Source organism: Humulus lupulus, chromosome 3, assembly GCF_963169125.1.
Source record: "Humulus lupulus chromosome 3, drHumLupu1.1, whole genome shotgun sequence".
NCBI classification, from domain to species: Eukaryota; Viridiplantae; Streptophyta; class Magnoliopsida; order Rosales; family Cannabaceae; genus Humulus; species Humulus lupulus.
Window position 1 is genome coordinate 265,266,823 of NC_084795.1, and position 72,089 is coordinate 265,338,911.

Sequence of the window (72,089 nt, forward strand, 5' to 3'; positions counted from 1 at the left end):
AAATGGGTGATTTATTATGTTTTGTTCATCTTCTAAAGTTGAGGCTTGCTGAAATGGTGAGGCTTGTTTCAGTGGTGGAACTGCTTGAAGTGGGTAGACAAGCAATGGAACTTGCTGAAATGGTGAGATTTCTTCAAGTTGTTGGACTGCTTGAAGTGGGGAGACAAGCAATGGAACTTCCAAAGGTGATATCCCTAAATCAAAAGAAGGTTGAGAGTGTTTTGGTGTTGTGGGAGTGTCTGGCTTTGCTCTCTTTATACGTGTACTCTCTCCTTCAGCTGACCCAAACTTCGTAGTGTATGGTGACTTTTGAGCAATTCCAGGTTTTATTGTCCTTTTTCCAAGCTCCTTGGGTTCTTCAAAAACCTATAGCAATAAAAGAAAATCAATATACATATTTTCATATTAGCTAGTATATCATTTGATATACCATTCTTATATTTACATCATAAAAATATCATGTATATATATTTTGATAGCTTAAGACATTAGAATATTTTAATAATAATCATATTTCATATATTATAAATATGAAATGAAGTTTATAGATTTACATAATGTTATAAAAAATGTAGTGCAGCTACTGAAGTTAAACAACAAATGATCTGAAGTTTTTTTGAAATTAAACAACAATATATATTGACATAAAGTTAAACAACAGATATTATTAAAGTATTCAATAATTAGTCTTCCTCTTCCTCTTCTTCTTCGAGGGACCTGCCTTTTTTTCTTCTACTTTCTTTTTTCTTGTGTACACTCCTTGCTTCTTTTCTTTTTTTTTTTCTGCAAAATTAACAAAAAGAAAAAAAAAACTTATTTTTGCACTAATATAATAGAGAGATACGTATTAATATTGCAAAGGCAAAATTAAATATATCATTAAAATATTTCAACAACCAAATAATTATATAATATATACTGATCTATACCAGAATTTGAAATTGTGTTTCTATATTTTCTTGCTCTTGTTGATGTTCTTGTTCTACAATTGCAGCTGATTGTTCCTAAATAACAATTGATAAGTTTAAATATTATTAAAAAAAATAATGCATGTATATAAATATATATACCACAGGCTATAATAGATATACAAGAGGAAAAACAGATATATCAAAACAAATATAAATATAAATTTATGCATATATATATAACCAAAAACAAATGAGAAACGATAGACAAATTACCAAATAATTGTATAACATATACCTCAATTTCAACTTGTTGTTCAATATTTTCTTGTTCTTTTCCTTCAACAGTTGTTGCTTGTTCCTAGAAACAATAGTAAAATTTAGTATTGTAGAAGAAAGTATATAAATATATATATCATAGGCTACAATTGATATAAGAGCAAAAAAGAGAATTAAACTAAATGAAAATAAATATGCCCCATTAAAAAGGTATATATCACATATACCTTAACTGAAATTTTCCCTTCAAACACTTTTGTTTGTTATAAAAGTAAGTATAATATCAAATTATATATATATCAAAGGCAAACTATGAAACAATTACCTCAATTTCAACTTCAATTTGTACTTCAGCAGGTTCTTGTTGCAGTGGTGATGGGCTGGTCATTATTGGTGATTCATCCTACAAAATGATTTTCATTTTTAGTATTTTAGAAGAAAATTTACATTAGTATATAAACATATATACCTTAACCCAAACTAGATATACCTAAGGTAAAAACACATATACTAAAAACACAATTATAAATATCTGTCAAAGATTAAAAAAAACTTTAAATATTCTATATTGCATGTTAGATATATATATATTTCATATACCTCCATTGGTTCTTCTTGATCATATGTTTGTGCCTCTGCTGTTCTCCTTGCTGATGACACATTTGTATTGCTTTTGTTTTTTTCCAAGTTGTCTTCAAAAAATTTCTTGTGGATGGCACAAATGATCCTCTTCATGTCATTTATTTCAGATTCCAAGCGATCATTTTGTCTCAAAATCTTCTCATTTTGTTTGAGAAGCTTCTCATTTTGTCTGAGAAGCTCACTAATGTCGAAATTGTACTCAGCTTTAGAAGATTGTCCAGCTTCTTCTTGAATTTCCTCATTGAATTCAACATCTCTGAATTCAACCATGTAGCTTTTCCTCATCTCTTCATCAGTTGGTATCATTTGAAATAAAGAAACCTGAAAATGACAAATTATATTTCAATTAGTCACAACATAGTACACCGAACTATATACCAAAGTTGAAGTTTTATATACCAAAATAGAAATAGCATAATCTACTAAATATACACATATTTATTTGAAACATCATAAGAGTTTTAAGTTTGGATTACTTACATTGGGAGCCTGAAACACCTTGGTGGAAATGTTCTCAAAAGTCTGTTGCTCAGTAGAAGACCAATTTGTTATTCTAGGGATTTGGTCTCCTATTTTGTTTGCATAGATATGGGTAGTTCCTATGATCTCAAATGCAAAAATTTGTAAGGCAATTGCACATCCATCAACAGGATAATTCCCCCCATCACTCGTCCTATGTGGTGCCTTTTTGAGCCCTTTAAAGGTGAGATCAAATGATACTCTCCCCCAATGATAATCATCAAAAACAAAATAATTATCCACCATATCTATGTGTTTTTTTTCAATAACTTTTGTTGGTTGGCTGCCAAGAAGAAAATTTTCTACTAAATGTAACCTAGCAAGCTTCAACAACAAATCCTCATCACATCCATCATATTTTATAAAAGTCTCTTCTAATTGTTTTTTTGTGACCAATTTATTTTCAAGAAATAAGTTTGTCCAAATAGAACCCCGCTTAAATGTCATGCTTTCTATAGAAGGATCTATTTTTGTTTTCAATCCCATGATAATACTAAACTCTTTCAAACCAAAACTAAATACATGGTCATTCACCATGTATTTTAATTCATCATCTCCACTCTCTAGAGTCCTAAGCACCATATGGTGTACTAGTGCATTCATGGGTGTAATCTTTAAGTCTAATAAATGTCCTAGAGATCCTTTCTTAAAAATACTCATCAACCTAGCACCTAATTTTGTTTTTATTGATTCTATAACTCCCAACTTTCCTAGAAACTGAAGCTTCTTTTTGTTCCATTGATTCACTGATGTAATATATTCCATTTTCTTGTACTCCTGTATAGAATACATATGTCATACCATAAGTTAATAAAAAAAACAAAACCAGTAAAATGCAAACAATGGCATGTAAATCAAACCAAAGAGAAAAACAAGAAGAGTTGAAATTAGGTATACTTAAGAGCAGCTATGCGTCTGGTGACAAAATAGATTCAAGTTTCAGCAACAAGGAGGTGAAACTAAGAAAAACCAAACAACCAACAAAACTAAAAAATATTGTGTAGAAAGACTGTTCAGTTGACAAAGAAAATAAACAAAATCTCAAGTGACAAAGAAGGAAAGTTAAGAATAATACCATAAACTAATTAATCAAAACAAAACTACATAACCCGGTGATATTTGTTTTTTAATTTTTAGCCATTTAACACCACTTACACAGAAAAGAACCACTGAAAAACATGCTAGGGAACCAAAGTCTAATCTATAAACAAAGATATCAATGATCACCCAATTGCATAGTTGCTCCTTTCAATATTCAATATATTCAGTCAGCCCACTTTTGTTGAATTCTCCAGTACTAGAGCTAGATACACCATCAATATCAACATCCCTGGACCTTCTGAAAGAGGCATCTATAGCCTTTGTGTTAAGATATTCTGTTGTTTTGTTTCATTCAATTGAGGTTTAATTTCAGGTGAGAAACTAGAAGGAAAAGAGGACTGCAATAAGGTAAGTTTATGATGCAAAATTTTATCTTAATTTGTTTATTGACCATGATTGTTACTGCCTTGATGCACTATTATGTTATATGTGCTCTCTGTTTTAACCAGAGCAAAATCTGTTTACTTGGAATATCAATATATTTATTATATATGAAAAACAAAAAAAGACTAGAATTGCATGTAACATAAGCAAGGTCAAATATTTTACCTTAACACAAATCAAAGTATTGTGTAGGAAAACGGAAGAACAAAATGAAATTGTATTGATCTGAAATTGTTGATTACAAATGAGGGAACAGAATCAAGAAAGGTAAGAGCCTAACAACTAACAAATTAACTAACCTAAGCTAATTACAAGAAAAGAAAATAACAGTAAAAGAAGCTAACTGTGTATAAGAATAACTATTTATTTTGCAGGCAAGTTTTACTGGTATCTGAAATTATAGTATGTGTAGGCATACTCTTTAGCTTTGAACAGTTGACATATATGAACTTTCTTCATCGTTATATGTATGTATTATAATAAATTATAACTCTATGCAAGTTGGATTTAATTATTGCCTATATTATATATGATATGTTTATATTTTAATAACATCAACTTGTGTATAATCTTTTTAGTCCTTTTTTGGTTTGGTAGAAACTTTTTACTGTTTTTATAACGTTGCATAATCTATGGCAAATCATCCTCAGTATCTCAAATTCTCATAGTGAACTAGATATCTCAAATCAATCAACAAGACACAACATATCTTTCATTTCTTACAGGTGGCATCCATCCAAGGAAAGGGATAAGAAAATGAGAGGAATATTAAGCATTTTGTAATGCAAGGGAATTACAAGCCAACGCATACCAGTAAAGAGCTTTACTGATCAAGTTTATTTTACTTCATCATATTTATAGTCAATATAGGCCATTTATGAGTGGTATAGTTTAGTGTTGATTGTTTTTGAAGAATAAGAGAAATAGTAAAAAGGGTTAGAGTCATGATTTGGTACCCCTTAGCCCCAGCCATGGCCATGCCAATGACTCAGACATACCATGAAAAAGACAAAGAACATGCCAAATAGCTCAACTAATGGTCAACGAAGAAAATCTGAAGAAAATGATAAATGAAGAGACAAAGAGACATTGAGAGAGAGAACTTACAGAGAGCTTAGATAATTCAGCAAAGGTGGAGGTGAGTGGTTTAGCTTCAGTCTTCGACAATGGCTACGTGAGAGCCTAGCTTCGTTTTCGGCAATGATGGTGGTTGGAGCAGAGATTCAATAGCGTTGGAGCAGAGATTCAAACTTCAGGGTAGGAGACGAGATGAATGGTAAAAGTTAGGGCTTACCCTAGGTTAAGGAGGGAAGGGCAGATATGGAATTTCACTGGATTAATTTGTTAGAATGGGCCATTTAATGATTATTTTTGAAAGAGAGATATTTATCAAAATAATGTCTGATTTGGGGGCTAATTTTCTACAAGGCCCAATGACTAATATTGATATTGGATAACATAGTCGTTCAACTCCAAAAGGAGAATAAAATAGATAATTCATGAGTATTTTTTAGCTTAAAAGAGAATGAATTAATATTGGAGACCATGAAATTTGAAAATACAATAATATCCAAAAATTAACTTTTAAGTTTCCCATTGTATTTTTAGCACTTAAAAAAAACATAAAAATATAAAAATGTACAAACAACACACATAATATAATCAATATAAAAATAACATACATAATATAATATTTATGTATATGTATATATTAGGTGCAAACAACGTGTAACACACGTTTGTTTAGTTTTATTTAGAAAATTTACTAATTATTTTTATTAATTTTTTATGATTGTCATATAAATTTTAAATAAATAAGCAATATTATATATAAAAGAATGACATAAATATATTAAAAGAAAAATAAAACCAAAACAATGTTTATGGTTTTTTTTAAATAATAATAATACAATAACATTTTTGATTACAAACTACTCTATTTAATAATATATAAAACATTCATGATATTATTCAAATCACATGTCAATGATTGGAGATGTAGTGATCCAATTTTTTATTATTATTTTAATTGTTTGATTATTAGAAAATATTTGAATTCTTGTTTTGTGTGAATTAGAATTTATTGATTTATTGTGTAATGTTTGTTTAATTATTAGTGTTACATTTTATTAGGTGCGACAAATTATGTGATTAGAATATGTTACATTTTTTTTTTAATATTAACCTAAATTAACCTAATATTGAAATGTCAAAAAGTCTAGATTGAGATCTCTTACTACTGAGTTTGAAAATTTAACTATGAGAGATGATGAATCTGTTACTGAATTTCATGCTAGATAATGTGACATTACTATTGAATCTTTTGCACTAGGTGAAACTTATTCGGATTCCAAGCTTGCGAGGAAGGTGTTCGGAGCTTTCCCTAGGGAGAGCTCGAAGAAGAAATGAGAAATTTGTTAGGAAAAGTTGATTCTCTCACTTCGGACATCGAAGAGAAGAGGGTTGCTCTAGAAGAAATGCAGAAGAAGCTGGACTATTCTCTCACGTGTATAAACCCATTATCCCTCCTTTTCTCACTCTAAAAAAAGAATTTGAAGTGTTAATTTACCAAGGGAAATTTGAGTTTTTATGCTTAATGAGGGGTACTAATTCAAAAAAATGCTAGGCATTTTTATCATTTCAAAATAATGCCAATTCTTTTGAGCATACCCAAAATACCCCTAACACAACTTCCCCTAATTTTGATTGCTCCTTTCTCTCTCTCTCACTCTCTCGGTTCATCTCCCCCACCCGACTCACCAAAAACCAGCAAAAATCGCCCTCACCGTCGAAGTCGTCGAAGCGTCCGTCTCACCACCGTGTCACCTCCGTCGAAGCCTCCATTTCTCCCTTTTACCGGCCTTCTCGTCCTTCGTCTCTCAATCTCGCATAAAAAACCAAGGCTAAAATCGAGCAATTCCCCATCATCACGACTCATCCCTCTCTCTTGAATCTCAATCTCTACCAAAACCCACGTTCAATAGGGGTTCAAGTTTCTCCCTCTCCACCTTTTCCCTCTTGTTTAACATTACAAAGGTAACCTCTTATTTTTTATTTCATTCAATTTGTGTTTGTAGTGTTAGATTTTATGATTGTTTATGTGTTTGTGTTTATTTTTGGGTTTGAATCTGGTTGGTTAATGTATGGATTAGTGTGGGTATGTTGAGAGTGAACTCTGGGGATTTTTGTGGTTCTGGTAAGGTTGCTCGATGGTGGCTCGACGGGGTTTCGATGGTGGTTCGATGCATGCTCGATAAACTTGATAAGCAGTTAAGGGTTCCAGGTTTAGGCTCGATAGGGTTCGATGCATGCTTGATTGGGTTCGATAGGTTAGGTCATTTGGGGTTCTAGGTTTATGCTTCTGTGGGTTTGATGCATGTTCAATGGGGGTTTGATGCATGCTCGATTGGGTTCGACAAGGTAGGCCCATTAGGGGTTTCGGGTTTAAGATTGAGGGATTCGATGCATGATCGATGGGGGTTTGATGCATGCTTGATGGGTTAGGTATTTTGTTGGGTTCAATGGTGGTTTGATGCATGCTCGAGGTTGGTTCGTGTAATGACCCAACTACTCTAGACTTTTGGACCATTAATGAAACTATGCATACAAATCCTTAATAAAGCTTACATTGCGAAAATACCATAATTTTATTAGAAAACTTGTAAAAATAAGAGTTACTTACAAAAATATCAAGAATGATATGGGATCCCATTGTCTTAAAAACAAAACATAATTTAAAATAAAGGAGTTACATAGAAAGTGCGGAAAATTACACATAAACCCATAAATAAAAGACTACATCCTCGAAATCGAACTCTCGACTCCTTGAATCCATTCACCATCGATACACAATCTCCAAGCATCCACGAACCTTACCGCCACTAATAGCTATTTTCCTGCACATTTAAACAAAAAGGAATGAGCCTAATGCCCAGCAAGGAAAATCTAACACATACTTCATATACATAAATTTCATAATAAACATAAAGACATAACATAACGCTTATTATATACACATACTATAATGGCCATTATTACTTGGGGTCCCATAGACTAAACAAGTCATATGCCCATGAGATTAGTGGGGTCCTACTAGCTAAGTAGGTCATATGCCCATAATCTATTTGGGGTCTTGTTAGTCATATGGGTCATATGCCCAAGCCTACAAACATACATAACATAACACTTATCATAACATAAGAAACATAAGATAACATATAGAACATATAACATATGCATTTCTATCCTATTTTCCTTACCAAAGTTACCGGGATAAGAGGACAACATTGGGACTTTTGGAACACTCCTAAAACCATGTATAACAGGGTGAGTAGATTGAAGAAAAAGTAATGAAAAGAATGGAAGGAATGGAATGACTAAACCTTTGAGAAACATACTTACCAAAAACTTATGAGCAAGTTCTTAGATTTCCTAACCAAAATAAGAATGAGGTTAGAAGACTGAGTAGAAGACTATGAGAAAGAAAATAACATAAAACCAATGAACTAGAGTGTGGAAATACCTTGAAGACTTGTAGACCAATCTAAACCTCGAACCGAAATACTATAGAACCTTACTTCCCAAAGTGTTTGATAAGCTTATGATGATCAAGCTTATGATTCCCCAACCCAGGTGTTTACACTCTCACACTCACTTAGCACTTGCAGCCTCTGAACTTAGAGCAAAAGGTGAATAATGGCTGGGTACTAGGTCCTATTTATAGATTTTAGGAATGAAAGGATCTTAATTTTACTTGAATAAAAATAATAGCTTTTTAGGTGAAAATAATTTGAATAATCATTCAGCAGAGGCTGAAGACTCGTTCAAAAGATGTTGGCCTTATCAAGAGGTTGAATGGCTGAAAGGAAAAAGAATTCAAAAACTTTTGAAATATACTGAAGGAGGCGATATATCGCCTGGGCCAGTATGCCCGAGGCTGTCGTGCATCGTCTCGTGTTTTCCGTATCTACGTGCTGCGATATATCGCCCCCTATAGCTGCGATATATCGGCACACGCTGATTAATGAAACACGAAATTACACATTTTTAGCTAAGTTTGAATGGAGTAAACAGCCTTGACTAAGCCCTCAACGTATTCAAAGCTGCTGACTGACCTTATAGCATTCAAACTTTTACCCTTATTAAATTAAATCCTCAAAATACGTAATCCTTAATCATCCATACATAACATGTGCTTAAAATCCTATTGGTCCTTATCTAAACCTTATAGTATAATAAATATTATCCTTAATATTAGTCATATAATCAAACCTTAGGTTGACATTAATATTCTTAAACTATAGGTTAAACTTAGAAAATCTACAAGTACTACTATGAGTGTCCAAATAATTCCCGGTCTGAACCAAAAATCCACAGTTACAAAGATAATGCTATAAATACTATAATACTACTATCTAACTAGCTAAGTAAAGTTCTTGGACTCTACAATTCTCCCCTACTAAAAAGAATTTCGTCCTCGAAATTTACTTACCAAATAATTCCGGATACCGGCCTTGCATGTCCTCCTCCAACTCCCACGTTGCCTCTCGTTCAGAACTATTACTCCATAGGACTTTGACTATAGGAAAGCTCTTGGACCACAATTGCTTCATCCCTCTATCTAGGATGCTAACCGGTCGTTCCTCGTAACTTAAGTCTTTCTGGAGCACTATTGTATCGTACTTGAGGACGTGAGATGGGTCTGACACATATTTGCATAGCATCAAAATGTGGAACACGTTGTGACTATCGGCTAGTGCTGGCGGTAGTGCTAGTCTATACGCAACTGGTCCCACTTTGTCCAATATCTCAAAAGGACCTATGAATCGAGGACTAAGCTTGCCTTTCTTCCCGAACTGCTTGACACCTTTCATTGGAGATATCTTCAGGAAGACTTCATCTCCAACTTGGAACTCCACATCGCGTCGCTTGGTCTCCGCATAGCTTTTCTGACGGCTTTGAGCAGTAAGCATACACTGTCTAATAAGCGCAACTGCTTCTTGAGCTTGTCTAACAGCTTCGGGCCCTAGAAGCTGCCTTTCTCCTACCTCGTCCCAGTGTAACGGTGATCGACACCTTCTTCCATAAAGCAACTCATAAGGTGCCATCCCGATCGTTGACTGGTAGCTGTTGTTGTACGAGAACTCGATCAGCGGCAAGTACTTGTTCCATGATCCTCCGAAATCAAGTACACACGCACGTAGCATATCCTCTAAAATCTGAATTGTACGCTCGGACTGCCCATCTGTCTGAGGATGGAAAGCTGTACTAAGGCTTAACTTAGTACCCATAGCTTGCTGTAAACTTCCCCAAAATCTCGAAGTAAACACTGATCCTCTATCTGACACTATTATCTTGGGGATTCCATGCAACCGTACAATCTCTTGGATGTAGATGTCTGCATATTGGTCTGCCGTGTATGAAGTCTTAACAGGCAGGAATGAGCCGACTTGGTTAGTCTATCTATTACTATCCAAGCGGAATCATGCTGCTTATTCGTCTTTGGCAGACCCGTCACGAAGTCCATGGCTATGTCGTCCCACTTCCATTCTGGTACGCTAAGCGGTTGCAATAAACCTGGAGGGCGTTGATGCTCCGCTTTCACTTGCTGGCATACCAGACACTTAGATACATACTCTGCTATGTCCTTCTTCATCCTTGGCCACCAATAGATTGCCTTGATGTCATGAGTCATCTTGGTAGACCCTGGATGAACTGAGTACGGGGTGCTGTGCGCTTCTTCTAGAATTGTCTTCTTGATACTTTGATCATTTGGCACACATACCTGATCCTTATATCTCAATAAGCCTTGGCTAGATATTGAGAAATCGGTATTCTTGCCTTCTCTGACTGCTTCCATATGTGCTGCTAGCGATTCATCATGTCTCTGACCAATCCGTATGTCCTCTAGCAGATTCGATTGGATAGACAAGTTAGCCAGCTTGCCTACAACCACTTCTATTCCGGCACTGATCAGCTCCTGCTGTAGCGGCTTTTCTATTCCGGATAAGGCTGCTAAATTCCCATAGCTTTTCCTGCTAAGTGCATCGGCAACTACGTTCACCTTTCCTGGGTGGTATAGGATTTCACAGTCGTAATCCTTTACTAACTCTAACCACCTGCGCTGCCTAATGTTGAACTCCTTCTGCGTAAAGAAGTATTTTAAACTCTTGTGGTCCGTATAAATCTCGCACCGTTCTCCGTAAAGATAATGGCGCCAGATTTTTAACGCAAAGACCACTGCTGGCAACTCCATATCGTGAGTTGGATAGCGTTGCTCATACTCCTTTAACTGATGTGAGGCATAGGCTATCACCTTGTCATTTTGCATCAGCACGCATCCCAATCCTAGCTTTGATGCATCGCAGTAGACAATGAACTTATTGTTGGGTGTCGGTACACTGAGTACTAGTGTTGAGCAAAGCTTATCCTTAAGCAATTGGAAGCTTTCCTCACACTTATCATTCCAGTTAAACTTTTGTTGCTTCCGGGTCAGGTTGGTGAGCGGAGTGGCTATCTTAGAAAAGCCCTCTACAAACTTCCTATAATAACCTGCTAACCCTAGAAAGCTTCTTACTTCAGATGCGTTCTTTGGTCTGGGCCAATCCTTCATGGCCTCTACCTTTGATGGGTCTACTGCAACTCCATCTTTCGATATAATGTGCCCGAGGAACGCCACTTGCGAAAGCCAAAACTCGCATTTCTTGAACTTTGCATAGAGTTGATGCTCCTTTAATCGCGTCAAAATCATCCTCAAATGTTCCTCGTGCTCTACTTCATCCTTGGAGTATATTAAAATGTCGTCGATAAACACAATGACAAATTTATCCAAGTAGTCTTTGAAGACCCTATTCATTAAGTCCATAAACGCGGCTGGTGCGTTAGTAAGACCAAAAGACATCACCAAGAACTCGTAATGTCCATAACGAGTCCTAAAGGTTGTCTTAGGAATATCTTCTCCCTTTACCTTGAGCTGATGATATCCTGACCGTAAATCGATCTTTGAAAATACCTTCACGCCTCGGAGTTGATCAAACAAATTGTCGATCCGAGGTAGCGGGTACTTGTTCTTAATCGTTACTTTGTTCAGCTCACGATAGTCTATGCACATCCGCATACTCCTGTCCTTCTTCTTCACGAATAGTACCAGAGCTCCCCATGGTGAATGGCTTGGCCTAATAAAACCCAAGTCTAGTAGTTCTTGTAGCTGCGTCTTTAACTCCTTGAGTTCCGTAGGTGCCATCCGGTATGGTGCCTTAGAGATAGGCTCGGTGCCTGGTACTAATTCTATCGTGAAGTCTATTTCTCGATTTGGCGGCAATCCTGGAAAGTCATCGGGAAATACTTTTGGAAATTCTTGTATAACGTGGACATCTCCAACCTTAAGCGGCGTCTCCCTTTCCACGTTTGTGATGCTGGCTAAGAATGCTTGACATCCTTTCTCCATCATTCTCTGAGCTTTGAGAGATGACACTAACGAGGTGCGCAATCCTGAAGCTTGTCCCATGAAGCATCGTCTCTGGCTGTCAAGAGTCTCGAACATCACCTTCTTGTGTTTGCAGTCGATCGTTGCGCCATGCTGTGCTAGCCAACCATACCTAGTATTACGTCGAAGTCCTTGATCACTAGCTCTATCAGGTCTCCTTCTAGTTCTATGTCCTCAATCTTGATCGGTACGCCTCGTACTATTCGTGATGATAGAACTACTTTGCCCGAAGGCAACTCGGTTACAAACCTAGTTCTAAATCTTTCACTAGGTTTGTCTAGTTTTTCTATCATTCCTAACGAGATATACGAATGAGTGGCTCCCGAATCAAATAATACATGACATAAGTTATTGAGGATAGAAACCTGACCTGTGACCACCTTGTTGCTAGCATCGGCTTCTCCTTGGGTTAAAGCAAAAACCCTAGCAGGAACCATCTTTTTGTCCTTCTTCCCTTCTGGCTTTTGCTGAGGACAATCTCTTTTACGATGCCCTTCTTGACCACAGTTGAAACACTCCTTGGTGTTGGCGCGGCATTCTCCAGGATGCTTCTTCTGACACTTAGCACATGGCGGGTATTCCACGTAGCCCGACCTATTCCCTCCGTTATTCGTACGTGCCTTCTTATCACTGTCGAACTTCTTGTTATCCAGATGCCGTCTTTTCTGGCCGTTACCGTTGTTGCTGGACTGATTACTGCCATTATGGTTGTTGTTGTTCCGACTGGCCTGAGGTTGGCTTTGCTGTCTAGGTTCAGGCTTACTGGCTTCTTCTTTGCTTACATTGGTCTGTAACCTTTCTACTTCGATTGCCGTCTCAAGAACGTCGTCATATGTAGTGTTTCCCAGGTTCGCTAGCTTAACCCCCATCTCGATTTTCGGTCGAATTCCCCTAACAAACTTGTTCACCCTTAGGAAATCGGTTGGAACCATCTCCGCTGCAAAATTTGCTAAGCGGTCGAACTGACGAGCATACTCTGCCACCGTTAAATTTCCTTGCTTCAGGTTGGCAAACTCCTCCACTCTTGAAGCGAGTACTGTTGAGTTGTAGTACTTTTTATGGAACAGCTCCACAAATCGGGTCCATGTCATGGTGGCAGCATCATGGGATTACTGGACCAAATCCCACCATATCCTGGCATCCTTCTTGAGCAAAGACGAGACGCAGGATATGCGGTCCGCATTACTGAAATTAATGTGCGTCAGAATCGGTTCCACGTTCCTTAGCCACTCTTCTGCCTAAAAGGGGTCTGTAGTCCCTTCGAAGTTTGGAGCGTGCTGCTTGCGAAACCTCTCATACACTGGCTCCATGTTCGGTACTGGGTACGACGCGTAATTCGTCATTGGTCATCCCCCATATGGACCAACTTGTTGGGGTGCTGGGGCCATTTGCTGTGGCTGCGGCTGTGGCTGTGGCGGAGGCTGAGGCTGAGATTGAGCCTGTTGGCGTTGTTGCTGCAAAAGTTCCTCGACTTGCTATCGCAGTCTGGCAATCTCCGCAGTGTTGTCAGCTGGCGGTGCTGGTGCGTTGCGGTGGGCAGTAACACGCACTCCCCTTTGGCGAACTGGAGGGACTTCATTGGTCGCTGGAACATCGTTGGAGGCGTTTCCGTTGGTGCGTGCGGATCTTCGGAGCGACATCGTAGCAGAGTTCTAACAGTTGAAAGAAACATGTTAGAACTTTACCTAATAGGCTCTAAGGCAAAAACTTATTTTAAGACAAACATATCTCGGACCTATTTATTATGACTTTTTATGAAAAATTATATAAGTCTTTATTTATATTTAGAGTGGGTTTCTATACTTAGAAAAACAAGTCATCTTTATTTTCTAAGTGTGTTTCTAATCATCCTATATGACTTAATCCTCAGGCTCGAAACTTATCTTTGTTCCAAAGTTAACCATATTGAGGGATGGCTGGGATCAGTAAAATCGTTCCCACTACTATGGCCCCCTAACTCTCAATAAGGAAACTTGGTTCATTGATTTGTATCCACCCTCACCGAACTTAGTCATTATTCATTTTATTTATTACTTATTATGATTGCGGAAATAAAATCAAACTCATACATGGTAATAAAATAACATGTTATTCATTTGGAAAAAGATTTTCACTTATTACAATCATAAAAAAAAAGTAAATAAAACAAACAATAAAAACTATTAATCTAAAAATTGGGATCTTCTACATCCGATCCTTCATCTAGCATGTCATCATCTATCTCCTCATAATCGTCATTGTCTTGAGCCTCAAAATTTCCTCGGGGAAGATTCAAGAAGATCCTATGTTGTTGTTCATTAGTGAATTGAAACTCTAAATCATAGGTGAAGTTAAGTATGAGAGAATAATATCTTAGGGCTACTTGTAAGTCATCATCATTATTTATAGTCTCCCATATTTCTTCTAAAGTTAAAATTACCGAAGGAAAATCTTTTAAAAGCCTAATTACTAGGGCATATTGTTCTGCAGCTCTCATCATAATTTGCTTAGACTCTTGAAGGTGACCTATCTCTTTGTGGAACAAGATCAATCTCCGAGTGATTTTCTCTAGTGTTCCTCCGATGTTCCTTGGCTCCCTTATTCTTTTTAAGGCCTTAATGGCTCAGATATCTTGGTAGGTTAAAGCTCCGTTCATTCTTAACTGAAAACATAAACACTAAAGTTGTTAGCTATATACATAAGCAAAATAACTTGTAACTTAAATACTTACTTGGCGGTCAGATTCAGAGCTTTTGAGTGTGTGTATCAAGGAGAACTTCATGCAAAGGAATCGTTGCTCTGATACCAACTGTAATGACCCAAATACTCTAGACTTTTGGACCATTAATGAAACTATGCATACAAATCCTTAATAAAGCTTACATTGCGAAAATACCATAATTTTATTAAAAAACTTGTAAAAATAAGAGTTACTTACAAAAATATCAAGATGGATAAGTAACTCTTATTTTTACAAGTTTTCTAATAAAATTATGGTATTTTCGCAATGTAAGCTTTATTAAGGATTTGTATGCATAGTTTCATTAATGGTCCAAAAGTCTAGAGTAGTTGGGTCATTACAGTTCGATAGGGTGGGCCTTAGGGGTTCCAGGACCGGGTTCGATGGTGATTCGATGCATGCTCGAGGTTGGTTCGATAGGGTGGGGCTCAGGGGTTCCTGGTGCATGGTTGATAGGGTTCGATGCATTCTCGATATAGGCTCGATCAGGTAGGCATTTAGGGGGTTCGATGCATACTCCATGGGTCTTCAATGGGGGCGTTGTTTGGGTTCGATAGGGTAGGACATTTGGGGTACAAGATAATGTTGTAGTGGTTCGATGCAAGCTTGATAGTGGTTCAATGGATATTGTAGGCTGGTTCGATATGGTATTTTTTATGGAAATGTCTAGTTTTTCGGTTCGATGGGTACTCGATAGGGGTTCGATGGTTGCATTTATGTTTATTGATGGATTTTTCATGTGATTCGGTTTAACTGTATTATATATATATTTTTTTTTTGCAAATGCCAAAGTTTCTTTTTCCCTTGACAGATCACTTTCCCGACCGAGTCACATACATGGGTAATGGTTACTTTAAAATAATCAAGGACAAGTTTGAGGAGCTCGAGTTGATAGAAAGGGTGAAGGAATCCCCTTTCAAACAGTTTTTCGTGGCTGAGAAGTTGGACTTCTCTGCATCTCTCATACATCAATTAATGTTGCGCAAGATCCAGTGCAACAAAGAAGATGAGTTGCATTTCCATTTGGGATCTAGACCCTATAGATTTGGTAGAGGCGAGTTTGCTTTGGTTACGGGGTTGAACTTCAGTGCTGGGTCATTTGAGACTGATTTGAAGAATCACTTGACTAGTGACCGCTTAATTAAGGAGTACTTTAATGATGAAGAAACAGTGAAGATAATGCATTTGGAGGCTGCTTTAAAAAATTTCACTGTAGTTGAAGATGCCTACAAGTTGGGCCTATGTTTCTTTGTTGAGGGGATTTTACTTGCACGAGAGGGCAAGTTAAATGTCTGGATAGATTCGCTGAAGATGGTGGAGGACATTGAGTACTTCATTACTTACCCGTGGGGGAAGGTGTCTTTTAACAAGCTTATGGATGCATGTCAAAAATACATGCATTATCATAAAAGGAACTATGAGAAGAAGAAGAAGAAGAAGAAAGAAGAAGAAGAAGAAGAAGAAGAAGAAGAAGAAGAAGAAGAAGAAGAAGAAGAAGAAGAAGAAGAAGAAGAAGAAGAAGAATAAGAAGGAAGTTAAGGGAAACAGAAAGAAGCAAAATACAGTTTGTATGGTTATGTCCCTGCATTGTAGTATTGAGCATACGAGGCCATCCAACAGTTTGCACGTGAGTATGGTATTAACCATGGAAACCGGTTTTCGAGGATGCTCAGTTGGTTGAGCAATAAGGAGCGTCCTATTTCGAAGGCCGACCTTGCCCCAATGTTCAAGAAGACGAGTGTAAGTTCTTCTATATTATGTCAAAATACATTATTCTTTGGTGGTGTCAAACTAACTTAATGCTTTGTGTTTGATGCAGTTGGTTGTGTTGTCCATGTTGAAGCCCAGGCATTCAGAGATAGATTATTATAGCACTCTGACTGAGGGTGATGCTCCCTTGTATCCTGGGTTGGGCCAAGAAGAAGAGGATGAAACTCCCATTGATTTTGAGAAGGTGGCGGAGATAGCTGTTGAGGTTGCGAAGGCAACTAATATTTTTGTTGATGCTGCCCCTGATGATGAGGATACCTCAGTCCCCATAGGCCCCACACCCTTGGCCCCAGCCCCATTGGTATACCCCAGTTCTGATCAACCTGATTTACGGGAGGTGTTGTAGAGGTTGGAGCACGTCGAGAGCGTCAAGATACCGTCCTACAGAACCAGGTAGTCATCATGGACGTTGTCAATAAGATCTTGACATTTGTACAAGATCTTTGGACGGTATCCTCAGACAAATGTTTGGGGTTTAGTTGGGAATTGGTTTGGGGTTTAGCTTAAGATCGAAATTACTCAATTGAGGTAAGAATTACACTCTGTTTTTGGTGAATTGCTGGCTTGGTTTTGTGTTATTGAGTTTTGAACTCAAAGTTAGGATTTTGAGTTGTGGCAGGATTTTAGCTTAGTTATTTATGTTTATATGTTGGTGATAATGTGTTGTTATGAGTTTAGAACTCAATTATGGGTTTGGTTGATATATGAGTTGAATTTTGGGTTGAATGTATGCTCAGGGACGTTGGGGTTCTTCTAAACCGCCATAGAGTCCCGGCGTGTGTCCAGTGACAACAGAGCTAGGGCTCTCTGCTTTGGGGTGTGTCGCAACCCTTCAGGGGTGTGCTGCAGCGCTAATGGGAAAGAATGGCCAAGTGAGGTTTCGAGTTGCGGGGACTTGAACCTAAGGGCTTGGGAAGGATTCTACTACCCGATTTAGTAGAATTTGAGGTGTTGGAAGCTAGGACTCAGTTCGGAAGTATTTATTTACTTGATATTGATATATATCCTCTATTATGATTGTGACTAGGGTACCGTTAGAGCTCGGAAGGGGATCGTGTTCGAGGTTCATTTCTATTTATCTAGTGCTTGGACTTGAGGTAAGAAAACTGCACCTTGGGTTATGATTATGGCTCAGACCCTAGTGAATGAGATTATGATTATGCCTGTGATTGTTCGATTAAGCATGCTTGATGCTGTGTATCTGGATAATCGTTAAATGAATTTTACTTGTCTGTTTTATCTGATTGAAAGGCTTGACTTAGAAGTCAAGGGCGACAATAGCACGCTTAGCGCTGGCCGAAAAGCTTGACTTATAAGTCAAGGGCAGCAATAGCATGCTGAGCGCTGGCCGAAAGGCTTGACTTATAAGTCAAGGGAGACAATAGCACGCTGAGCGCTGGCCAAAAGGCTTGACTTATAAGTCAAGGGTGGCAATAGCGCATTGAGCGCTGGCCGAAAGGCTTGACTTATAAGTCTAGGGCAGCAATAACGTGTTAAGCGCTGGCCAAAAGGCTTGACTTATAAGTTAAGGGCGGCAAGAGCGTGCTGAGCGCAGGCCAATATGGTTAGGCCTATCTAGGAGTGTGATATATGCTTGACTGACCCTATGGTCGCTTGGAAAATAAAGCACAAGGTACGCTTGGCCAGCCCTAAGGTTGCTTATACTGAGAATATGGAAATGGGCCCCGGGGCGACTCTACAGTCACTTATCTAGGGCAACGGGCCCCGGTGTGACTCTATAGTCACTTATCTGGATTGAATTCGTGCACGAGTAGGGTTATTACTGCTAGGCATGCTAATTATAATTCTGTAATATGTTATTAACTGCTTATGAGCATGTTAAAGTTTTATTGCTGAGCCTTGGCTCATGGGTGCTATGTGTTGCAAGTAAGGGAAAAGGGACGCTAGACCAGCCATGAGTTGGAGAGCTTCGATGGAGGCGTGTACATATGCAGCTTGCTTGACCACCACGGCCGAGGATTCACAGAGGAACTAGGGTTGAACCCTAATTTTGTCGCTTAGGTCAACCTGTTGTATTCTTTTGAATTGTAAATGACCTTTTAATGTTTATTTTGGGATCCCATGTACAAACTTAAACTTTTTAATGAGATGATTACTTATTCTGACCAAATTTTTTAACCATAATCTGTTAATTTCCTTTAGTGACACATTTATGACCAAATGACTCAATTAGCGAGTCTAGCACTATTTAAAATACACAGTGTTTCATTTTATGGTGTAGGAGTTAGGTTCAGAAAGATAGTGATTTGGAGTGAACAATTTGAGTTTTGGAATGTTTTGTAGGTGTGGTAGGTGAACAAAAAGGTGGGGAGCTAAGGAAAGTAAATCTGAAATTCTGGGTTGCAATGATGCAAGAATTTGGGCTAAGTGCACAACATGTTCACGACATTTTGGTGGTTTTGGGCAGAGAGATCTGTGATGTGTCTCCACCTAGTGGGTGACACATCACCTGCAATTTAAAAAAAAAATCAAAAGTGGCCTGAATATCCTAATCTTTCTCTTTCCCTTTCCTTCTCTCTTTCTTCCCTAGCCACCCAAGCTTCCACCTTCACCGTCATCTCCACCACTCTCCACCTCATTCAGCCCATCACCACCTTCACTTCAACTCGTCGCTCTGACCTTAACCACCACCCTCACCACCCCACCATCACTTCCAGCCACAATGTCCACCCAGAAACTGCCCAGCTCCACTGCGTGCGACCCCACCTCGCATCCACCCATAAAGCTCCTGCCGACCCCAGTTGCTACTTCCACCCCAGCCCAGCCAAACCCAAGCGCTGCCCCATCCACGAACCACTAGGCGTGCGAGCCCACCGATCCGAGAGAACCAGCCCAGTGGTGAACTCCCAGCAACCCGAGCCCCTAAGAGCAAGCTTAAGATAACCCTGAATCGATCCACCCCAAGCCCAGTTTCACCATCTCAGCTCAGCCTTGACCCTTGAGGTTTAAACTTATTTTAGTGCTTTTAAACTCTAGGAATTAGAGTTATTTTTGTGCTTTTAAACTTATATTTTTATCAAGAAAAGAGTGGTTTAGGGTGTTTTGTAGTGTCTTTATTTTAGTTTTGTCAAATATTAAATATAATAAGATAATATTAAATATTAGTATAATGCTGGAAAAATATATCATAAATTTTGGAATTTTATCTTGGCAGGTGGTTGATACAATTTTGAATATTTTGAAAGAAATTGAAGCTTGAAATGGATTCAGGAGGAGGGAATGTTGCCGCATTGCAGCAGCATCGCGTTCTACTAGCCAGCTGTTTGGAAGACCCATGTTAAATTTTGTCTTATCCTACTCAGTTTTTTGGACTTTTTTTTTTTAAATGGACTGGGTGCTACTCAATTAGTATTGGGCTTTGCTTACACTTGGGTCCATTGGTTTAGAAAGAAAAGAAACAAAGAAGCAAAAAGGAAATGAAAGAGGCCCACGTGGGAGCCATGAAAAGAAAAAGGGAAACTACCCTAATGGATATATCATCATCCTCACCCCTTTTTTCTGGACAGAGAGACACGAAAAGAGAGTAGCCACCAAGGATTGAAGAAGACGAAAAGGAAAAAGTAAGAAAAAGAAAGAGATTCAAAGAGGAGGACAAGAAGAGAACATCTTGGGGTCACCTATTGGGGCTAATTTTCTAATCCCTCATTTAGTATTTAATTTCTTTTCTTGTATTTCCCATGACAATATTTGGTTTTATTATGGATAATTTTCAAATTTTATTCATGAGCTGATTTCTTAGTAGTTAGAATTGTTGATGAATTTTATTATGTGAATTGGGTATTTTGTTGCAAGGGTATTATTTGTGAATCAATATTTTATTAATTCAAGTAATTATTGTTTATTACTACTTGCTTTTGTTTGGCCATCAATTCCTATCTAGTGAAGACTCACTCCCTAGCCTTCCAAGTCGTTCCTCTAACACACAAGGACATGTGTGGACACGTAGGATTCACATGTTGATTATTTAGGCTCTCTAGATATTTTCAGCACGTGAGATCTAGAGAGTTTGGAGAAGAGAGAAGGCTTGTAGAGAGTTCTAGAATTTTCCGGCCTAGAAAATTCTATCGATACTTTTTCTCTGAGAGAGTGTGATAACAAAGATAACAACTGATTAAAAGAATTGCTTCTTTTTAGGTTTTTAAAGATAAAATAAAACAATTTTATTTTTCTTTAAATTTATTAATTCAAATTGATCAATTACTATTAATTTAATTATTTTTAAATCAAATTTAAAATCAATAATTAAATAAACAAATTAATTTAAAATTCACAATTCAAATTACAGAGATGATGTGGTACCAAAGTGCACCACTGTATAGCCTCCCTAATTTTTCTCATTTGTTTGTTTAATTAATTTTAAGACAATATATTTATTCCCAAAATAAATATCAGTTAATTCAAAATTAACCGTATCTTAAAAACTAACAGTTTTAATAATTATCTTATAATAAGATAATAATTATGTAACACCCTAATTTCTCATAATTATCGAGAACACAACGTTGGATCATAATCATAAACATTGCTCTTTTATTGAATGAAAACTTACAAAAAATATATATGGATCCATGGTTTTACAAAAATAAAATAACTATCTTTTACATATTAAAATAAGCAACATTTAAATAAAACTTTAAAAGAAAACATTCTTTAATAAAAATAAATAGGCCCACTTGATCTTCCTCGACTATATGGTCTCCACGAGTACATCACGAAGCTCCTAGGTCCTACTCGCCACCGACCTTTCTATCTTTAGTGGCCTGTAATAATAACATCATAAGAGGTGAGCTTCTAAGCCCAGTAAGGAAACTACAAACAAGAGTTAGTCATATAATCATTTAATCAGCATATCATAAATTTCACAAGAGTCATAACAAAACTTATTTATACTAATCATACAACATCATAAAACCCTAGGTCATATCATAGCCTAAGTCATAATCACAAATCATAATCTAAGTCATAATCATAAATCACAAGTCATAGGTCACAAGTCATAATCGTAACTATAGATCATAATAACAAGTCAGATATAATAAAAAGATAAATGCTTATATATGGGTGGCAATTAAGCCACGAACATAAGTCCATCATACACTGGACATCAACTTAGATCCGTCATAAAATTTTGGCAACTGAGCCTACCGGACATAAGTCTGTCATATATCATTGGACACCTTAGGTCCAGACACACTTACCTCTTTATTGTACTTGAAATGTTAGGTCATACAAAACATTAACTAGATCATAAACTAAACTACCTAATTTTCCTTACCAAAAACCGGAATATTGGAGACAAGAGCGCGATTGGAAACTCCTAAAACCAAACATAAAGAAACCATAAGTCTACTAGAGAAAAGAAGATGAATAGAAGATCTAAACCATTGGAATAAAGATTTGCCAAAAAACTTAAGTTTCAAAGAAATTGAACACCTAACCAAAATTTATTATAATGAGTTATGATTTGAAGAAAATGAAAAGAATAAGAGGAACTATAATTAACTAAACCTGAGGATAAAGAATACCTTGGATGGATTAGAACTTTGATCTACACCTCAATACCAAAAAATCACTCTATTTTACTTCCCAAGTGTTTATAAAAGCTTAGATAGGAAAGTTTTAACCCCAAAACCCTAGTGTTTCTCTCTAGAATGAACTTAGCAGTTTGGAGGCTCTGAACTGTGCTTGAAAGATGATGAAAAATGGCTGAGTGAAGGGTCCTATTTATAGAGTTCAAGGAGTGAAACTAACTCCTATTAAAATGAATAAAAATACATTTTTCGCTCAACAGATGCCCAGAACTCGATAAAAAACGATAAGGAACAAGTCAAAGTTGTTGAGGGTTGTTTCTAGTTTCAGATTCCACGAAAATTCAAAAATGGTCACTGGGGCCGATATATCGCCTGTACCATAATCCCGAGGATCCTTGGTTTCGTTCGTGTGAAGTCGACGTGTTTTCTGTATCAATCATAGGCGATATATCGGCCCCTATAGCTGCGATATATCAGCATACACTGATATTTCAAACACGTTTTTGCACACTTGAATTTTTTTAAACTACTTTAACTGAGTAAAATGTGATCGTAACAGCTGAGGGAAGGTTCTAGACTTCCTAGACTTATCCATGATTATTTTTATTCATCAAAACCCTTAAATCTTTAATAAACATATATGTGACAAATGTCACATTCTTAATTATTCTATCTAAACCTTAGGTTATAATAAATAATATTCTTAGGACTATCTTCATTAATCAAACCTTATGATACAATTAATATTTCCAAACTATAGGCTAAACTTAAAAAATCCATAACTAGCTAAAATACTAAGCTACTATTACTACTACTATCTAGCTAAGTAAAATTCTGAGACGCTACAAATCAACTCTCTCAAATATTAATCCAAACACTGATTAATATTTATTTTAACTAATATAAAGTTTTTCAAATAAAAATTAATTAATTAAATAATCAATTAATTACACATAATTATCATTTTGCCCTGGAAAATTAATTCCTTTGCAATGTACTCATTTTCTCCCTCAATCTTGCCTATGACATCCTTACCCTTGACAATGTAGGAGAGAGGCGACTTGAGGACCATGGATACGAAGCTCCAATAAATCAGATTATTAATTAAACTCTTTAATTCAATAATCTTATTTATTAATTCCATTATTACTCCACTATAAATATAGAATTACACTCTAAGTATTTATATATGATATTTACAAACTTTTCTCTTGTAGTTCATTGATGTAATCAATAAATGTAGTTATGTCCTCCATTTATTGGTTCGCTAATTAGAGCTGGTCAATAATTACCATTTTACCCTTCTAATTACCTCTTGTTCCTTAAGTATCATTAATTCACCAATGAATAATTAATCTATAATCATATTATAGATTTGAGCTCAATAATTATTTAGTCCCAAAATTAACCCTTAAGGGAACCAATATTCGATCCGTTAGGAAAGCATGAATTTGTTTATTGTAATACCATGTTACCAACCTTTCATGATATTGAATCTGTAAAACAAAAGTCACTAGCCTCATTATATTAAGAGACCTTAACGAATGAACCAATAAACATGAACATGAGTTCATGATAACTCAAAAGTTAGACTGGTCTACAAATTATCATCTATTAAGATATGAATTAAATATTTATGGAAAAATGTAAGTTTATAAAGATAACTAATTCACATTGGTCCTGTCATAAATAATCACCATTATATATAGTACTGTTGTACCCCAAAATAAATACGAACTGAATCATTCAACACAAGGTACAATTGACAGACAAGCGCATGAAGAAAGCGTACATATAAAATATCTAACTAACTTTGGAGTGAGCAGCTGGAGTTTGAGTTGACAGCTTATGACAACCAGATAATCTTCAGATTGCCTCTTACGCCAACAATCTAGTTTGAGATGCGTGATGGCCATATCACCTTATATAGACTTTAAACTTAGCTCGTGTCAGGAAAGGTTAGTTCTGAGGCATCCAGCTCAATGGAAGTGACAAGCTCGCAGAAGCCTGGTCATGACGCACAGTGAAGGATCCCAAAAGAATCGAAGATTCCTTATACGCTCATTAATGCCCAGATTTTATTACACATTTATTACCCGAGATAACGGAAGTAAATTCTATAGGCAATCATATCCTTATGTAAATGGGAAGTTACCCAAATTTATTAGTTACCACACTTATGTACGCGGTTACCCACAATTGTCCAGGAAAATCCTCTATATATACCAGGGGAATGGACAGAAAAGGGGCCGACTCTTTATATACTGAAACTCTACTGAAATTGTCATCAACAATTTCTTCTAGAGCCCTAAATTGATCAATAAGATCATCTTGTGGACTAGGTGAATTTTAACCACTGAACCACGTAAAAGTGTGAGTGTTTGTGATATTTTTAATTTGTTCAATTACGGTTTAACAAAAGCCTAATATCTTTACTGTCGGATTTCTTAATCCACTTTTGGCAAGAAACCGCGTCAGAAAGTACATTTACCAAGATGTCTATCCATATCAGTAATCTGAATCTAGACTACTCGCATCCCATATGCTTAGTAAACTGTACTAGCAACCATTCATTAAAGATTCTGTACTCTAATATGTTGTTGACTATTTTATTCATTATATATGATCTTGATTTTCTCGTACGCATACAAGATCATATTCTCATAAATGAATATGATTTTTTTTTTTATATTTATATTATTCAAATAATAATTATAATATTAAAATATAATAAAATGTACTTTTATTTAAAGCAAAAATGTATTTTTACATGCTTTTAGGGAATAAACCCTAACAACTTTACCATAACACAATTTTCACAAAACTCAAGTTTATCAAGATTATCACCACATAAAAAACCTTGTTTCTGAAGCTCTACTAGCCCACGTTCATTAACATGTCCAAGCCTCCTATGCCAAAGTTGTGGTTTTGACAAGTTTGAATCAACCAGTACTGTTGCAACTCCAATGATTGTACTACCCTGCAATATGTATAACCCATGGCTCATTATACATTTCATCACAACCATAGACCCTTTTGAGACTTTTAATACACCATAAACACATATGTTGACGCGGTTCTCCGCTAACAAGTAATTAAGAAAAGAAGAGAAAGAGATTAGTGCTAATATTGAACCGAAACAGATGAATGATCTTGAAAATGGGATGGTGACACAAAATACGTTTTTGAGGGGTTCAAAGGTTAAAATCCTTCTACTCCACTAGTCAGTATTATTACTATATACTGGATATTTGATTACAGGGTATTTCTTACAATAGAGAATCCAACCTCTATTAACTCCCAGGGTCTCCATATTTATAGGAGAAGGCACCTGGGAGTTGGTAAGAAGGTCATCCCATGACCTTCTTACCTATCGTATCAAATCTGTGACATTCATGATTAATTCCTGAACCTGACACATAAGTGTGGTCAAATCAATAGGTAAGGGGATAATGGGCCGCACGGCCCAACCCAGTCGTGGGTGTCTGAATACGCACGTTCACGCTGCGTGTCCGAGAAGTCAGGGATATATCAGACACGTGATGTCTGATATATGCACGTTTACCTTGCGTGGTTGACTTTATAAAGGGTCATAGCCTTCAACTCTAGCTCGTACCACGAGCTGGATACTTAACTCGACCTTCAGCCTTCAGAGCCCGAACTCAGTCCTTAAGTAACCAGAGGCGAACCCTTAGGTTACCTCGAGCTAAGGAGGTATGATCTTATGATGGCAGCTCCAGTTTTGGGGATGTCCACAAGGTAATCATGATTAGGCGCAGCTCAGCTCGCTAATCAGCCCGTGGGAGAATCAGGGCGTACATCTGCCCCCAAGCCCCTGCACGTGGTATACGACGTCGTATGAGGCCACAGTAGGGGATTTTAGGCTTTCCCATGAACTCTTCACATTCCACATTTTACGCAAGTGTCTGATATGTGGAATGTGGATGCCAAAAATCCACCAAAAAGAAACTCTTTAGTCCCTGGTTGGAACATAGGGATAAGGGTCGCTTATTCATGCTATTGGGCTCGAGCCTGTAGGCCTTGCTGAATACAGGAGATCAACTCATGAGAAATATTGATGCTCATAATCCCATCAAGAGAAAGTATGAGGCCGAGGCAAGGCCCTAAGGCCACCGTCGTCTCGGGAAGCCATCGCGCCATCACAACACGAGTCTGGGTTCGTTTCTCGTGGAGTCGATGCCAAGTGGCCCACGTTGGCAAGGCATAGGTGCCAAGGCTCAGTAGCCTCGCGAGGCCCCTCTCATCCATGCACTCGGCCCCACGGCCTCGCCCCATGGCCACGCCCATGGCCTCCTCCATGGCCTCGCCCATGGCCTCCTCCATGGCCTCGGCCCCATGGCCTCCTCCATGGCCTCGGCCCCATGGCCTCACCCCATGGACTACTCCATGGCCTCGGCCCCATGGCCTCCTCCATGGCCTCGGCCCCATGGCCTCCTCCATGGCCTCGCCCATGGCCTCCTCCATGGCCTCGCCCCCGTGGCCTCCTCCATGGCCTCGCCCCCGTGGCCTCCTCCATGGCCTCGGCCCCATGGCCTCCTCCATGGCCTCAGCCCCATGGCCTCCTCCATGGCCTCGCCCATGGCCTCCTCCATGGCCTCGACCCCATGGCCTCCTCCATGGCCTCGCCCATGGACTCCTCCATGGCCTCGGCCCCATGGCCTCCTCCATGACCTCACCCCATGGCCTCCTCCGTGGCCTCGCCCATGGCCTCGCCCATGGCCTCCTCCATGGCCTCGGCCCCATGACCTCCTCCATGGCCTCCTCCATGGCCTCGGCCCCATGGCCTCCTCCATGGCCTCGCCCCCGTGGCCTCCTCCATGGCCTCGCCCATGGCCTCTTCCATGGCCTCGGCCCCATGGCCTCCTCCATGGCCTCACCCATGGCCTCCTCCATGGCCTCGCCCATGGCCTCCTCCATGGCCTCGCCCATTGCCTCGGCCCCATGGCCTCCTCCATGGCCTCGCCCATGGCCTCCACCATGGCCTCCTCCATGGCCTCGCCCATAGCCTCCTCCATGGCCTTGGAGGTGAGAATACTCACAAGGGGCAAGGTACACGCATGAATATGGAATGTACCTACGAACCTAAAGAAGTCAGAGTACGGATATAGTACCCCTACCAGACAAGTAGTGGGAATGCCAGGCGTGGGTATGCAAGGATAGGAGTTATGGTCCGTACGTCTACGTCCATAGGTCAGAGCCGACACCACTACCTCTTGCGCCACTACGCCTGCCACCACGCATCAGACATGGATACGGACAGGTAGTGGAGACATCCTCCTGACACCTGCTCCTGTACGGGGTGTACGACCACAGCCTCTGGAGCCACTCCCCTGACACAGTACATATGTACCACTTGGTCCCCTAGACCACTATGTACCTAAGGCCATTAGAGCCTACTATAAAATGAACTCTAAAACCACCTGAATGGGGGTGGGAAAATTCATTGTATGCAGAGGCCATTGAGAAATATACATTTTTTCACTCCATTGTTCATCTGTGTTTATCCTTTCATAAGTTAATTCTAAGTTCTTATCTAGAGATCGCTGCATTTACCTTTGAGTTTTCCGACCTAATTTCGTTGACGAGATTTCACCGTCAACATGGAACATCGTGGTTGGTGACGGTACGTCTTCCGAGAACCGCATTTAATGGCCTAGTCTATGCCCAGCCGTCGTTTCGTATTTCGAGTGGAGGGCCTTGGATCCCACATCAGGGCCATCCAACGGCCCTCTTTACGTGACCCTTCACGTATATAAAAGGGGTGGCCACCCTACGCATGGGCCACCCTTTCATTTGAAATTTCTCAGAAATTCTCTCCTTCTTCTCTCTTCATCTCAGAAGAAAAACCCTCTTCTTTCCGACTGCCATTTTCAGCGTTCAAGAAGCTCAGGCGTAAGGACTCCTTCAAAGCTTTGGAAACAAACACTCCGACGGAGCTCCCACCTAGGCGACACCTTCATCCACCTCCCAGCCAAACACTCTGTAAGTCTCCTGACTGTGCATGTTTTGAAATTTTTTTTTCACTGTAGCTTAGGGGACACGCTTCACAGGCGGTTTTGCCTTCCTTGCCTACTGAAACTTTCCTTCCAAGGAAAATTCTATCCTGCCCCTCCTGACACACGAATTCTGAGTAATCTGGGATCTGTTGGGAGAACAGGCGCGTGTTCACAGAACCGCGTGGTCTCACTCTCCACGGGCTGTGTAAAGCCCCAAATTCTCCGATGCATTTAACGGTGTGAACAGTAGGCCGGGAGGGCCATACTTGCTTAATTGTATTATTAATTGATTAAATCCATGTATATGTTGATTATATTATGATATGATGTGAAATGCATGCATGTGAGTCCTTACTTCTTTATACAGGGGTGTGATGGTAATTTGGCCCGTTGAGGGTAAATTGATTATTTGTTCGCATGTCGCTGATATAATTTGAGACCACATTATGATGTGGGTTTGTTCGAGCCATTTGGTATGAGACGATCAAAGAAATGTTAAACATCGGTTTGGTCATAACATGCTTAAGCTCGGGGCTCGGGGTGAGTCTCGGGGTGTTTTAATGGTTAGAGTGTTACCGGGTATTAAAGGGTAACGAGATGTGAAATATTGGAGTTTGAAAATATTGAGATTAGCGGGAAAAGGGAAGCGTTAATTATGATTAACGGTGTAGGTGGAAAATGTCGAAATTGCCCTTAAGTTGGTTTTAGAGCCTTAAATGACCTAGGGGCATTTAGGTCATTTGGCTAGGATATATGTGGTTTTAGAAGGCTGTGGAAACCGTTCAAAACAGAGCAAAAACAGAGAGTCTTCTTCTTCCTTCCCGTACATCATTTCCTCTCTATCATTCTTTGAGGTTTTTGGTCCCAAGTTGAGGTGGCAAGTTAGGGAATCAAAGCTTGGAGGTTGTGGTCTTAGTTCATCATCTTAAGAGGGTTCAAAACCAGTTGTAGGTAAGGAATTGTCTTTGAATTTCAGGTTATACTCTATTTTTGTTTATAGTTTTCAATTCATGTTTTTGGATGTGGGAAGCATGAATCAAAGGAGGTTTTTGTGTTAGCTTGATTGGGGTTTGATGAGAGTGAGTTAAGGGTGTTGAATTGGGTGTTTGGAAGAGGTTTAAATTTGGTTTGAGAGGCTGGTTTTAAGGGTAAAACGCAGGGGCAATTATGAGTTCGCGTGCTGGTTTTGGGCTGAACTGGGCTGGGTGTCGCGGCCCACGCGCGTCTGGCAGATGGAGCTTAGAGGCGTGCCGCGGCACGGCTTTTTGGGGCCGCGGCCCATAGGCCAAGTTTTGTTAAAAATGGTTTTTAGCTTAGGGATTCAAACCATGGGCCTCGGGGTTGGACCTAGTACCCGGTTGGGTAGTATTTGAGGTCTCGGGGGCTGGGTTTTGGTTTGGGAATCCTCAGTTATCACTTTTTATTGATGAATCCTACATTTTGGTTATGACCAAGTAACCGCTAAAGGACCAAAACGTCAATCGTTCTCAGGGTTGTTCTTTTGTTCGTTCTTGCTCGAACCAGAGGTAAGAGAACTGCACCTCAAGTGTAACATGCATGGATATTCCTGAGGCATGTTGAATGTGAGAATATGGACATGGATTGAACATAGAATGCTTAGCATATGTTGCTCATTTGTGCATGGCACTGACTTATTAGTCAGGTTTGGCAAGGGTGCTAGTATCACTGTGAAGCTGTGACTTATTAGCAGGTTCGGCAGTGGTATTGGGCATTGATCACGATGAACTGACTTATTAGTCAGGACGGCTTTGGCGTGTGTCACGCAAGCCAGTAAGATTGGATCTAATCGATTATTAGCATTGAATGACTCAAAGAGCATTAATGCCAGACCGACCCCGAGGGTCGATGAATGAAATAAGCGCTTGGAGGCTAGTGGCTTACTCAGCAGCCACTCTCCCACTTGAATTAGTGACATGCATGGCAGTCACTCAGTGCGGTTTACCAGAACCCGTTGAAGGCTAGTGGCTTACCCATCAGCCACTCTTCCATCTGAATTAGTGACCCGCTTGTCAGTCACTCAGTGTGGTTTATCAGGACCTCATGTGGTGTTCACTCATTTGTTTGAAAGCTTTATGCTTAGTGTGATTATAATGATAATCATTTGATAATGTTTATATAAAGTGTTATGCTCTCTTGCTGGGCCTTGGCTCATGGGTGCTATGTGGTGCAGGTAAAGGGAAAGAGAAGCTCACCTAGCCTTGAGTGGAGAGCTGATGTGGTGGTGTGTACATATGCGGCCGCTTGACCACCACGGTCAAGGTGTTCTCAGAGGAACTAGGGGGTTTGCCCTATTTTTGCCGCTTAGGTCGGCGGGTTTGTAACTTTACAACAGTAGTGACCTTTTGTACTGAGAACAGCTTGTAAACGTTTTGTTTAGCTCTGCAGAGCAGTTGTGATAAGATCTCCATTTCCTTTTTACTGGTTTTATACCTTAACCTGTTAATTACACTTAGAGCACGTTTTTGACCAAATGACTCAGGTAGTGAGTCAAATTTTCGGTCCACCATTCACCGTAACGGTTCTGGGGTAGCCAGGGCGTTATAACTTGGTATCAGAGCCATGCCAAGGTTAAGGTTCCTGTAGACTGGCTGGGCATGTACACACATCACTGAAGTCAAGCTCGACTCTTGGTTTGGTAACTCTTTATGTAGTTATGTGCATAACTGCTTAAATGTGGTGCAAATGCTTTGCCTGTATGCATGAGTCACTGTGTTGGCCTTGTGCCCCTGAAATATTATGAACTGTCATATGATACATGCTGAGTGCTGAGTGCCATAAACTTGTATCTGTTTGAGCATATTGAATGACTGTGGAAAAAATGATAATTGCCTGCTTGTTCTTGGACCGTGAGACGGCAAGAGGTTTAGTTATTACTACCTGACTGGCCGTATTGGTTATTATTGTTTCAGTAAGGTATCAGTGACAGAATGAACCCAGAACAGACAGACACTACAGCTGGCCAGAGTGGTCAGGGTCAGAATAATGACAACAGCCAGGGTCAAGAGAATGACCATTCCCAGATTCCACAGCCAGCACCTGCAAACTGGCAGCAGTTGTTTAGTGATTTGCAGGCTATAGTGTTGAAACAGGGAGAGGAGCTTCGTCTCCTGAGGCAGCAATAAGTGCCTGCAGTGGTTAATGTACCAGAGGCACCTTCTGTGTCAGTGCCAGTTATTGGGCAGCAGCCTGGGGTTGAAAACAGATTGGAACCTCTTTATGAGTGGTTCAGGAAACAGCAACCTCCAGTTTTTGAAGGCAGTGCTGATCCTATCAAAGCTGAACAATGGATGAGCATGCTTACCACTATGCTTGACTTTATGAAGATAGTGGGTAGTGAGAGGGTGGCCTGTGCTGCCTATATGTTTCAGGAAGATGCCCGGATATGGTGGGAAGTGGTTGGTCAGACCAAAGATGTTAATCTCCTTAGTTGGGAGGAATTTCAGACCTTGTTTAATGAGAAGTACTATAACGATGCTATAAGAGCGGCGAAGGCCGACGAGTTTATGAGGCTACTTCAGGGAAGCTTATCAGTTACTGAATATGCCTTAAGGTTTGACCATTTGGAAAAGTTTGCCAAAGAGCTGGTGCCCACTAATGGGACCAGGAGAGAGAGATTTCTCCAGGGGCTACAGCCCAGGTTAGCCCGTGACGTTCGCATCACCACTGTGGCAGGAGTCACTACTTATGCACAGGCGGTGGAGAAGGCACTCACAGCTGAGAGTGCAGAGATTAAGATCTGGCGTGACAATGCAGCCAGAAGGGATTTCAGGAGGCCAGGTCCTCCATTTGTTGGTTCTGGTAGGGGTGTTGGCCCCAGTGATCAGAAGAGGAAGGTTCCTGATACCTTCCCAGTTCCAGGTCCTGACAGGAGACCTCGTGGTATTACAATAGGTCGTCCTGGGGGCGGTGAAGCCTGGAAGACTCGTCCTGAATGCCCTAGATGCAAAAGGCGCCATTTGGGGGAGTGTAAGGCAAAGGCCTGCTTTTTGTGTGGAGTAGTGGGTCACTTTAAGAAGGATTGCCCTCAGATAGGGAAAGAAGAAGCTAGAAAGGTGGACAGCTCGACCCCAGCTCGAGTGTTCACGTTGGCTCAAGCAGAAGCTGAGGCTTCCCCCTCAGTTGTTACAGGTCAGCTTCTTAGTGCAGGAACCCCTTATCATGTGTTAATTGATTCTGGTGCTACACATTCCTTTGTTGCTAGTAGCATTATTGATAGGTTGTGTAGACCTTGTGATTTCTATGCTGTGGGGTTTGGTACTTTGTTACCCACTGGGGAAAATAGTGGTATCCAGAAGATGGGTCAGATCTTTGCCAGTGACAGTTGAGGGCAGAGAGTTATTAGTGGATTTGATAGAGTTAGTTATGACTGACATTGATATGATACTGGGTATGGATTGGTTGGCAAAGTATGGGGCAACTATTGACTGCAGAAGGAAGATGGTCACCTTTGAGCCTGAGGGTGAGGATCCTTTTGTATTTGTTGGCACTGTGCGTGGACCCCGTGTTCCTATGATTTCCGTGTTGAGGGCCAGGGATCTTTTGCAGAGAGGATGCATTGGATTCTTAGCCAGTGTGGTTGACACCACTCAGGACGTGCCAGTGAGACCAGAGGATACCAGACTTGTATGTGAGTTTCTGGATGTGTTTCCAGAAGATTTGCCAGGGTTGCCACCACACAGGGAGATTGAATTTGTTATAGAATTGGCACTAGGGACGGAGCCAGTGTATAGAGCACCGTACAGAATGGCCCCAGCTGAGCTGAAAGAATTGAAGGTGCAGTTGCAAGAGCTGCTAGATATGGGTTTCATCAGACCTAGTTTTTCACCCTGGGGTGCGCCAGTTCTGTTTGTAAAGAAGAAAGATGGTTCCCTGAGAATGTGTATAGATTACAGGGAATTGAATAAGCTGACAATTAAGAATAAGTATCCTTTGCCAAGGATAGATGACCTGTTCGATCAGTTGCAAGGTATGAAGGTATTCTCTAAGATTGACCTTCGTTCTGGTTATCATCAGTTGAGGGTTAAGGAGGGAGATATACCGAAGACTGCTTTTCGTACCAGGTATGGGCATTATGAGTTTCTAGTTATGTCATTTGGATTGACTAATGCTCCTGCTGCTTTCATGGATATGATGAACAGAGTGTTTAGGGATTACTTAGACCAGTTTGTGATCGTCTTCATCGATGGCATACTGGTGTATTCTCAGACTGAGTTAGAGCATGAGCAACATCTGAGGTTGGTTCTACAGAGACTGAGAGAGCACAGGTTGTTTGCAAAGTTCAAGAAGTGTGAGTTCTGGTTGTCTCAGGTATCCTTTCTTGGACACATTGTCAGTAAGGAGGGGATTAAGGTAGATCCAGCAAAGATCGAAGCGGTCAGAGATTGGCCAAGGCCAAAGAATGCTTCTGAGGTTAGAAGTTTCCTTGGATTGGCAGGTTATTACAGGCGGTTCGTGGAAGGGTTCTCAAAGATTGCTAGTGCTTTGACTGAGCTGACACGCAAGAGCCAGAAGTTTGTGTGGTCAGATAAGTGTGAGAACAGCTTCCAAGAACTGAAGCAGAGGTTGATTACAGCTCCGATTCTGAGTCTTCCTACAGATCAGGAGAAGTTGTGATTTACTGTGATGCTTCTCATCAGGGTTTGGGCTGTGTTTTGATGCAATCAGAGAGGGTTATTGCCTATGCTTCTCGTCAGTTGAAGGAATATGAGAAGAGGTATCCTACTCATGATCTCGAGTTGGCAGCTGTGGTTTTTGCCTTAAAGATATGGAGGCACTATCTCTATGGAGATAAGTGTGAGATCTATACAGACCACAAGAGCTTGAAATACTTCTTCACCCAGAAAGACCTGAATATGAGGCAAAGGCGTTGGCTGGAGTTAGTGAAGGACTATGATTGTGAGATTTTGTATCACCCAGGGAAAGCCAACGTGGTAGCGGATGCCTTGAGCCGGAAGGGTCCGGGGGCAAATTCATGGTATGAGACTGATAGCTAGAGAGTTAGCAGATGATATGACCAGGGCTGGTATAGAGTTGCTGGTGGGCCAGTTGGCTAATATTACGCTACAGTCTACATTGTTGGAGAGGATCAAAGAAGGTCAGTTAAGTGATCCTCAGCTGATTAAGATCAGGGAAGATGTTCTGGCTGGAGCATCCAGAGATTATACAGTGTCAGAGGTAGGTTTGTTGAGATACAAATGGCAGATATGTGTACCGTTAGACATTGCATTGAGGCGAGAGATTCTGGATGAATCTCATACTACACCTTACTCTTTGCATCCAGGCACCACGAAGATGTATCAGGATGTGAGATCGTTATATTGGTGGCCGGGGATGAAGAGAGATGTAGTAGAGTATGTGGCTAAGTGCTTGACATGTCAACAGGTCAAGGCTGAGCATCAGAGGCCGGCAGGGTCACTGCAGCCTCTGGATATTCCTGAGTGGAAGTGGGAAGACATCACGATGGATTTTGTGGTGGGCTTGCCCAGGACTACTGGTCAGCATGATTCTATTTGGGTGATAGTGGATCGCTACACCAAGTCAGCTCACTTTCTGCCAGTGAGGACTACTTATACAGTTGATCAGTATGCAGATCTCTATGTGAGAGAGATCGTGCGGCTCCATGGTGCACCCAGGTCGATCGTGTCAGATCGGAACCCTACTTTTACTTCCAAGTTTTGGGGGAGTTTGCAGAAAGCCATGGGGACAAAGTTGAAGTTCAGTACAGCTTATCATCCTCAGACAGATGGGCAATCTGAGAGGACGATCCAGATCTTGGAGGACATGCTGAGAGCATGTGTACTGGATTTCGGTGGTTCTTGGAGTAAGTATTTGCCTTTGATAGAATTCTCCTACAACAACAGTTACCAGTCTACCATTGGAGTAGAACCTTATGAGATGCTATATGGTAGGAAGTGCAGATCTCCCATTCATTGGGATGAGACAGGAGAAAGGAGATACTTAGGTCCTGATGCAGTACAGAGGACCAGTGAGGCTATAGAGAAGATTAGAGCTAGAATGCTTGCTTCTCAGAGTAGACAGAAGAGCTATGCTGATCCCAAGCGTAGGAACGTGGAGTTCCAGGTAGGAGACTATGTTTTCCTCAGAGTCTCGCCATGGAAAGGGGTGAGAAGGTTTGGGAAGAAAGGAAAACTGAGTCCTAGATTTGTAGGTCCATTTGAGATCCTGGAGAGGATAGGTCAGGTGGCTTACAGATTGGCTTTGCCTCCAGCGTTGTCTGGCGTGCATAATGTATTCCATGTATCAGCTCTTCGGAGGTATGTATTCGATGTGGGCCATATTCTGAGTTATGAAGATCTGGAGCTTGAACCAGATCTCTCCTTTGAGGAGCAGCCAGTTCAGATACTTGACAGAAAGGACAAGGTCCTCAGGAATAAGACAATACCTTTGGTTAAGGTATTGTGGAGGAACAGCAAGGTCGAGGAGGCGACCTGGGAGCTGGAGTCAGATATGCAGAGTCAGTATCCCGAGCTGTTCAGGTAAATTTCGGGGACGAAATTTCAGTAAGGAGGGGATAGTTGTAAAGCCCCAAATTCTCCGATGCATTTAACGGTGTGAACAGTAGGCCGGGAGGGCCATACTTGCTTAATTGTATTATTAATTGATTAAATGTATGTATATGTTGATTATATTATGATATGATTGTAGGAAAAACTCATTGCAGGATCTTTATTTATTTTCATGCAATTTACATATTATCAAACAAACATGCAAATTCCTAGAACATGCTCATATGAAATTGATACAAATACAAAGTAAAGTAAAAACTTACATTACGCAGCGGAACTGGAACAACTCCATCCTTCAATCTCTCTAACCCTTGATTCCTTTCTGTAGCAGAGTATTATCAAGAGATTGAACAAGATCAGCAACACAATCTTCCTCACCAAGCCTTTGATCAACCTAGAACTAGTGTGGGCTGGTTCTCAACACATGAGATAGAAATCTTGAAGAGAAGAAGAAGAGATTGTGGCTAAGAAAGGATTTGAGTGTCTAGGTTTTCACTTACCCAAATCAACTGAGACTGACTTGCTTCTCAAAACCCTAGATATCATATTCCTTATATAGGCAACTTAATGGGATTTATTTAAATTTAAATTAATTAAAAATAATAAACAAAAATAAAAGCATTGGGTTGCCATAAATGGACTTGGGCCCAATTTCTTTGTTTTGAATTTAAATCCCAACTAGGCCTAAATTCAAAACCTTTTATTTATTTATTTTTAATTAATTAATTAAATCCTTATTCAAATTAACTAATTATAATTTGAAACTTGATTTAATATTATTTATTTATATTGATACCAATTTATCAATATTAATAAATTTACCCAAAAATTCTCTTTTATTTTCTAAATCTCATATCTTTGTAAATTTTCCAATATTGACCTAGTCAACTTTTAAAAATCCTAATTGATAATTAAATCAATTAATTGAGACATTCTAGATGATTTACTCAAAGGTGATGCGGGGACCATGGATCCATGAAATCAAGCTCCAACAAGTTACCGTGAATTTATTTACGAATAATTTCACTACGTTATTAATTCCTCGTGACTCCACTATAGACTCGGAATTGAACTCTTGAATTCATAGAACGTATTTTCAAAACCATAAATACGTTATCAATTGTTATAACCATTACAATCAGTCAATCCTCTATCGATGACTTACTAACGAGCTGGGTGCAAATTACCGTTTTACCCCTCATCAGTATTTTATCCTTAACTCCCACTAAGTTCCTTATAAATGATATTTCCGTGAACTTAATCACAGAAATGAGATCTCAATCATTTAACATTTTGAATAGAGCAATTAAGGAAATCATCTTTTCACTTCTCATACAGAAGTTATAGATTTCGTATCTATGAATAATACTCCCACTCAATTACACTAATAAATCTCCAAGATGTAAGTATGGGCTAGACCGTAGGGTAAGCTGGTAACGAACAAGTCAAAAGATTTAAATAATATAATTAGTAGAATATTATCACTCAGAATTAAGATCGACTTAATATATGGTCAACGTTGTGACATTGATTAGATTTGATAACAACGATACTTATTTATCAATCAATAATCAATATCGGTCCTAGTCCGATGTAACTAAATACATCCGATCTTATCTACTTGGTCGATGCCTTGGACAAGACATCACACCCTGAATGTGTAAGTAGATCATATCATAGATTGCCTAATCAGTGAAAATCCAATGCACTGATCTAATCTTAGGACTTGTTCTTTTGAACATATAATTACAACTATAATCCACTGTGACCTAGTCACTATAATTGTAACTATCCATATGTTCAGGATTTTATAAATGTTTGTATTATTTCAATAATCATGTAATAAAACAAGCAAGCAACACAGTTGTCAAACTAAATGATTTCTACTACTTTTATTGATAATATGAAATCGTGCTATATGTCCGACATAGTTTTATAAGGGCATAAAACCCAACAATGATGTGAAATGCATGCATGTGAGTCCATACTTCTTTATACAGGGGTGTGATGGTAATTTGGCCCGTTGAGGGTAAATTGATTATTTGTTCGCATGTCGCTGATATAATTTGAGACCACATTATGATGTGGGTTTGTTCGAGCCATTTGGTATGAGACGATCAAAGAAATGTTAAACGTCGGTTTGGTCATAACAGGCTTAAGCTCGGGGCTCGGGGTGAGTCTCGGGGTGTTTTAATGGTTAGAGTGTTACCGGGTATTAAAGGGTAACGGGATGTGAAATATTGGAGTTTGAGAATATTGAGATTAGCGGGAAAAGGGAAGCATTAATTATGATTAACGGTGTAGGTGGAAAATGTCGAAATTGCCCTTAAGTTGGTTTTAGAGCCTTAAATGACCTAGGGGCATTTAGGTCATTTGGCTAGGATATATGTGGTTTTAGAAGGCTGTGGAAACCGTTCAAAACAGAGCAAAAACAGAGAGTCTTCTTCTTCCTTCCCGTACATCATTTCCTCTCTATCATTCTTTGAGGTTTTTGGTCCCAAGTTGAGGTGGCAAGTTAGGGAATCAAAGCTTGGAGGTTGTGGTCTTAGTTCATCATCTTAAGAGGGTTCAAAACCAGTTGTAGGTAAGGAATTGTCTTTGAATTTCAGGTTATACTCTGTTTTTGTTTATAGTTTTCAATTCATGTTTTTGGATGTGGGAAGCATGAATCAAAGGAGGTTTTTGTGTTAGCTTGATTAGGGTTTGATGAGAGTGAGTTAAGGGTGTTGATAGGGGGTTGAATTGGGTGTTTGGAAGAGGTTTAAATTTGGTTTGAGAGGCTGGTTTTAAGGGTAAAACGCAGGGGCAATTATGAGTTCGCGTGCTGGTTTTGGGCTGAACTGGGCTGGGTGTCGCGGCCCACGCGCGTCTGGCAGATGGAGCTTAGAGGCGTGCCGCGGCACGGCTTTTTGGGGCCGCGGCCCATAGGCCAAGTTTTGTTAAAAATGGTTTTTAGCTTAGGGATTCAAACCATGGGCCTCGGGGTTGGACCTAGTACCCGGTTGGGTAGTATTTGAGGTCTCGGGGGCTGGGTTTTGGTTTGGGAATCCTCAGTTATCACTTTTTATTGATGAATCCTACATTTTGGTTATGACCAGGTAACCGCTAAAGGACCAAAACGTCGATCGTTCTCAGGGTTGTTCTTTTGTTCGTTCTTGCTCGAACCAGAGGTAAGAGAACTGCACCTCAAGTGTAACATGCATGGATATTCCTGAGGCATGTTGAATGTGAGAATATGGACATGGATTGAACATAGAATGCTTAGCATATGTTGCTCATTTGTGCATGGCACTGACTTATTAGTCAGGTTTGGCAAGGGTGCTAGTATCACTGTGAAGCTGTGACTTATTAGCAGGTTCGGCAGTGGTATTGGGCATTGATCACGATGAACTGACTTATTAGTCAGGACGGCTTTGGCGTGTGTCACGCAAGCCAGTAAGATTGGATCTAATCGATTATTAGCATTGAATGACTCAAAGAGCATTAATGCCAGACCGACCCCGAGGGTCGATGAATGAAATAAGCGCTTGGAGGCTAGTGGCTTACTCAGCAGCCACTCTCCCACTTGAATTAGTGACATGCATGGCAGTCACTCAGTGCGGTTTACCAGAACCCGTTGAAGGCTAGTGGCTTACCCATCAGCCACTCTTCCATCTGAATTAGTGACCCGCTTGTCAGTCACTCAGTGTGGTTTATCAGGACCTCATGTGGTGTTCACTCATTTGTTTGAAAGCTTTATGCTTAGTGTGATTATAATGATAATCATTTGATAATGTTTATATAAAGTGTTATGCTCTCTTGCTGGGCCTTGGCTCATGGGTGCTATGTGGTGCAGGTAAAGGGAAAGAGAAGCTCACCTAGCCTTGAGTGGAGAGCTGATGTGGTGGTGTGTACATATGCGGCCGCTTGACCACCACGGTCAAGGTGTTCTCAGAGGAACTAGGGGGTTTGCCCTATTTTTGCCGCTTAGGTCGGCGGGTTTGTAACTTTACAACAGTAGTGACCTTTTGTACTGAGAACAGCTTGTAAACGTTTTGTTTAGCTCTGCAGAGCAGTTGTGATAAGATCTCCATTTCCTTTTTACTGGTTTTATACCTTAACCTGTTAATTACACTTAGAGCACGTTTTTGACCAAAGGACTCAGGTAGTGAGTCAAATTTCCGGTCCACCGTTCACCGTAACTGTTCTGGGGTAGCCAGGGCGTTACAGGCTGGGCTTACCTCAGCTCGTGCAAAGAACACTTTGATTCTTCCTCATACTTAGGTCGCCTTTTCTGAAATCTTTTCTTTTGTTCGCTAGGCGACCAGATGGCACCAAAGATGAATGCCCCAAAGAAGACCGTCGGCAGCTCGGCCTCCCAGCAAGACAAAGGAAAAGCGGTGATGCCCGACTCCCCGATCCCCAACTTTGGGCCGGCAGTGGAATAAGAGCTCGACGTGGCTCCTGATGCGTTCTTTGAGGCGGAGAGGATCGTCTCAAAGATTTCCAACCAGACGAAGATCAACAAAATATTCCTCTCCCACAACATCGGGCTGGGGACAGCATCGGTGATTGCCCGACCTCCTGCAGAGGGCGAGCGGAGCTGCGCGCCACTCGACGAGTCGTTCGTGGCCTGGAGTGGTGAGCATTTTAAGGCGGGGGCCTTCCTCCCGTTGGACCAGTATTTCGCTGACTTCCTCAATTTCGTGAGGTTGGCCCCTTTTCAGCTCCCCCCCAACTCTTATCGGTTGTTGGCGGGGTTAAGATATTTATTTTTGAAGCACGAGTGGGAGGTCCCCACTCCTGCGGATATTTTGTACTTTTTCTGCCTCAAGGCCAGCCCAGATCAGCGGGGGCGAGGTGACGGGTTTTATTACTTAACCCGATTTGCCAATACGACTGCGGTCATCGAGCTGCCCAGCCACCCCAATGACTTCAAAGATCAATTCTTTATGTCGATGAGGTTCCGGAACTGCGAGCTCCACTACTTCAATCGCCCTCGTAAGTGTTTTTCAACCTTAGCTCGTAAGTTAAGCACTGATAACTCTAGAAATTAGAGTTATTTTACCACATTTTTTAAGCTAAAAGTGATTTAGTTCTTAAGTTTTTAATTAAATTATTAAGTTTTAATTACTTTTTGAATTTATTAGCTTTATTATAATTTTATAGATTTTTGTGTATTTTATAGTTATATTATTGTAAAATGTTATAGTTTAAATTATTTAAAATTAATATTGTTAAGTTAGGTGTAAAAAGATGTAATGTTGAGCTTAAATGTTAAATATAAATTAAGTTATAATTAATATTTTCAGAGAATTATTTTGATTTATAATTGAAAATATTTTATTATGATTTGTTTTATATTTATTTTGTAGGAAAATTTTTATGCTTGAAAATAAAGTAGAGAAAAGAAAAGAAAAGTGATAATTTTGTGAGAAAGACAAAGAGATTGTGGCATTTTTCAAAGGGCCAAAAGCCACTCCCTTCCACCAGCCATTGGGCCTGCCTCCAAGAGCCCAATCCGTGTCCCTCCAGCCGTACACCCGAAGCTCCTTCAGCTACACATGCACCAGCTGCCTTGCCTATCAATGAAGCTCCTTAGCTTCATCTCAATACTCACGTTCAGTAGCATCACATGATGCGTAAACCCAGACTCAAATTCCACCATCAGCCAAGGCCCAATAGCCTCCAAAGCAGCCAAATTCAGCAAGTCTTCAGCATATATCACCATTTCCTTTAGCACCCACTCGGTTCAGCAAGCCCATATGCCACTGCCAACACAACCACAAAAAGACCCCAAAAATCACATTTTCATTCCCAATATTTTTCACTCAAATATCAATTCACTCTTCCCTATTTTTCTTACCTAAATAAACATTCCTAATTCATTTTTTTACCCTAACTTTTCACTAATCTTTTACCCAACCAAACATTTCATCTTTCCAATACTCTATTTATCCTACCACTTTCCAACACAATTAAATTAATCAATTTATTTATTTTAATTTGATTAATTTAATCTCCATATTTTGCCTATAAATAGAGTCTTGTAAGACCATTTGGGGAGCTCTTCTTCTTCATATTTTTCAACCTCTTCTACACATTTTTCTCTCTTCTTTTCACTAGTTTCTCTCTACCATTTTCATCTTTTGAAGAGCATGTCAAGTATGTTATTTTGTAATTTTTATGTAGTTATGAGCTTCTAATCTTTTTCAAAGGTTATTAAGATGATGATGAAGCAAAATGTAACTAGATAGTATTTTTTATTGTATGTTGATTTCCCATTTGTGTAACATTGTTTATGGATTTTTCTATCAATGATATGCATTTTTCATCTATTATTGAGTGTTAAAGAATATTACACTTAGTTCTTCATTATGGAAAAAAATATGATATTCTTTGATTAAATGTTTTTCATTAAATTTTTCACATCTAATTCTTAGAGCATAAGTATCATATTTTGCCTAAACATAATCTCTTTGATTTTTTGTAGTTTCATTAGGTTGTAACACAACTAATGCTTAGAAATTATATCTTATAAAAGTGAAGAAAAGTCCTACCTTTTTGAAAGAGTAACTTGTGCTTGAATAGACAATATATTTTGAAAAAATATATAGTGTGATTTATTTCAACTATATTAAAACTTGGGAATCAATATACTTATAAATACTATTGAACTTGCATTTTGTGGATTCTAAAATCTTAATAATCTTATTTTATATATCTCATTTGAAAACAATTTTTCTATTTAATCTTAAATCTTTTTATTACTTGTGTTTTATTTTTCTAAAACAAAATCTCATCAAATATTTGGAACTAGGCTAGAATATTCTTGCTTTGTTTGAAATAGTTTCTTTTGATGTTAGTCAACTCCCATGGGTTCGACCTCGTACTTACATGAACATTATATTCCGAAACGATTCGTGCACTTGCGAGCTTAAATATTAAAACACCCTCTTTTGGGATCAACAAGCACCGTATAGCTCGTCCTGTATCCTTTTCTGATTTAGATTAATCCTGCAGCTATCTTTGCAAGGGCAGAGAAATCTGTGACCCTCGGGGCCCAATACGAGACACTGGCGGGCTTGCCCCCTAGTGAAAAGGACTACCGCATGCTCGTGACAGACGAGACGATGGTGGCCTGCAAGCTGATCTTCCCAAATCAGACTCTAAACTTGAGGAGGCCCCAGGGGCTTCCCCCAGCTCGAGATACCAGGCCCATCGTCGTGGAGGAGGTCGCGGGGGATGAAGATGAGGAGGACGAGGTTCCTCTCGTGAGGAACAAGAAGCGGGCGTTGGAGGTCGCCCAGACAGCGGGTGAGGAGCGGGTCCTGTCCGGAGCAGCCGCGAGTCCTTCTGGCCAAGGTAACCCTTATTTGTTTAGGAATTTAGATAGGGCCACCGCAGACCCTCGGCTAGCTAGGTTCAATCCTAGACAGCTCGTCCATCGTCACCGATGTGATCCGGACCTGGATACAACCCTGCTCCACTGTCCCGACCGGCTTGTGTTGGACTACCAAGATAGCCGGCCTAGGGGTACCGTAGTAGTAGAAAACACCCTAGCTTTTAGGTCGATCCTATTCGAGGAGTATGGGACCAACCTTCGGTCATGGCCATCAGTCCGGAGGGGTGCCGTAGCTCCGGGACTTTGGCAATATGTAGAAGAATCTAGCCCTGAATCAGCCTAGGACCCAGAACTTGCACCAACTCGGGAAGTAATTGACTTAGATTCTTATTCTAGCTAGGGGGGTAGGATTCCCTTTAGTATACATATACTTGAATTTCTCTTTTTCCCCCTTTGTTTTCGTTTCTGCATGACTGCTAACTTTTGAACTAACCATATCTTTGTTTTGACAGAAGAGATGTCTCAGCCCGAAGAGAGTCTGCGAGGTGCGTTCGCATGAAGAATGAAGAGGCTCCAGACGTCTAGGCACGCCGCCGGGACCCCCGCCAAGTCTCCTGCAAAGGAGAAAGAGCAGCCCCCAGCTGCCCAGGTCATGGGAATGGTCCCTCCTGCTGCAGGGGGGAGCAGCATGCCCCCACCCCCTCCGCGAGCTCCGGCCCTCGTCCAGGACGCAGGGGCAGAGTCCGGGTCTTCGACGATTGTACCTTCCGATGTGCACATCCCAGTTGACCCCCGGGACCTAGAGAAGATTCCCGAGGCCTTCCGGGGAACGATGTATGAGTCGGCGAACTACGCCGTCATCCACATCTACAAGTTCAACGAGAAGGAGCTCAGGGCTATCGAGACAATGAGCCCGGTGGGCGTGACGGAGTCTTCATTGGGCATGACCCTAACGGTAAACTGACTTTACCCTTTTATGGCTTTTTATTATCATGCTTTGCCCTGTGTTTCTTTTCTCCCTTCTCTTTCTTTTTCTCTAAGGAAATTGTCCCTCCTCTCTCGCAGGGTACCGTTGCCCTCCATCGGAGCATAGCCAGGGCCAAGGTTCAGCTCGAGGAGATGAGGAGCGAACACCAGGCGGTTGTGGCCACTCACCAGACTTCTCTGCAGGCGGCTAAGGATGCCTTGGCGGCCTCGCAGGCCGAGCTGGAAAAAACTCGCCCAAAGATTCAAGAGCTCGAGACCGCCCTCGCCACAGCGCGGACAGACCTAGATTCCGTGAAGGCCGAGGCCAAGGCCGCCCTGGAGGCCAAGCGGGCAACTTCGGACAAGGCCATGGAAGACATGTTCTACCATTGCTGGGTCTACAAACCCGAACGCTGACTTCTCCTTCCTAGCAGCGAACATCTGGGAGCGCCTGCTGGTGAAGTTCCAAGCTCGCCTTGATAAAGAGGCGCCCTCTGAGGCTGGGGAAAGCTCTGGCGCAGCTGAGCAGGGCGAGATGGCGACCTCCAAGGGGCCACCTGGCGGAGCTTAGGGCCTTCCTCTCTCGTGCCCTTTCCTTCAATTTTCTTAATTTAACTTTTTTTTGTGTATCCTTCGCATGAGGTGCTTCCACCTCGAGACAATTTAACTCAATTTTATTTTTAATTGATTTACTCTCCTTTGCCTCTACGCATTTTAGTTACAATTTTTGAAATACTTAGTTTGCGTTAATTTTTATCAATATCTCGTGCTCTTTAGGATGAACGGCGATAAATAGATTTGAATTAACTTCTAAGTTTTTTGACCTGGTTATATCCAGGAACTTAATTTGAAAACTTAGTCCGCGTTAATTTTTATCCATATCTCGAGCTCTTTAGGAAGAACAACGATCAATAGATTTAAATAAACTTCTAAGTTTTATGACCTGGTTATATCCAGGAACTTAATTTGAAAACTTAGTCCGCGTTAATTTTTATCAATATCTCGAGCTCTTTAGGAAGAACAACGATCAATAGATTTAAATGAACTTCTAAGTTTTATGACCTGGTTATATCCAGGAACTTAATTTGAAAACTTAGTTCGTGTCAATTTTTATCCATATCTCGAGCTCTTTAGGAAGAACAACGATCAATAGATTTAAATCAACTTCTAAGTTTTATGACCTGGTTATATCCAGGAACTTAATTTGAAAACTTAGTCCGCATTAATTTTTATCCATATCTCGAGCTCTTTAGGAAGAACAACGATCAATAGATTTAAATGAACTTCTAAGTTTTATGACTTGGTTATATTCAGGAACTTAATTTGAAAACTTAGTTCGTGTCAATTTTTATCCATATCTCGAGCTCTTTAGGAAGAACAACGATCAATAGATTTAAATCAACTTCTAAGTTTTATGACCTGGTTATATCCAGGAACTTAATTTGAAAACTTAGTCCGCATTAATTTTTATCCATATCTCGAGCTCTTTAGGAAGAACAACGATCAATAGATTTAAATCAACTTCTAAGTTTTGAGGTGACCTGGTTAAATCCAGGATAGGACTTAGTTCGTGTTAATCCCTATCAATATCTCGCGTTTTTTAAGAAAAACAACGATCAATCGATAATATTTCTTTAAATGGATGGCGTTCCAAGTTCGTGGGACTGCCCCTCCATCGAGTCGAGCTAACTTGTAAGTTCCCTCTTTAATGACTTCGATGACCTGATATGGCCCCTCCCAGTTTGGTCCCAAGACTCCATCTTTGGGATCCTTACCGGCTAAGAAAACTCTCCTTAGGACTAGGTCACCAACTCTAAAGGCGCGCTTTTTGACTTTGGAGTTGAAATAGCGAGTGATTTTCTGCTGATAATGGGCGAGCTGGAGTTGCGAATCTTCTCGCCTTTCATCAACTAAGTCAAGGGAAGCGCACAGTAGCTCGTGGTTGTGGTCCTGGTCATAAGACTGGACCCTATGCGAAAGAACCTTAATTTCCACGGGGAGGACTGCCTCACTACCAAAGGTCAGGGAGAAAGGAGTATGACCTGTAGGAGTCCGATGCGAGGTCCGGTATGCCCATAGGACCTGGGGGAGCTGTTCTGGCTAGACCCCCTTCGCTTCATCTGATCTCTTCTTGAGGCTCGCCTTGAAAGTCTTGTTGACAGCCTCGACCTGGCCGTTCGCTTGAGGATAGGCCACAGAGGAGAAACTTTTCACAATTCCGTGCCTTTCGCAAAATTCGATAAACAGGTCGCTGTCGAACTGGGTCCCATTGTCAGAAACGATCTTCTTGGGCAGGCCGAATCAGCAGATAATGCTCTTAACCACGAATTTGAGCACTTTTTTGGAAGTTATCGTCGTCAAAGGTTCTGCCTCAGCCCATTTCGTAAAGTAGTCGATGGCCACCACGGCGTAACGGACCCCGCCCTTTCCAGTAGGGAGGGCGCCAACCAAGTCTATCCCCCAAACTGCAAACGGCCAAGGGGATGAGATCATCTTCAGCTCGACTGGGGGAGCTCGGGAAACCATGGCGAACCGCTGGCACTTGTTGCACCTCTTCACGTATGAGATCGAGTCTTTGGACAGAGTTGGCCAGTAATATCCTTGCCTCAGGACCTTTAAGGCCAAGCTCTGCCCCCCAGTGTGGTCTCCGCAAAAACCCTCATGCACCTCCTGCAGGATGGCCTTTGCTTCACCTGGAAGAACACATCGGAGGAGAGGTAGGGAGTGACCACGTCGGTACAACACCCCATCGACTATCGTATAACTGGGAGCTTGATAGAGCATTTACCGTGCATCATTACGTCCTTCAGGTAGCTTTCCCTCGACGAGATACTCAAGGATGGGTCCTCCAGGTCGGCCTAGCGTCGATCATCTCGACCTCCGTCCTGACTTCTTCTATACTTGGTTTTTCCAAGAATTCTACTGGTACTAACCCCAAGGTCTCCGTCTCCCCGGAGGTGGCGAGTTTGGCAAGGGCGTCTGCGTTGGTGTTCTGCTCCTGAGGTATCTGTTCGATCGAGCCTCGCTCAAACGCGGACAACTCGACTTTTACCTTCGCTAGGTAAGCAACCATTTTGGGTCCCCGTGCTTGATATTCGCCCAGAACCTGGTTTACCACGAGCTGGGAGTCACTGAAGCACTGGACAGAGCTCGCCTTCAGCTCTTGGGCTATCCTTAGCCCGGCCAGCAAAGCTTCGTATTTGGCCTCATTGTTGGAGGCCTTGAATCCGAATCTCAGCGCCGAGTGGAATCTATGTCCCTCGGGGGATATCAAAATGATTCCAGCTCCGGAGCCGTTCTCGTTGGATGAACCATCCACGAAGATCCTCCACGACGCCTGGGACGAGGTGACCTGGGGTGAGTCTTCTGCGGGATCCTCCCGGAACCCCGTGCATTCTGCTACGAAATCGGCCAGGGCCTGACTTTTTATAGCAGTTCGCAGAGTGTACACAATCTCGAACTGACTGAGTTCGATTGCCCACTTTAACAAACGTCCCGATGCTTCAGGTTTTTGCAAAACCTGCCTTAAAGGATGATCAGTCATGACGTGTATCGAGTGGAGCTGGAAGTACAGCCTGAGCTTTTGCGAGGCCGTGATAAGGCAAAACGCCAATTTCTCCATCAACAGGTACCGAGATTCAGCTCCGAGAAGTCTCTTGCTGATGTAGTAGACTGGTCTCTGAACTCGGTCTTCTTCCCGAACTAATACGGCACTAGCTGCATCCTCCGTGACAGCTTGGTAGAGAAAAATAGGCTCTCCTGCCTTTGGTTTGGATAACACGGGCGGCTCGGCCAAATATGCCTTCAGGTCGAGGAATGCGCTTTCGCACTCTTCTGTCCATTCGAACTTCTTGTTTCCTCGGAGCAGGTTGTAGAATGGAAATCATTTATCGGTGGATTTCGAAATAAACCGGTTGAGGGCTGCCACCCTTCCTGTCAGGCCTTGGACGTCCTTGCGCGACCTGGGTGAGGGAAGCTCGAGCAATGATCTGATCTTGTCGAGGTTTGCCTCGATTCCTCGGGTATTGACTATGAACCCCAGGAACTTCCCTGATGTAACTCCAAAAGTGCACTTCTGTGGATTTAGCCTCATGCCATACTCCCGTAGTATCTTAAAACATTATTCCAGGTCAGAAACATGGTTATCGGCAATCTTTGACTTGACTAGCATGTCATCAACGTACACTTCCATGTTTTTTCTGATCTGGTCTGCAAACATTCTATTTACTAACCTTTGGTAGGTAGCTCCAGCGTTCTTCAGCCCGAACGGCATGACCTTGTAACAATAAACGTTAGTTAGGGTCATGAAGTTGGTGTGTTCCTGGTCCGCCGGGTTCATGGCGATCTGATTGTAGCCTGAGTAAGCGTCCATAAAGGACATGAGCTCGTGCCCTGCCGTGGCGTCCACCAATTGGTCGATCCTTGGCAATGGAAAACAATCCTTGGGGCAGGCTTTATTCAGGTCGGAGAAGTCGATGTAGGTCCGCCACTTCCCGTTAGGCTTTGGGACTAGCACGGGGTTGGTGACCCAAATCGAAAACTTGGCTTCACGGATAAAGCCGCATTTCTTGAGCCGGGCTACTTCTTCTTCTAGGGCTTCAGCCCGGGTTGTTCCTAAACGTATTTGCTTCTGGGACTTTGCAGGAATGCTTTTATCCAGATGAAGTGTGTGCATGATGACACTCGGGATGATTCCCACCATATCTTCGTGTGACCATGCAAACATGTCCAGGTTATTCCGCAAAAACTTGGTCAGCTCCGCTTTCCTCTTGCTATAGAGATTTTTCCCGAGCTTGACCTTCTGAGAAGGGTTCTGTGGATCGATGTTCACTTCCTCGAGCTCCTCAATAGCCTGGAGCTCGGATCTGTCTTCGCCTATTCGGGGGTCAATATCCTCACTTAGATCGGTATTTTCCCCCTCAGCGCTTTGAGGTTTTTCAATCTCAGGATCAGCTAAGGGTTCCTGAGATTCCTCTCCACCACCTTGAATGCCCATTGCCAGCTGCCCGGGTTTAGATTTTCCCTTCATGGAAATGCTGTAGCATTCCCTGGCAGCGAGCTGATCGCCATGGACAGTGCATATTCCCGTGGAAGTAGGGAATTTCATCGCGAGGTGGCGAATGGAAGTGACGGCCTCAAATGCTATGAGTGTAGGTCGTCCCAAAATTGCGTTGTACGCAGCAGAGCAGTCAATGACCACAAACTCGAGGAGTTTGGAGACTGTTTGAGATCCTTCTCCTAGGGTGATCACCAGCTCGATCATCCCTATTGCTGCTGATCCTTCTCCCGAAAAACCATACAGCATCATGGAGGTCGCCTTAAGCTCGGTGACAGTCAAACCCATCTTCTCCAACATGGATCGGAATAGGAGGTTCACCGAGCTCCCATTGTCGATCAGCACCCTCCTCACTCTCTGATTAGCGAGCTAAACTGCTATGACCAGAGGATCATTGTGAGGGAACTGGACACGACCCGCATCTTCCTCTATCAAAATGATCGGTTGCCTCTCCAATCACTGCTGCTTTGGCAGGCGCTGCTCCGGGACGAACTCTACTTCGTTATGAGCCTTTAGTTCGTTCACGTATCTCTTCTGGGCGCCCCTGCTCGTGCCGGCCATATGCGGACCTCCAGAGATGGTGGATATCTCTCCTCCTATCACAGGAGGAGGTACATCCTGATCTACCCGAAACCCGGGCTGACTGGCCGGGACTTCTGGAGTAAGTCGACTTGCTGGAACCCTGTTCTGTGCATATTGAGCCAAGGGGCTGGCTCGAATGAGGGTCTCGATCTCATCTTTTAGATGCCTACAATCTTCGGTATTGTGGCCAACATCGTTATGAAAACGGCAAACCTTGGAGGTGTCTCTCTTCCCCTTTTGGTGCTTCAGCGGCTCCGGCCTCTTCCAGGGGACTCGAGTAGAGTTGGCTAGGAAGATATTCTCCCTAGACTGGGTGAGCTCTGTCTAAGTCGCGAAGGCGGGCTTAAACTTATCTACGGACTTATTCTTCTTTTGGCCGTGCTGACTGCCCTCGCCATTTCCCTTTCTTTTGCCTCCATCGGGCTGGTTGTTCTGTGTGACATTTTGGGTCGCTGCCACGACCTCTGTCCCCACTCCAGCGGGCTGCTCAGGGACCTGGCTGGTTCCTGCAGCTGAAGCTTCGGCCTCCTCCAAGTTGATCCATTCCTGGGCCCTATTAAGGAATTCGTTAACCGAGCTAACTCCCTTCATTTGTATATCTTTCCAGAGCCCTCCTCCGACGAGGATTCCTGTTCTCATGGCCATGAGTTTGGAGCTGTCATCCGCGTCTCTGGCCCGAGCAGTGACGTTCGCGAACCTGCTCAGGTAAGTCTTCAGGGTTTCGCCGGGCTGCTGCCTCACGTTAGCCAGAGAGTCGGCCTTGACGTGGGCAGCCTAGGAGGCTCGGAATGCCCTTTTGAAATCAGTTGAGAAAGTTTTCCAGGAGCTGATTGACTGTCTTTTACCTTGCTTGAACCACTGCCTGGCTGGTCCAGTCAGCATGGAAGGAAAGATTAAACACCTCAGCTCGGGGCCAATGTTTTGGGCCATCATTAGGGTGTTGAACATCCCCAGATGGTCCGATGGATCTCCGTCCCCATTGAACTTTGACAGGTGCGGCATACGGAAACCTGGTGGGTACGCCGTTGCTGCTATGCTGGGGGCGAAGAGCTCCATCTCGTCCCCAGAATCATATTCATCTTTCTCTTTCTCCGATAGGAGCTTCCTCATTAGCTCCTCATTTGAGCTAGGCGCTCGAGGGTTTGGTCCTGATGTCCTTGGTTATTCCGGGGCTGTTCAACAGCTCCGGATCCATTGCACATATTTGGTGGGTTATTGCCCCTCTAATCTTAAGATAGGCTATTTGGGGCATTCCCTCCATTACGTACTTCGGACAGGGCCCCCCTTGAGAAAGCATGGCTGTCTCCTCATACATGTTCCCCTTTATGGGAGTTAAGGCGGTCCTGCAGGTCGCCCCCCTGGTTGGCTTGTGGACTTTGCGCCGAACTCAAACGTTGACGCAGGTCCCCGCCAGAAAGGTCACTCCGGAGACTGCCGGTCTAGTAGCTCCTGCTAGAGAGGCTTGGAGCTCACCTTTGGTGCTGAGGATCTGGGCTTTCCCTCGGTGCCCTGCTACGCCGGGAAGGTCCAGCTGATGGCGGATCTCTCCTGCTACTTCCGTAGGCTGGAATATCTCGAACGGGCCGAGGAGGATATGGATATCTGATTGGAGATAGAGGATGCCTGACTGGAGAGGCGATCCTGGTTCCTTCTGGATGGATTAAGTTCGGTGGGGGCCTTTTGGCCTTGCCAACTTGTTGGTCCCGCGCCTGGCGGTCTGGACGAGGCGCTGGACGGCTGTCGGGGACGGGCTGATGCCGCGAGCCCTCCCCGGATCTCCTTCGGGAATTTCCTTGAGCTCCCCTGGGTGCTCTCGAGGATGGTTGGGAGCTAGGAGTCGACGTCCTGACCGAACGACTATACTGCTGTTGTCCGGCTCTAGGTACTTCTTCGAAGTTTGCCTCTCGATGGTGTGATGAAGGAGTGGAGTTGGCTGTCGGAAGTCTGTCCGAGCGGCTATGCCTGGACCGGTTACCCCGGCGAGACTTAGGAGCCTCGCCTTGCCTCTCTCTGATGTTAGCATCGGTTGAGAGAGGGGGTAGTCGGGCCAGCACATCCTTGATCTGCTGGTTAGCTAATGCCAGCTGGCTCCTCAGCTGAGCGTTCTCCATCTCCACCGTAGTGTAATAACATGGGTTTGGATTAGGCGGCCCGGGCGCCGAACTTCCGGTGTCATCTTGGCCCACCGGCTGCTTTCATGGCCGCTGCTGGACTTCAGGAACTTGTTCACCAGGGATGGCAATATGATGAGCCTCCTGCCCATCATGTTGTTCTGTCTCATTGCCGTGTCTGGATCGAGTAGTCACCATAGTTGTCTGTTTGCGACTGCACTAATCTGACTTGCTCTCAATGAAAGCACCAAACTGTTGACGCGGTTCTTCGCCAACAAGTAATTAAGAAAAGAAGAGAAAGGGATTATTGCTAATGTTGAACTGAAACAGATGAATGATCTTGGAAATGGGATGGTGACACAAAATACGTTTTTGAATGATTCAAAGGTTAAAATCCTTCTACTCCACTAGTCAGTATTATTGCTATATACTGGATATTTGATTACAGGGTATTTCTTACAATAGAGAATCCAACCTCTATTAACTCCCAGGGTCTCCATATTTATAGGAGAAGGCACTTGGGAGTTGGTAAGAAGGTCATCCCGTGACCTTCTTACCTATCGTATCAACTCTGTGACATTCATGATTAATTCCTGAACCTGACACATAAGTGTGGTCAAATCAATAGATAAGGGGATAATGGGCCTCACGGCCCAACCCAGTCGTGGGTGTCTGAATACGCACGTTCACGTTGCGTGTCCGAGAATTCAGGGATATATCAGACACGTGATGTCTGATATATGCACGTTTACCTTGCGTGGTTGACTTTATAAAGGGTCATAGCCTCCAACTCTAGCTCGTACCACGAGTTGGATACTTAACTCGACCTTCAGCCTTCAGAGCCCGGACTCAGTCCTTAAGTAACTAGAGGTGAACCCTTAGGTTACCTCGAGCTAAGGAGGTATGATCTTATGATGGCAGCTCCGGTTTTGGGGATGTCCACGAGGTAATCATGATTAGGCGTAGCTCAGCTCGCTAATCAGCCCATGGGAGAATCAGGGCGTACAACATATATAACCAACGTTCCAAAAGAAATGAGATTCCTCATTAACTCGGGAATATATCTAACCTCAATAAGTGTCCTCTCCACTCCATCATGAGTCTTGTTCCTTACTATTCCAATTCCCACAATCATCCACAGCTTGTTGTTTCCAAGCAACACTTGACCACCATCAACCTTTGTGTAGCTTTCAAACCAATCCTTATTAGGTGTCATGTGAAATGAGCACTTAGAGTCCATAATCCATTGCTTATTTGAGTTGCTCACTTAAACCATTTTAAGTGAGCAACTTGGCCTGTGAATGTCAAGGCTGCAAAGTCCTCTGTTTCAACAAAATATATATTTCTTTTCAGCCTCTCAGAATTGACTTCTATTTGGTTTTATGGCCTAAAAAATTCTATCATAAGATCTAAATAATAAAACAAGCTTTATCTTATCAATAAAATAAGCAAAAATGGTGATCACAAGTAAAATGCAATTGTAGAATAGATGGAGTGTAGAAACGTTTATTATTAGGATGCTATGCTTATTTTTAATCATTCTATTAATACAATAATTATCCCTTGATTCCAATGTTTCCACACTATCAATCTCTATCTTGGCCTTTAAAAAAAATAGACCAATCTAATCCAATAACACCACCACAACATTTTGCATCCATATTCAACTCACCATTTGAATCTAATGTCTCAACCTCTAGAGAACAAAATGTTAAAATTTAAACCCAAATGTCATAGTTTAATCATGATTCTCTTCCCATTTCCACTCCAATCTAAGCTCAGAGGGCATCAAGGACATCAAAATTAATTACTTTTTTTTTTATATGAATGAGTGGCATGGTATCTAACCTTTTTCTCTCCTTTCAAAAAATATAAATAAAACAAAAAATTATGAATTGGCTTGTGCTATAAGTGTTTAAATATTTGACACTAAGTGATAATTTTACCTTCTCAAATATCGGTTGTGTTATAATTTATGCAGTAGAAGATTATAAGCAATGTACTCTCAATCAAAGAAACATTAAACATTATCGGGCAATACAAAGGCCAAGTCAAAAAAATTTAATAGCTTACCAAGACAATTACTAAATTTTGTTCCAACATTACTATACTATTCAATTTATATATGGGACAGTTCAATTAATTTATCAAACACATGCAATGCATTATGTTTTCAAACTCAAGAAAGGATAAAATAAAGACACATCGATCACACATAACAGAGACGTGAAATACCTAAATGAAATCACTTAACCTAGACAAAACTAAGCAACTGAAATCTCACATTAACAGATTTTGACTCGACCTGAATTTTTTATCAACCCTCTTTCGGAATAACCGTGAAACTTGAACTCCAAAGGTGCTTGAGAAACCAAACTCATGAAAAATGACAATTAATCCTATTAACAAACCAAAAAACTTAAATAAATCATTTCTTATATTATGATGAACTTAAAAGCCCCAAAAATAGAAATAACTCACGAAAACTAACATACTTCACTAATAATGACCGAAGAAATTAAAAATTGATACAAAATAACATGGCATTGATGATGATAATGATGACGATGATGATGATGATGATGATGATGATGACGACGATGATGATGATGATGATGATCAAAGAGCCTAAGTTACTCACCTTTATTATTTTGGTCCGAAGGTGCCCACGCAGCGGTGGAGAAGGTGGGTTTTTTTTTTGTTGCTCCGAAATGGGTTTTTGAAAATAAGAAAGGGAGGAGAGGGAATGAGAGGGAATGAGTGAGAGAAGAGAGTGAATGAGAGGAAATGAGTGAGAGAAGAGAGTAAATGAGAGAGAAGACACCTTTACCGGTTCCCCCTAAATGCCCATGTAATTTTTTATTGTTTTAAATTAAAATACATATTAAATATGTTAAATTATTATTACCCGTCACATGCATTCCTATTACATTTAAATGACTCAGATTGCTTGCAGGACTAGTCACACAACATGACCTCATCCATGTTCTATATATTATCTAAGATTTTCATTCGTACAACCAAATACCAATAAAATAGTACTACACCATAAGTCTGATTTATTTATTTTTAAATTAAAGATTTTTTTTGCGTTGATTTATATAATTTAAAATAAGTGTATTGCATTCAAATTTAAAATAAGTATTTAAAAGGTAAATACAAGGGTTTGGTAAATTAACACTTCAAATTCATTTTTTTAGAGAGAGAAAAATAGAGAGAGAGAGAGAGAGAGAGTAGGAGGGAGAATAGGTTTGTACATGTATCATCGAAGGAGTATTACACTGAGTGTTGGCTCAATCGAAAAAGTCTGCAAATTTTAGGCAAAAGGGAGGTGTGTGAGAGGTGATCGGTGCCAGTTTCTCCACTCTTGGTCTCGCGGTGATGTTTACTCCTACCTCACAAATCTCTAAGGCCACAATAAGGTAATTGTTGTTTGTTTCATATATTTTTCTATCTTTCTTTCTTTCTTTCTTCTTCGAAGATCATCTTATATATATGTGTGTTTTGGTTTTGTTTCAGGTTGAGTAGTTTTATGATTTTATTTTGTTTTTGTTTCCTTGGTTTTTGTTTCTTCTTCGACGATCTTTCTTCTGGTAACTGCGTATGCTAAGATGATGAGACTAGTGACAGGCAGTGACTGGACTTGCGCTGCCTGATTCAGGATCGAGGGGAGATAAACTCTTCTCAACTAGCTTTGATGGTAAGTGAAAGTTAGTTAACTACTACTACTCAATTACTCAGTCAATTACCCAATCAATTTATCAAATTGAAATCAGATTTGAATCATGACTAAGTGCATGAATAATAAAAATGACAATCATTTTTACATGGTTCAGTCATGATTTCTCATAACCTATCCATGGGACCTAGTCCAGAGGTGAATCAAATCCACTAAAATAATAAGAGTTATTACAACTACACATAGCAAAAGCAAAAATTATAACTCCCTTCTAATTTAGTTTACAAACAACAAACAACTCCCTATTTTGTGAAAGTCTTCAAGCAACCAGTCTCCCACTGGTTTTGTACGTTGCTGGACTCCCTCCAGCTACTGCTCAAGCTCCCCTTTAGACTTATCTTGAAATCCCTTCAAGTTTTACACCAAAAAACTTGAGATAAATGGTGAGGAATCACCAAAATGCCATGGGCAATGAACAATGAAGCATCAAATGCTTCAGACCTTTTTCAGATAATGTTTCTTGGAGAAGACACTTTTTAGCTGCTAAAAAAGGTAAGAGAAACACAAACAAAACAAATATATATGTTGGGGCTAAAAATAGAAAAGCCAACTTAGTAAGTCATGTGTTGAAATAGAAATCACGTGCTACTGGGCTTTCAGTGTTATAACATGAAAACAATGTTTAAACATGAAAAAAAAAATGCATGAAAAAATTAACACTTACAAACTCCCCCTTTGGCATGCATATGAACAGTGAACTTGATTTATACGTTTAGCACACAAAGCTGACAAGAAATAACAACAGACAAATTTGATAACAACAGCTAACTAAATTAGATAAATTATCATATTAGTGATACAAATAACAAAACCACCTGCTCAAAATACAATCAGATACCAACAGAGAATATTCAAAAGCAGCAGGTAGTAAAATTAGTTCAAACACAGCTAAAAGGATGACAAACAATGATAGATAACAAAAGAATATCTAAAGAAAACTCCCCCTCAGTGTTCAGAGGGCATGCCAAAGCTAAACCACGAGTACTTTGAGGAAGAAGGTTGCTTCTTCTTCTTGCGACGCTTGAAGGTGCCCGGAGGCACAACATACTCCCCCTGAGGGGCAGTGACAGGAGGCACAGTCTGGGTGTCAGCAGGACTAGGGACTTGCTCCCCCTGAGATGGTGGTGCTTCCTCAAAGGATTCATCAGCAGTGAAGGACGAGATTGAGAGAGGAGGCAGACCAAGGTGCCTAAGAACTACAGACTGAAAGGCTTGATTCTAAGCTTGGGCCAATCTGAACTCAGATTTGAAGGACCGAAACTCAGTGTTGAGAGAATGAATCCACTCAAACAGTCGATACTTCCATGAGGATTGTTTGACACCCAAGGAAGAGGCAGCCATAGGATCCTTAACTGAGGGACCCGTATTCTTAGATTTGGACCAAATGGAGGCCAAGTTTTTGGCCGAGAGAGATGCGGGTTTCGAAGCTTTTGGAAGGGACAATAGAGAAACAGTGAGCTATGCGTTGAGTCAAACAAGGAAGAGGCAAATCCTAGATACCCTAGGCCACAAGGCAGCCTCCAATATAACCTGAAACAGACAGTGAGGTAAACTGATAGTCTAGCGAGTACCCACGAAAAAGAGAAAGCGAGCCAGATTAGCCTCAACCGTGGACTTGTGAGCGATGGATTGCTAATTGAAGTTAGCAACAACATGAAAAATATTGTAGAGAGGGGTGAGTTCAGCAGCAAGAACCGTATTCGAAACAGGCCAAGTCGAAGAAGGGTTGCTAGTGAGAGTGCGAGTAACCTCATCCATGTCTGGATTAAACTTAGCAGAGAATGCAGGCTCATCAAACAGGGCCAGGTGTAAACATTTTGCAATAATCGAGGGAGTAAACAGAATCCAATTGCCACGCAAAAACACTTTCCCAAAATTTTCATGGATTGGATTAATAACATCAACAGACAGGTTAGAATAAAATTCATGGACCAAAGATGGATAGGGCACACGTAGAGCAGAGACAGACTCTTTCCACCCATGAAAGTCAATAATGTCATACAAGCCCAAAGAAGCAAACTTCGAGTAATCCAACAATCGCCCAGGCAGTAATTTTCTCAAAGAAATAGTCTCAGTGAACCAATTTTTATAGGAGTCATTCCTAAAGATGTTACCTCTAGATGATGAGGAGGTAGAAGCCTTGCCTTTGGAGAACTGAGAAGAGAACGATGCCATTGGTGCAGGTGGGGGCACGAACTTGGGCTTCTTGGCAGGACGAGATGGAGACGGAGAGACCTGGGTTGGCTCGGGCACAACAATGGGAGAGGGCTTACATTTGTGAGCCAATGTCTTGACCCGACCAATAGGCTTGGACAGAGAAGAGGGAATAGCAAGGATTTTTTGGCGAGTTCGGGTATGAGAGGCAATGCTAGTGGGTTTGGGTGGTGGTGGAAGGGAGGGGGCACGAGGTGGTGGAGAGGGATCACAGAGTGGTGGGGAGGGTAGACAGGGTGGAGGGGAGGGTTCCCAAGGTGGAGAAGGTATGGCTGAAGGTGGGGAGGAAGTGGGGTTAGTGGGGTCGGGGAGCAAGGGTGCAGGAAGTATGAGGTTGGAGTTGGGGAGTACAGTTTCAGGGAGGGTGGGTTAGGGGTTCATGGGGGTAGGGAGGTGGGTTTCGGGGAGGGAGGGATCTGGGTTGGTGAGAGCGGGGTGGACGGGAGAGGGAAGTGCGGAGGAATCAGAGGAATCCGGGGATGGGGTAGGGAGGCAATTACGATGGCAAAGGGCGTAGTGGTGGTTGGCATTGGGTATCGGCATTGGAGAAGAAAGGGAACGAGCATGGGTTGGAGAAAGAGGGAGTTTGGGAAGGAAAAAAAACTTAGGAGAAAAAAATCTGACACCCAATAGTATTTAATAATAGCTTTTTGAATTTTTTTTAAAATAAAAAAACGACAGAAGAAGGACAGAAACGACAAAACCAAAAACTCATTGACAATGTTGATTTGAGAAAACTAGAATTTTTTTTTTGAAATTTTTGGAAAAGTAAGACCAACTGTTTGGACATAGGAGAACACACAAAATTTGAAATATTTAAGCTAGAACGAATAACATGAAAATAAACACAATATATACAAGGATAAACAACAACTTAAAAGATACAAAGAAAAATGAAAGACTTTCTACACATTGTTGAAACAGACATATAACATGTTGTAACATGAACCTGACAGATGCAAAAGTGAGTCTTAACAAGACACAAGATAAACCTCAACAAGGCAGATGCAGAGAAAGTCAATCTCCATTTGTGTGTGAAGTGTCCTCATGAGATGCCTGCTATAGAAGTAACAGGAAAACTCTCCCTCAAAATTATTATTATTTTTTGTAAATTTTTGTCCTTTTTTATTTATTTTTTATTGTAGAAATCCCCTCAAAAATTACCAATTAGAGAGCCAAGCACATAGGTAACCCTTTCCATGAGCACACAGTCCTAAGTGAAGGAGAAAACTACACAGAGCAAAGTGACCCAATGGTAGCTTTCATACTAAAACATAAGGCATCTCTAATAGGGGAGACAATTCAATGCAATAACCAAGACTAAGAAGTCAAGCATTAAGTAAGACTACAACTGAGCATAAGCAAGCCTACATCACTTCAAGACATATGACTGTGAAAAACAAGTTGAAGAAAGACTCACACGTGCAGATAGTCAAGTTAGAAGATGAAATCTCAACCTATATTGCTTATTTTCAAATGCCACATGTTATCACTCAAACATACAAACTTCTATTGACTTTCTCAAGTGAACAAAAGTTTGGGAACTCAAAGCATTTGTAAACAAATCAGCAAGTTGACTTTCAGATGCAACATAAGATAAGACAATAAGTTTAGACTCAACTAACTCACGAAGAAAGTGGTTGCAGATATCGATGTGCTTGGTACAAGAATGTTGAACAAGGTTTTTGGAGAGATTGATGGCATTGACATTGTCGCAATAGATGGTCAAGGTGTCAAGACAAAGGCCACAATCACGCAGCATTTGTTTCATCCAAAGAAGTTGAGTGCAACAACTTCCTGCCGCAATATACTCCGCTTCAGTAGTGGAAAGCGAGATGGAGTTTTGCTTTTTGCTGTGCCAAGAGACCAGATTGTTCCCCACATAAAAACAGCCACTTGAAGTACTTTTCTGATCATCAAGGATACCTGCCCAATCAGAGTCACTAAAACCAACCAAAGAAAGATTACTATCACAAGAGTACCAAAGGCCAAAGTCAGTGGTACCAACCATGTATTTTAGAATTCTTTTAACAGTAGTAAGATGCAGTTCAGTGGGGGCAGATTAATATCTAGCACAAACCCCAACACTGAAACAAATACCAGGACAACTAGCAGTAATGTAAAGTATGTTGCCTATCATACTTCTATACAGTGTTGCATCAACCTTTTTACCTGTTTTGTCTCTGATCAATTTGGCAGTGATGCACATAGGAGTGCGAGCATGTTTTGCATTTTCTTAACCAAACTTTTTGAGCATGTTTTTGGCATATTTTGATTGAGACAAGAAAATGTCATTATCAGTTTGTTTAATTTGTAAACCAAGAAAGTAACTTAGTTCACCAACCATGCTCATTTCAAATTCATTTGTCATTAGTTGAACAAAGGGGTAAGTGTGTGCCTCACAAGTGGATAAAAATACTATGTCATCTACATAGATTTGGGCACAAACAATACCAAGATTTAGAGGTTTAATAAACAAAGTTTGATCTGCATTACCTCTAGTATACCCATTTTCAAGCAAGTAAGTTGTAATACAATCATACCATGCCCGAGGGGCTTTCTTAAGCCCATGAAATGCCTTGTTCAGTTTGTAGACATGATCTACTTGATGAGGATCCTCAAATCCAGGAGGTTGCGACACATAAGCCTCTTCCACAAGGATGTCATTCAAGAAAGCACTCTTGACATCCATTTGATACAACTTGAACTTCATGTAACACGCCACAGCCAATAAGAGTCTTATGGATTCCAATCTAGTCACTGGAGTAAATATTTCCTCAAATTCTACTCCCGCAATCTGAGTATACCCCTGAGCAACTAATCTGGCCTTGTTGCGCACCACATTTCCCACTTCATCAGTCTTATTTCTGAATATCCACTTAGTACCAATGATGTTGGCACCCAAAGGACGAGGAACAAGGGTCCATACTTCATTTCTCTCAAATTGTTGAAGCTCATCTTGCATGGTAGATATCCAATTCTCATCTTTAAGCGCGTCCTTGACTGATTTAGGCTCCACTGAAGAAAGATAACAAGCATTAGCAATTTCATTTGCTAGTTTCTTCCTAGTCACCATCACCTCATTTGGATTGCCTACAATGGAGGATAGAGGATGAGCTTTGGGTATCCATGTGGGAGGTCCCTTTTTCTTATGAATTCCTAAGTCAGAGGAAACAATATTTTCTAGAATGGAAGACACATCAGAAGCCTCAGAAGTTTCAGCGGTAGCATCAATTTCCTCAATTTTAGATCCACTTGGTTCATCTACAGTCCGTGATGCAACATAAAAAATGGATGTGTCAACAAGATTGTGGATTTCTTCTTCTTCTGAGTAACTAGCAAAGTCTTCGAAGTCACTAAACACAACATTGATGGATTCCATGACATCCTAGGTTCTCGTGTTGTATATTCTGTTGGCATGGCTGTTTGTAGAGTATCCCAAAAACACTCCTTCATCACTCTTGGCGTCAAACTTACCAAGCTTTTCTCTATCATTGAGAATAAAGCACTTGCAACCAAACACATGAAGATAAGCCAAATTTGGTATTCTGCCTTTCCATAGCTCATAAGAGGTTTGTTTAGTACCAGGACGAAGATGCATTCTATTGCTAAGGTAGCAAGCTGTATTCACCGCTTCAGCCCAAAGTCTCTTGGATAATTTCTTGGCATTTAATGTAACCCAAGCCATCTCTTGAAGAGTTCAATTTTTCCTTTCCACAACCCCATTTTGCTGAGGAGTTTTCAGTGCTGAGAACTCATGAGCTATCCCTTCTTGGTTGCAAATATCAGCAAAGATGTTGTTCTCAAATTCCTTGCCATGGTCACTTCTAAGACGAATCACTTTCTTAATCTTTTCACCCTTTTCAACTTGCAAAGAGAGGCACAGTCCCTTGAAATTCTCAAAAGAGTCAGATTTTTCTCTAAGAAATCTAACCCATGAGATTCTTGTGTAATCATCCACGCACACCATAACATATCTTTTGCCACTCAAACTTTCTGTTTGCATAGGACCCATCAAATCAACATGAAGCATCTCTAAGGATGTAATCAGAAACTTCAAGGGAGGATGACTACTTTTGACTTGTTTACCGAGTTGACAAGGACCACACACTTTTTCTTTCAAAGGAGCCAAGTTTGGGACACCTGTAACCGCTTTTAATTTCACAAGTTTACTGAGATCTCTATAATTCAAATGACCTAACTTGTAGTGCCACAGTTAAGTTTCATTCGTCTTTGCAGCATTGCACACTAAGTTAGTGCTCAAGAGATAACAATTGTCATTAGATCTCATCCCTATGGATTCCAAATGTTGAAACAATAGTGCAATTAGTCTTGGAGAAAACAACCGTGCACCCTTCGTCACAAATTTGACTAACACTTATCAAGTTATCCTTCAAACCTTAAACATAGAGAACATTTTCTAGAGGAGGTAAACCATGTAAATGCAACTTCCTTCTTCCCATGATCTGACCTTTTCTCCCATCACCAAAGGTGACATATCCCTCAACATAAGACAAAAGATTAGTGAGAAGATGCTTGTTTTTGGTCATGTGGCGAGAACACTCGCTGTCAAAGTACCACTAGTCACTGTTACAAGCAAGTAGAGAAGTATGAACCACAAGAGCCTTAGTATGAGCATTCTTCGGTCTCTATTGTTTTCTTCCAACAAGAGAGACTTGAGGCTTATCTTTAGAGATGTTTATAAGACGTGACAATTAGAAATTCAACTTGTAACATCGTGGATGAATATGACCCCTTTTTCCACAAAAATGGCATATATGAATAAATTTTGATGAGGCTAGAGATTTTGTAAGAGTAGCAAGATGTGATGGGTGAATGGGAGACACTTCTTGAAATGAACTTGGAACATCTTTCTTTTTGATAGCCAATGGTTGATTGAAACAAACCCCATGTTTCTCTCTAGCAAACTGACCAAATATAATCATGTTGTCAAATAAATCTTGACCAACAGTGTATATCTCAATGGTTTTATTAGCATAGTCCAACTTCTTCTGCATTTCTTCTAGAGCAATCCTTTTCTCTTCAATGTCCAAAGTGAGAGAATCAACTTTTCCTAACAAGTTTCTCATTTCTTCTTCGAGTTCTCCCTAAGGAGAGCTCCGAACACCTTCCTCACAAGCTTGGAATCCAAATAAGTTTCACCTAGTGCAAAAGATTCATTAGTAATGTCACATAATCTAGCATGAAATTCAGTAACAGATTCATCATCTCTCATAGTTAAATTTTCAAACTCAGTAGTAAGAGATCTCAATCTAGAACTTTTGACATTTTTTGTTCCTTTATTTTTCGTTTGCAACTTATCCCAAACATCCTTGGCTATTTCACAATTTGTTATAGCCTTCATTTGACTCACAGAAACAACATTAAAAATAGCATGAACTCCTTTGGAGTTCCAATTTTTCTTTTCAATCTCAACCGTAGTCCATTTTGACACAGGCTTTTGTTTAATGTCCTCACTATCCTTAATGGTAGGAGGAGTCCAACCGTCAACCACGGCACTCCAAACACGCTCATCCATAGCTTTGAGAAAAGCACTCATCCGAGCTTTCCAACAAGCATAGTTGGTTCCATCAAGCATTGGGGGGTCTAGTAGTAGACCCGCCTTCTTTGAAGCAATCCATCAATACAAACACAACAGCAAAAACAACACACACACGCAGCCTCTAAGGAACCAACTCACACATTAACTAGAGTAGAAACAAATAAACTAACTAAAGACAAGCAAGGATCAATGCACAAGCTCTGATACCAAATGAAATTTAGTTAACTACTGCTACTCAATTACTCAGTCAATTACCCAATCAATTTATCAAATTAAAATCAGATTTGAATCATGACTAAGTGCAAGAATAATAAAAATGACACAATCATTTTTACATGGTTCAGCCATGATTTTTCACAGCCTACTCCATGGGACGTAGTCCAGAGGTGAAGTAAATCCACTAAAATAATCAGAGTTATTACAAATACACACAACAAAAGCACAAATTAAAACTCCCTTCTAATTTAGTTTACAAATAACAAACAACTCCCTATTTTGTGAAAGTCTTCAAGAAACCAACCTCCCACAGGTTTTGTACGTTGCTGGACTCCCTCCATCTACTGCTCAAGCTCCCCTTGAGACTTATCTTGAAATCCCTTCAAGCTTTACACCAAAAAACTTGAGATAAATGGTGAGGAATCGCCAAAACGCCATGGGCAATGAACAATGAAGCATCAAATGCTTCAGACCTTTTTCAGAGAATTTTCTTGGCGAAAACACTTTTTAGATGCTAAAAAAGGTAAGGGAAACACGGACAAAACGAATATATTTATGGAAGGGCTAAAAATAGAAAAGCCAGCTAAACAAGTCATGTGTTGAAATAGAAATCATGTGCTACTGGGCTTTCAGTGCTATAATATGAAAACAATGTTTAAACATGAAAAACAATGCACGACAAAAGTGGATATATGCATTTAGGACTGCCAAACTGGTCAAACCATCAGTGTAATCAATTTTGGAGTCCCAATTGGCTGTTTGATCAATGAGGGCCCTTGGCTTTTCATTGGTCTGCCAAATCTTATCAAGGTTTGGAACACCCAAAAGAATAATATTGCATTCACTCTCGAGGGACTTGTGGGTCAAGTCAACTGTATGACTGTTGTGAATGGTACCTTGTTTGCTGGTACCCAAAGTGGTCAGATTTTAGCCTGGAAAGCTTCCTCTGAAGAAGCTGCTAATCCTCCTTTCATTCCTGCTACTGTTCCATCTTCCATGAGACATATTGGTGCAATAGTCTGTTTATGTCATGGTGGAAACAAACTTTTCTCAGCTTCTCTAGACCACTCAATCAAGGTACTTGACAAGAGTATATCATAATCATATCATATGTTATTACTCTCCCATTGCATTCTTTTACTTGCTCTTATTACGTTAATTTCTTTTCTATTCTGTTCTGCTCTGCTCTAGGTGTGGGATCACAATGCACAATGTGTGGCCACTTTGAAGGGGCATTCAGGTGGTGTCATGTCGCTTGCGTTTTGGGGATGTTATTTACTGTCATGTTCATTGGATGACACTGTCAAAATTTGGGCTACCTCTCAACTAGGCCAAATAGAGGCAATCTATACGCATGAGGAAGGACATGTATGTATGCTACTCTAATATGCCGATACGCCACCATTATCATTCTCATCTTTTCTTAACATAAAACATATAGATATATCTTAAGTAATTTATGTTTCTTGTGTGTTTCAAGGTGTTCTTGCACTTAGTGGGATAAAGCTCCCTAAGAAGACTGATGCAGAAGAAGCTAATCAAAACATTTTGCTTTGCTCTTGTAATGACAATTATGTTCGTCTATATGCGCTGCCAAGTTTTGAAGAGAATGGCATATTCTTTACAAGACAACAAGTCAGGACAATTCAGAAGGGTCCCGGAGGACAGATTTATACTGGGGATGGTGCTGGCCTTACTACTGTGTGGAAGGTGAATGTTTAAGCCATGCCCATGATGAGAATACAACAAAATACACAGCTCTAATTCTATATGCGCGACATATACATACATAACACTAGGCTACTTGCTAGGATTCTCCTATGGGGCTTTTTTGTTTGTTTTATTCTGTTGAAGCTACTAGCTATAGATACTTTCATTCTTTATTGATTATTGACTCTTGTATTTTTTTTTTTTTATTAATGAATTATAAGTGAGATGGGCTGGGTTGTCTTCTGCACATGATTGGTGGTTTGGGTAGATGCCAACATAGTTGTGATCTGCTCAAGGCTGCAATGATGCTTGTATCCCTCCCATCCCATTTTACCTATATATACACATGTTGTCATTTTAGCTATTTGATTTGTTGTACTTATTGTTACTTTATTTTATTGTGAATTTCTTGGTGCTATATATTTTTGTGTTTATTTTTTGCCTTTTGATTTATGGTAATGGTAGTACGTACTAATTCAATTCAATTTCATTCACTTCATTTATTGAGGATTGCTTCTTTCGTCACTTCTTAATAAGTCCAAGCTTGTTGTATAATGCCGAACCAGTAATCAACCTCAAAACAAATAATCATTCTATTTGGTAATTCATAATAAATATATTGTGATCTAATAAGTGTATTATATGTAATTTCATATTTATTATAAATTACCAAACTAGACCTCAATGCATCAATTATAAAAGATTGCTTCTGGGAATTGGGATCTTTTCATAAATATAGTTTTTGATAAGCTAATATATAAAAAATATAATTTTACCATTTGTTTTATGGCTTTTTGACTATTCATTTTTAAAACAAATCTCATACTTTCATAGTATTAACTTTTTAAAAATTAAACTTTCTATATAAAAATAATTTTACTTTCATGTATATATTTATTTATCGTATATATAAATATACTATTTATGTGTATATATATAAATATATGTATAGTTTTCTCAAGTTTTTATACATATACATATACATAAATATTATAATATGCTTGTTATTTTTATATTGATTATATTATGTGTGATCTTTTTATTTATATATATTTTTATGTGCTAAAAATTATATTTAGGTGAACTTAAAAGTTAATTTTTGGGTATTATTGTAACTTCAAAAATTTACAGTCTCCAATATTAATCACTATTTTTTTTAGAGTTGAACCACACTTCTTGCTTGAATTCATGTGTATATTTATAATATAGAGCTTATTATAGTAAATATATAATATATCTATATATAAACTACATTTAAAAAAAAAACAATAAAACTAATGTAGCATTCAAAAAGTTTAAGCACTTGATATGGCCTTTTTAGCAATTAATTTTTAAAACAAATCTCATACTTTCATAGTATTTACTTTTTAAAAATTAATTCTCTATCTAATTTTTTTTTTTACATATAGATGCATATATTTATTTATCATATATATAAATATTTTTATATATATGTATAGTTTTTTCTACATTGTTTTCTTGTATCTCTAAGTGCGTAAATAACATAAATTATTGGTTTTAACGGTTTTTTTGTTAACTTTAATAGAATATTCTAAATATTTAACAGAATATACTTTTAAAAAAAATTAAAAATATATGTTTATTAATTATATCTATATAAATTCAAATGTTATAAAATATTATTATTATAATAATATAAAATACAATACTAGATATTTAATAATTATATTAATATAAACTTAAATGTTATAAATATTATTATTATAATAATATATAATCCTAATTTTTATAAATTTTTGCTAGAATAAATATTTAGTAATTATATTAATATAAATTCAAATATTATAAATATCATTATTATAATAATATTTAATACAAAACTAGAGATTTAATATTTATATTAATATATTTTAACATGTTATAAAATATTATTATAATAATATATAATACATAATAAATACATTATATATAAGTGTCCTATGTGTACAAATAATACGATTGTACAACTAAGTAAGAAATTATAATAACATTTATCTTCTATCAAGAATAAACAAGTTTGTTATCCAATTATTAAGGTGTGATTTGAATACTATAATGATTTTTTTGTATCTTATTAAATAGGGTAGTTTGTGATCTAAAATGTTATCGTATTATTTTTTAAAAAAAAAGAAAAGGGAAATCACCGCATATACGTTATTTTACCTTTTTTTTCTTCATTTATACGATATTTGTCTTTTATTTCCATTTTTTATATTTGTTATTTTTAACATTTATGTTAATACTTTATTTTTATTTCATTTTTACGATTTCAAAACAGCTTCAGAATACTCTTCTTTGTTCTCCTCTCCTCTTCTCTGCATGCATAACCAAACCCAAATTTCTAAACCCTTGCTTCCACTTATCTACAGATCCATTCCACTTATCTGCAGATCCATTCTTTTTCTCGCCAAAACCACACGGTGATTGCAGCTCATTTTGTCGGTAAAACTCTATTGGATTCGGTCCATATCAAAGCTCCGAACCATAACTATCACCGACTGGTTTGGTCCAAATCCAAGCTCCAAAGCTGCTCCAGATCAAGAAATTGCTCTCAACTCTAAAGGCTGCTTCTGAAGAAAATCGCTTGGCCAGGTAACCCACTGCACTTATATTTTTCTGTTTGTTTCCTAAGATAAAGATTGCTAGCCGTGTATTTGAGTTTGATTTCTGCTTTTTTTTTTCTTTCTCAAAATCACATTTTCTCTTTAGTTTTGGAAATGAGTTTGATTAAATTTGGGTGCTAACTCGTACAAATTGGTTAAGACATTTTGTCGAGCATTATGTATATGATTTGTAGTAGACTCGTACAAATTGGAATAGGGACTTTGAGTAATATTTTAATCACTGCAAGTGCAAGTTGTGTGAGGAGTTTGAATTTTGAATGAATTTTTGTTGGTGTACCGGTCTTGCATCTTCAATAGACTTAGATTTGTTGGTTAATTTTTATCTCTATAAGAATTTTTGCTGGAAATTTACATTTTTATTGTTTATTTATTTCTAGGCTATAGTCAGATTATTGAATCACGAAATAATAATTTAGGCTATGAGCTCTAGGTGAAGTTTTGTTAAAGCCATTGTATTGGTATGTATAATCATGATCTCGAGAATTATTAAGAATAAAACATAAGATAAATTCAACATCCAGAATTATATACATACTAAATAAAAGACATGTGTTACTATGCTTTGAAAGGCTAGAAAGGAAGATCATTTCTCACAGTATGTAAAACTTGATGAAACCAAAAACTACAATACAATTGCAATCTTCCAATAGAACACCAGAACAACAATCTAGAAAACACTCTTCAGTACAAAAGTTAAATTTAGATGTTCTTTGAGTTTCACTGCTATCTGAAAAATGATGCATTTGTTTTCTATCCCTTTTCTTTCATTGTTATGAAAAAGCAAATTGGATAAAATAACATGAAAATAGTACAGGAACAAAAATATTAAAATAAATGTTACATATATGCATCATTACCTTCCTATTCTTTAGAACAATGTTCAGTGTGTCATCTAGCTATCTCTTCTTGTGTTTCCTTGTCTTGTCCAGAGCACCATCAGTCACTGAAACAATTAATATGAAACTTATATGAGTAATAGAAGCTACAAAATTAAGCAGCATATTAAATTAAAATAGCATAGTCAATTTAAGCAGCATATTAAATTGAGCAGTATAGGGTAAATTATTATTTCTATGTGATTATTGGTTCAGAAATTTCTTTGTCTGACATAGTCAATTTAAGTCTTTTGGTATAATATTTTCACCTCAATACTTATTGTTAATGTTAAACACTGTTCATATTTATTTGGGGACTTTACTATCTGAGCTCTCTGTTACCAGAAAGGCCAAGTAGTTCATGTGAATATAATTATGTTGTCAGCTTTTATCTTTCTTTGTGGCCTTCACTTTTAGTCTTGCTTATTTATCTCTAGCTCAAATAGATTTGACTAAAACTCAGCCCACTTCAGATCCCTCTGAAGATCTTCTCTTTGTCCCTCTATTATATAAACATTTGTAACGACTGTAGTGTATATATTTTTCTTCATTAAGATATGCTACGAAACCTTTGGATGTATGTCAATACCGCTTATAATAAGATACCAATTGATAACCAGCCATTTTTTTAATGCTTACTTAACTTGTGCTCAATGTTAGATAGACTTAATAGTTCAAATGTTGATGTATTTTAATCCATTTGTGGTTAATGTATCTGTTTTTCTCAGGTTGTTGCTCCTTTTAGGAGTCATGGTTCATACACGGTTTTCGTCTGCATCTCCTGCATCCCAAACAAATATTCCAACTTCTAAATCAAATATGAAATCTGCAGTTGCTTCTGTTAGTGAAGCAAGAGTGAAGAAAAGGCTCTATAATTGCAAACATGAAGCTAGGAAAGCAAAAAGAACAAAAAAAAATCCAATTAATTATTGAAGAACCTTGTGAATCTGCTCCTAAGGTATTTTTTCAATTCCTTTCACTTTAGCAATGATTCTTGAGTTTCCTATGTTTTACTATTCTGCGTTTATTGTTAAGTGGGTATTATTAGGTTACTTAGGTTGGTTGTTTATTGGTTGCTTTCTATGTTGCTATATATTTTCAATGGTTTCTAAATTAATTGATTTGTGATTATATTGTTTAAATGTAGTCTATGAATTTCTTAGGATTTTATAGGATTGTTAAATATGTTGTTTTTTATGTTGTTGATTAGTATTATGAGGTGGTTAGGTCTTTTGAAGGTTTCTTAATCATGCATTAATTTCATTTTATATCTTGCGATTGGCTTTGATAATACACATATAAATATATATATATATAGTTTTATTAATATATAGTCTCATAGTCTAGTATAATAAGACACTGAAAGCGAATGATGAATGGAGATAGAGGAGTTGTTGAACTGACTGTAATGCGACTGAGAGATACTTATTTACGTATTGTTTATAGGGTTGACTCAAAGTTTATAGGGTTGCTTTATTTGTTGCTAGGTAGGGTTGTTGTATTCTTTCAAGGGTTGCTTAAATGGTTGCTGTTTGTGTTGCTTAAATGGTTGCTGTTTGTGTTGCTTTTCTATGACGTTTGAATTTTACAGGGTTGTTTTATTAGTTTTATATGTTGTTAATGCATATTATGGGTTGATTAATAGTTTCAACGGTTGCTTATTTGGTTGTTCTTTGTGTGCTTAATAGGTTGATGTGTTTTGCTTAAGAAGTTGTTTGGGTTGCTTTTGTAGTTTTAATGGTTAATTAACACGTTTTTTTTATGGATTGCTGATTGTGGCGTAATATATTAATATTTGTCTTTTTCTATATAATATTGTGTGTTCTTTTGCTATGTTTTATAGGGTATGAATTTCCTAATTCATCCGGATGATCGTTGTTCTTCAAAAATTGCTTCTACAATCAAATATTCTCAGATTCAAGCTATCCATGAAAAGCTTTCAACGAAGCAAGTTAGTGACTTTGGTGATTCATGTTTTGGCCATTTCCTAACTCTGCTAGAGTTCACAATGCAACATCAACCGAATAATCAACTGGTTCATCATCTGAATTTGATGCTGCTTCTTCTGTTTGTGCAACTTCATTGCATGATTGATTATGTGTTGTACTCCTAGTTGAGAAAAAAGATTGCTGCATTGAGTTGAATTCAATTGTGAGACGTAAAGGGTATTTTGTGATATTTGTTTCCTTTTTCTTCAACTCTATGTAGAACTTCAATTGTGAGTCATCAACTATTTTTAAAGGAGGGTATCCATCTTTAACTTGATATTGTATTGTCAAAAGTGTAGATTCAAGTTGCAGCTTCAATTCATTGCATATCATACCAATCAAGTTGTTGTAGTTGCAGTCATTTCTAATTACTATTCCACAAACATCAAAGTTGATATAGTTTTTGTTTTGATCTCATTGTCCATTGTGTTGGAGTAAAACCCCAATGCTATCCATTTCTTGCAAGCAAGATATACCTTGTAAATAACATATAAGCAACTTATTAAACAACTTACAATCTACCTTGATGATAAACCCTTAAGCACCCATTAAGCAACATCTTCATCAACTTTATTAACACATTAAACAACAAATTAGAGACCTATTCAGCAACCTCTATAACCCCTTAAGCAAATAAACAAACTCTTACGTAAACTCTTCAAATCATTATTAGTAACATAAGCAAACAATAATCAACATGTACGATATTTATAGCAACCTTTTAAACACCCAATTAAGCTACCAATTGTTCTAAGCAAAGTACAAATAAATATTTACCTCCTTTCAATCACTCCTCTTTAAATCCAAAGATATTGACAATTGCTTGTTCTCACACCTTCTTCAAAATGATCGTTTTATGAATATTTTTACATCAACCCATTCAGATTCAACCAAATCAATCAAGAAAATATATATAAAAAAAAATAGAGAATATCTTAAGCAAGCTTGTCAGCAACATTCATTAAACTTAAAGAAACTAGTCAGCAACATAATCAGCAACCCAGAAATTCAGTTTTACCTCATTTCATGAAATTGACAATAGCTCTCTTATCCTACTCACTTCCAATCGATTGTTTGCAGCAACCTCAGCAACACATTCAAATTCAACCAAATCAATCAAGAAAATATATATAAAAAAAATAGAGAATCTCTTAAGCAGGCTTGTCAGCAACCTTCATTAAACTTAAAGAAACTAGTC

The 72,089-nt window shown here is 39.7% G+C and overlaps 1 protein-coding gene across 1 annotated transcript; it reads right to left on the bottom strand.

Moving 5' to 3' along the window:
* Positions 1-732: 732 nt before the first annotated feature.
* On the bottom strand, positions 733-53,178 carry LOC133825643 (uncharacterized). The gene is made up of 8 exons (XM_062258557.1): positions 53,032-53,178; positions 2,310-3,125; positions 1,788-2,150; positions 1,657-1,677; positions 1,513-1,590; positions 1,207-1,269; positions 930-1,004; positions 733-783 (listed from the first exon to the last, which is right to left on the bottom strand). The coding sequence occupies exons 1-8, from the start codon at positions 53,176-53,178 to the stop codon at positions 733-735; spliced, it is 1,614 nt and encodes a 537-aa protein (XP_062114541.1).
* Between the last annotated feature and the right edge of the window lie 18,911 nt (positions 53,179-72,089).

Coding starts and splice junctions, on each gene's coding strand:
- LOC133825643 (XM_062258557.1), bottom strand. CDS start 53,178: ATGACACCTAATAAGGATTGGTTTGAAAGCTACACAAAGGTTGATGGT. Junction 1,678..1,787: donor ATCAAGAAGAACCAATGGAG/GTATATGAAATA, acceptor TTTTTACCTTAG/GTATATCTAGTTTGGGTTAA. Junction 1,270..1,512: donor AAATTGAAGTTGAAATTGAG/GTAATTGTTTCA, acceptor TATTGTTTCTAG/GAACAAGCAACAACTGTTGA.